General features: G+C 39.3%; 1 protein-coding gene across 1 annotated transcript; it reads left to right on the forward strand.

Annotated features, from left to right (window-relative positions):
* The first annotated feature begins 21,893 nt into the window (after positions 1-21,893).
* On the forward strand, positions 21,894-26,138 carry AVPR1A (arginine vasopressin receptor 1A). The gene is made up of 2 exons (XM_060164734.1): positions 21,894-23,197; positions 25,356-26,138. Exons 1-2 carry the CDS (start codon positions 22,213-22,215, stop codon positions 25,640-25,642), a joined length of 1,272 nt encoding a protein of 423 aa, XP_060020717.1. The 5' UTR covers positions 21,894-22,212; the 3' UTR covers positions 25,643-26,138.
* Positions 26,139-72,089: the final 45,951 nt, after the last annotated feature.

Here is a 72,089-nt window from a genome sequence, read left to right on the forward strand (position 1 = left end):
TTGAGAAGGATCAGTGTTAGCTCTTCTCTAAATGTTTGATAGAATTTGCCTGTGAAGCCATCTGGTCCTGGACTTTTGTTTGTTGGAAAATTTTTAATTACGGTTTCAATTTCATTACTTTTGATAGGTCTGTTTATATTTTCTAATTCTTCCTGGTTCAGTCTTGGAAAATTGTACCTTTCCAAGTATTTGTCCATTTTATTGGCATATAGTTGTTTGTAGTAGTCTCTTATAATCCTTTGTATTTCTGCAATGTCAGTTGTGATTTCTCCTTTTTCATTTCTAATTTTATTGATTTGCGTCTTCTCCCTTTTTTTTTTTTGATGGGTCTGGCTGATGGTTTATCAATTTTGTTTATCTTCTCAAAGAACCAGCTTTTAGTTTTATTAACCTTTGCTATTGTTTTCTTCACTTCTATTTCATTTATTTCTGCTCTGATCTTTATGATTTCTTTCCTTCTGCTGACTTTGTGGTTTCTTTGTTCTTCTTTCTCTAGTTGTTTTAAGTGTAGGGTTAGATTGTTTATTTGAGATTTTTCTTGTTCTTGAGGTGAGATTGTATTGCTATAAACTTCCCTCTTAGAACTGCTTTTGCTGCATATCACAGGTTTTGGATCATCGTGTTTTCACCGCCATTTGTTTCTATGTATTTTTTAATTTCTTCTTTGATTTCTTCAGTGATCTCTTCATTATTTAGTAGTGCACTGTTTAGCCTCTATGTATCTGTGGTATTTTTAGTTCTTTCCTGTAATTGATTTCCAATCTCATAGCATTGTGGTTAGAAAAGATGCTTGATACGATTTCAATTTTCTTAAATTTTCTGACGCTTGATTTGTGACCCAAGATGTTATCTATCCTGGAGAATGCTCCATGTGCACTTGAGAAGAAAGTGTATTCTGCCACTTTTGGGTGGAATGTTCTATAAATATCAATTAGATCTATCTGGTCTATTGTGTCATTTAAAGCTTGTGTTTCCTTATTTATTTTCTGTTTGGATGATCTGTCCATTGGTGTAAGTGGGGTGTTAAAGTCCCCTACTATCATTGTGTTACTGTCAATTTCTCATTTCATGGATATTAGCATTTGCCTTATGTATTGAGGTTTTTTAATACTGGATGCACAAACATTTATAATTGTTATATCTTCTTCTTGGATTGATCCTTTGATCATTATGGAGTGTCCCTCCTTACCTCTTGTAACAGTATTTACTTTAAAGTCTATTTTATCTGATATGAGTATTGCTACTCCAGCTTTCTTTTGATTTCCATTTGCATGCAATATCTTTTTCCATCCCTTCACTTTCAATCTGTTTGTGTCCCTAGGCGTGAAGTGGGTCTCTTGTAGACAGCTTATTTATTATGGGTTTTGTTTTTGTATCCATTCAGCAAGCCTGTGTTTTTTGGCTGGAGCATTTAATCCATTCACATTTAAGGTAATTATTGATATGTATTTTCCTATTACCATTTTCTTAATTGTTTTGAGTTCGTTTTTGTGGGTCTTTTTCTTCTCCTGTGTTTCCCACCTATAGAAGTTTCTTTAGCATTTGTTGTAAAGCTGGTTTTGTGGTGCTGAACTGTCTTACCTTTTGCTTGTCTGAAAAGCTTTTGAGTTCTCCATCGAATCTGAATGAGATCCTTGCTGCGTAGAGTAATCTTGGTTGTAGGTTTTTCTCTTTCATCACTTTAAGTGTATCCTGCCAGTCCCTTCTGGTGTCCAGAGTTTCTGCTGAAAAATCAGCTGATAACCTTATGGGGATTCCTTTGTACCTTATTTTTTGTTTTTCCCTTGCTGCTTTTAATATTTTATCTTTGAATTTAATTTTTGGTAGTTTGATTAATATGTGTCTTGGTGTGTTTTTCCTAGGGTTTATCCTGTATGGGACTCTCTGTGCTTCCTGGATTTGGGTGAATATTTCCTTTCCCATGTTAGGGAAGTTTTTGACTATAGCCTCTTCAAATATTTTCTCAGACCCTTTCTTTTTCTCTTCTTCTTCTGGGACCCCTATAATTTATTGGGGTGTTTACTGTTGCCCCAGAGGTCTCTGAGATTGTCTTCAATTCTTTTCACTCTTTTTTCTTTATTATCCTCCTTGGCAGTTATTTCTACCATTTTGTCTTCCAGCTCACTTACTTGTTCCTCTGTCTCAGTTATTCTGTTATTGATTCCTTCTAGTTTATTTTTCAATTAAATTATTGTGTTGTTCATCTCTGCTTGTTTGTTCTTTAGTTCTTCTAGATCTCTCTTAAACATTTCTTGTATTGTCTCAATCCATGCCTCCATTCTATTTCCGAGATTCTGGATCAGCATTACTATCATTACTCTGAATTCTTTTTCAGGTAGATTGCCTATTTCCTCTTCATTTATTTGGTCTTGTAGGTTTATACCTTGCTCCTTCATCTGTGACATAATTTTCTGCCATCTCTTTTTTTTTTTTTTTTTTAATGAGTGTGATTGTGTTCCTGTCTTACTGGTTGTTTGGTCTGAGGCTTCTAACACTGGAGTTTGTAGGCTATTGGGTAGAGCTGGGTCTTGGCACTGAGATGAGGAACTCCGTGAGACCCACTCCCTTGAATATTCCCTGGGGTCTGAGGTTCTCTGTTAGTCCAGTCGTTCAGACTCATAGCTCCCACTGCAGGAGCTTTGGCCCAACCCCAGTCTCATAAACCAAGATTTCGCAAGTCACGTGGGATGGTAAAAAAAAAAAAAGAGAGAACAATAACAAAGTTAAAAATAAAATTAGACCTGGAAACTAATGGATATGTTAGAAAGAATACAAAAATAAAAATATAAATGAATCAACATCCAGAAGGTACATCAGTACCACAATAGTAAAAAAGAGGAGGAGGAAAAAGAAAAAAAACGGGGGTGGGGAGGAAGGCCTTGGTTGTGGAGGGTGGGGCCTAAGCAAGTTTTAGCTGGTGGACAGGGCCAATGCTCAGGACCCACAGGGTTGGAAAAGGCCCTGGGGGCTGCGGGGGGTGGAGCTTAGGCTTAAGGAACAGAAGGGGCCCCGGTGTGCCCCCCACCCCTGGTCTCAGAAGGCAGGGGACCTCACCTGGAAGCCCAACAGTCTTCTTGCCCTCGAGTGGGTGGGGCAAACTCTCTCCTCTCCTCTCCTGCTCCTCTGGTCTGGGAGGGCCCCTCCCGCCTGCATCTCTCTATCTCCCCAGCCTCCCTCCTATACCCCCAAGACCAGTGCGGCTGGCGGGGAGCAGGGGGAGCCCTTGGAGGGCAGGGGAACCAGCCTGGGAGTTTAGCGGGCTCCCGGGGCCGAGTGGGCAGGGCAATTGCCCTCTGCTCCTCTCCTGCTCTTCCCGGAGAGCCCCTCCTGCCTTCTTCTCCTGATCTCCCCGGCCTCAGGGGCACCAATCCTGTCTGGCCTCCACTTCTCCTCCCCCTTCTGTCCCACTATGTCCTATTGGTTCACTTTGGGGTTCCTCCCGTTTCCTTGGGCATCAGAGTCTTCCACCAGCGCCGGGAGGTGCCCTAGTTGTGGCGAGAGGCTAACTCCGCCTCTTCCCACACCACCATCTTGACTCCACCTCTGAGATCTGTGTTTTAGAAAAGCCTCTTATTTTCCTTATTTGCATTTTCCCATCTTTTTCTTATTAAGTTAGTCAAAGTGTGTCTATTTTATTTCCCCTACAAGAGCTATTCTTTGGTTTAATTTATTATATCATTATTTTCTGTTTTCTCATTTACTGCTTCCATTTTTTATCATTAAATTCCTATTTCTACTCTCTTTACATTTATAGTTTTTTCTTATAGCTTCCAGTAGTCTTAATTCACTGATTTTTATTCTTCTTGTTTATTAAAATAAATATTTAATGCTATGACTTACCCTCTGAATATTCTTTAACTATATATATTTTATATGTATAATATATTGTTGCATATGAATATAACATGTATTATAGATAAAATACAATATATATGAAATATATATAGTATATATGAAATTTTAAAAATTTAATATGAATAACTAAGAAATATATATACAGAGCTAAAGAACTATTCAGAAGATAATATGTAGCATTCAATATTTATAGTAATATTTAATATTTATATTCACAAATGAATAGCTTAGAAATAAAAGTATATATTGTATAATAATAATATTTCCTAGGTATTCTGTAATTTGATTTGTATTTCCTTTGATCTAAGAGTTGATTCAAAAGGAGTTTTGTTTGTTTGTTTGTTTTGGTCCTGCCATGTGGCACACAGGATATCAGTTCCCCGACCGGGGATCGAACCCACACCCCCTATAGTGGAAGTACAGAGTCCTAACCACTGGACTGCCAGGGAAGTCCTGAGGAGTTTTTTATTTGATTGTTTAGCTTTATTTTGTTTAAATCCAACTGGTCAGGGTACTTGATGTTCTGCTTCTGTTATTAATTTCTAGATTAAATACATAATAATCAGATAATGTTGTATGTATTGTTTTAATTTTTATTAGATGAGTGTATGAAAAGAGTGTGTATTTTTTGTTTTGAAAATACAGGTTTGATATAAATAATTTAGATATAACTTATTAAACACATTACTTAGCTTTTAATATCCTTATTTAATTTTTATCGATTTAATCTGTTATGGCTAAGAGAATTTACTTAAATTCTCCTACTATCAATACTATTGTAGTTCTATTTATTTTTGTATCTCCTAAGTTCGCTTTATGAATTTTTCCTCCTTCCTGACTTTTGTTGGGTTGATAAAATTCACTACATTCCATCTGTCTTCAGCTAGTTTGGAGGCTATAGATTTCCTTTCCTTTTCATTGATTTCCTTAATTTTTTTTTTTTTTTTTTTTGTGGTATGCGGGGCTCTCACCATTGCGACCTCTCCTGTTGTGGAGCACAGGCTCCAGACGCACAGGCTCAGTGGCCATGGCTCACGGGCCCAGCCGCTCCACAGCATGTGGGATCTTCCCAGACCGGGGCATGAACCCATGTCCCCTGCATCGGCAGGCAGACTCTCAACCACTGCGCCACCAGGGAAGCCCCAGATGTCCTTAATTTTTAACAAGCATACTTATAACTGTGAAAGTTTCTAACAACACATTAATTTTCTATGCTGAGTAACAAATTACCACAAATGTAATGACAATGCAACATAGTAGCTCCCATTTCTGTAGGTCAGAAGTCTGGCATGACCCAACTGGGTTCTCTGTTTTGGGTCTCACAAGCCAATATCAAGATGTTGACCAGGCTGGGCTCTTGTTTGGTGGTCCTAGGAAAGAATCTGCTTCCAAGCTCATTCAAATTGTTGACCAATTTCAGCTCCTTGCAGTTGTGGAACTGAGGTCCCCATTTCCTTGCTGGCTGTCAGTGAGGGCTTCTCACAGCTCCAGGAAGTTGCCTCAATTCCTTTTCATATGGCCTCCTACTTCTTTAAACCAGCAACAACACACTGAATCCCACCTTGTGCTTCTACTCCCTCTGACTTTCACTTCTACTTGCCGACCAGAGAAAGCTCTCTGAATTTAAGGGCCCATGTGATTGGATCAGGCCCAACCTAGATAATCTCCCTATCTTAATTAAGGTCAACACTATGATAAACATAACACAATCACAGGAGTGATAACTCAGCATTTTCACAGCTTCCTGGAAATAAGGAGGGACATTTTGGGGGACCATTTCAGAAATTCTGCATATGGCAAACAACACCTAAATTTATTCCATATTTCTTTCCCCTGATAAACATGCTTACACCCCAGTGCATCAAACCCATTGAAGACCCTATCCCTTATATTTATTTTTCTTTTTAAAAAAAAAATATTTATTTATTTATTTACTTATTTACTTGGCTGCTCCAGATCTTACTTGTGGCACGCGGGATCGTTGTTGTGACACGTGGGATCTAGTTCCGTGACCAGGGATGGAAACCAGGCCCCTTGCATTGGAAGCGCGGAGTTTTAACCACTGGAACACCAGGGAAGTCCCTATTTTTGTTTTTCAAAATATTCTTTTACCTTTTTAATTAAACACATAAACATAAATCTGACATTGTTTTACAAACAATAGCTATTCAAATTATTTACTGACTTCTTTAATAAGTTTACTGTGTTCTCTTCTCGAGAGATTACTTCTCTTCCTGCTGAAATATATCCTGTAACAGTTTTCTGGGGAGGGACTGTGGGTAGAAACTCTCTAAAAGTTTATGTATCTGAGAATGTCTTTAATGTGCTCCTAAGATCATTGTTTAATGTCAGCTTCAGATTGACAAATATTTTCCCTCAGCATGTTGAAAGCATTACTTTGTTGTTTTCTCAATTTTCTGTCAGTCTGGTAAATGAGAGTTTTCATCTGTGTTATATTACCAACTTGGCTATCTTGTTAATCTGTATTTATGATAGCTCATTCCAATATATTCTTTTCCTATTAATAACAAGGAAAATAAATGAGCTACTAAATTTATTGTATCTGGGTCCTTTATAGGAGGATAATATATAGGATTCATTTCACCAGTTTGGCCCCAATTATGTTATTAGTTTTAAAACAGTAAGCAGGTTGAAGAAAAGCTCACTAACAGGCAGGACAATCTTCCTGCAGTCATTATTATTTCCAAAATTCATCATTTATTTACTGTTAGGAAAACAACAGAAAGCTTTTTTTTTTTTTTTTTTTTTTTTTTTTGCCAAACTGCTCAGAAACGCTAGAACATTTCATTGAAAATCAGAAACAACACCTTTAGGCAATATTCTTTTCATTCCATGTATATATTTTTTCTGTTTCCCAGGAGAAAGGTAGAGGAAACATTTGACAATATTCTCCTTAAGGGAGAAACTTGTTTTAATATTTATGTCTCATCAAATATTAATAATTTCTCACTTTAAAAAAGATAGAACATTAAAAGTAAAATAACTTGCTACGAAGAGTCGTCAGGAGAGATAAGAATTAATTTAATGCTGCCTTTCCATAGTACTCTGTTTTGACAAAACAACTTTCTGCATGGTTTTAATTGACATATACAGAGTCTTATTAGGAGGAGGCGGTGTGACTTGTAATTTCCTAAAGATAAAAAGTATGGTACGACAAAAATTCTAAGCACCAAAATACTTAATGGAATTATTTTAAATGGTATACCTTCCCAAGATTAGTTTCTTATGAGACATGAAGTTCTGAGTTTTAACACCATAACCAAAAGGCATCAGCTACCTACTTGCTTAAATAATACTATATTAGGACCTCAAAAAAAGGTGAGAATTTGGAAAAGCACGGAAATTATGATGGTGAAAATGGGTAGTAATTTTCAGAAACAAGGATGATGGTGAAAATGGGTAGTAATTTTCGGCATCAAGATGTATACGGAAATAATCAGTATTAAAGTAGAAAACCATTTGTCATAACATAATGGTAATTTCACATTTGAATGTACATTAAAAGAAAATGCTCTTCCAATGGAGGCACTGTGTTAAAAGCGTTTCAAGAAACTTCCTGGGACTTCCTTGGTGGTCCAGTGGTAAAGAATCTGCCTTGCAATGCAGGGAGACATGGGTTCGACCCCTGGTCAGGGAACTAAGATCCCATATGCCGTGGGGCAACTAAGCCCATGCGCCAGAACTACAGAGCCCATGCACCCTGGAGCCTGTGTGCCACAACTAGAGAAGAGAAAAACCTGCACACCACAACTAGAAAGAAGCCAGCGCACCACAACGGAAGATCCCAAGTGCCGCAACTAAGAACCGACGCAGCCAAAAAAAAAAAAAACTCCCATTTTAGAAAAGATTCCGCTAATAGTACCCAATATGCTTACTTCTAAATTCCCTTTGAAAATGCACATGGATTCACAAAAATGCAAAAAGCTATGACAATTCTGGAAATCAAGGGGAAGCGATCAAGCATTTGCAAGAATCTGGGAAAATTTTCCACACTAAGACACAGGAAGTTAATTTGAAAGAACAGTGTTGTGGTCACCTTGCCTAAAAACAAAACAGCACAACCCATTAGTAAATAAGCATAGAAAGGCTCAGCTGTGGCCCCTCTGTTAATTTCTAGCTCACTAGAAATTAATTAATTAATTAATTTCAGAGCTTTCACTCCATACAGAAAACATGTAAACACCACGTTATCATTTTCAGAGATGGTTAAGAATCCTGACCACCCATCAGTTCAGGGTATAATACCAGGTATGGTCCTAAAGTCAGCAAAACAGTAAAAAAAACTGGTACAGTCCAAATGACCCTTGAAAATTCTCCAAGTAAGGCTTCATGGAGATGAACATACTACCTCTCTATGAGTCAAACACAATCAGGGTCTTCTCTAGCATTAGAAGCCAGAAGACATGGCTGGCTTGTGCCTGAGAGTAACATTGTTTGAACAATCAATATTGTGGATCACACACAGCATTTTAAGAAGACACGTAATGGGAACTGAACCAAACAGAAAAGAATAGACTCCTTTTAGCCTCCTTTCGGGGCATATGCTTAATAGGTGGAATTCCAAGTAGAGTCCACTGCCACTACCTCCCCAGTCTCTTTCTTCCTCTCACTCTGTCTGGGACATATAGCTAAATTAACGTAAGCTGAGTGTGCAAGAGATATGATGACTCCACTGATTGTCCCTTCCTGAGTTATTAGTCCGGTTGCATTTTTGTGAATCCATGTGCGTTTTTAAAGGGAATTTAGAAGTAATTCAAACACTTCTTCCCAAAACCCTGTGGCCAGAGGTAAAGGGGTAAGACACATCTGGTGGCATGGCACTCTGGGATATGCAGCCTAATGTGATATATTTTAATGGTAACTAAAGCAGGATGAGTTCTGGTAGCAGTGGATATTGTGGGATATTTCAGTGTTTTTCAAAGTACAACCCACAGACCATCTATGTGCTTGTTATAAATAGATTTTTGTGCTTTACTCTAAATCCAGTGAACCTGGAGGGAGTGATTCAGTGATTCTCCAGAAGAACTCACAGAACTCACAAAAGCTCTTATACTCATGTTCATCATTTATTACAGCAAATGATACAGATTAAAATTAGCAAAGAAGAAAGGCACAGAGGGCTGAATTCAGGAGAGCACAAGTGTGAGATTCCAGTTGTCCTCGTCCAATGGAGACATACAGATAGCACTTAATTCTCCCAGTGACAACGTGTGACAACATGTTCAAAGTACTGCTAACTAGGGAGGCTCGCCTGAACCATAGTGTAGTAGAGTCAGGCACGTAGGCATGGAGTGCCCATGTGACGGACCTTAGTTTCTCAGTCTCTAGCACCTCCAGAGGTGAAACTGGTGGCCCTAGGCCACCACCATAAAGAACACTGTTAGCATAAACTATCTGATATGAGGGAGGGAAAGAGGGAGGAGGAAAAGGAAAAAGAGGGATAATTGTCCAAATAGACATCAAGGCTTGTTATGAAACTATAATAATAAGACAGTGTGGGTTTGGAATAGGAATAAATAACCTAGAAAATTTACATATACATGAAAATTTGATTTATGACAGAGTTTTGTCATTGCAGATCAACAGGGAAAGGAGAAGGTTTTTTTCCTATAAATCCTGCTGAATCAATTGGTCATCTATATGAACCAAACAATGACAATAGATCCCTATGTTCCACCATCAACAAGAATCATTTCCAAGTGGGTTAAATGTGTAGACAGAATTTAAAACCTTTTATAAGAAAAAAATTATTAAAATATCTATAAAGCCTTGATATTTGGAAGAATTTCTTAGGCAAGACATGAAAGACATTGCTTAGGCTAATCATAAAAGAAGAAACTAGTAAACTCAGGTACAGTAAAATTAATAACTGTTATTTATGAAAAGACAGCATCATACAAGAGAAAGACTAACCTCTAAGCAGACAAAAAGATACACTGTGGATTACTATCCAGATATATGAGGAACTTCTATAAATCAACAAGAGAAAAAGATAAAGAACTGGTAGAAAGAGCAATATATCCAAAAAAAAAACAAAGAAAGAAAAATAATGGCAAATAAATATATGAAAATATGTTCAACATTCTTATTAAACAATAATATGCAAATTAAGACCACTGAGATAATTCCATTTACTCTAGATTGATGAAAATTAAATCTGATAATAACATGTGTTGGCAAGAATATAAAATACTGGGAACTAAACTACTGCTAATGAAAGAACTACCACTTTGGATGACAATTTGGATATTCACATATGCCATGACCCAGCAATTCTGCTCATAGATCCCTCGAGATCTCTTGTACGTGTGTGCCAGGAGAAATAAACAAGAATGTTCATAGTAGCACTATTTATAAGAGCAAAAAACTTAATGCATTCCAAATGTTCATTGACAAGGAAATAAATTTTGGCATATTTATAGGATGAACAGTAAACTATAGTTAAAATGAAAGAATTGTAGCCTATGTAACAACATGGATGAATCTTAATATTTCTAACACGGGGTGGCAAAAAACACATTACATAGGATTATATATAATGTGATGTCATCACTATATAGCTAAAAAAATAAGCCTAACTAACCAATATATTGTTAGGGATCTCTTTCTCTCTCTCTCTCTCTCTCTCTCTCTCTCTCTCTCTCTCTCTCTCTCTCTCTCTATATATATATATATATATATATATGTATGTATATATATATACATATATATATACATATAACAACTGTAATACAACCATTCACTTTTACAAAATGAAAGAATATAAAAAAGTATAAATTATTATCTATGATAGGTGAGAAGGCAGGAGGGTGAGAGAAGGAAGGAACATACAGGTAAATGCAAAGTGTTGTTTTATTTCTTGAGTAAGGTGATAAGTTCATGTGTAATGGTTTTGTTTTTATGATTCGTAACTTCAGTTGCATGTATATTATCAAATATTCTATGATACAATACTTTATTTGCAACTGTAAAAAAAGGAGGCTCAGAAGAGAATTGGGGACAGGATATATAGATGGATTTTTTTTTTTTTTTTTTTTGCTATAAAGCGGAGCAGAAAAATGGAACAAAAACTGGGGTTTATGAGGTCAAGGGAAAGTTTTGTTTTAAGATGGGAGATATTACAGAATATTTATAAGTTGATGGGAATAAGCCAGTTCAGAGGGGAAAACTGATAGTTTCAGAAGCAAAACCCTTAAGTAGATTAGAAGGGAAGAGATCCAGTGAACTGGTGAGAAGACTGGGAAACTGACACTATAAAAGAAGTAGAGGCAGAAGACGTGGGTATGGTTGCAGGTAAATAGCTAGAGGGAGGGGTATTAAGTTCTCTTCTGATTTATGTCCATTTCTTATGTGAAATAAGAATGAAGATCATTAGATGAGAGTGAGGAAGTGTAGAGGGTGATGGGGAATTAAAATAAAAGGTGTGGAAGAGTTATCTTGCCAGTTATCTTGATCGGTCATTGTGCTTTTCTTGTAAATTCCAGCTGCTCTGCTACAGGAACAAAACTGCATTTAACAAAAAGGGGAATTTTTCCATAGGAAGTACAATTTTTTAAAAAAGAGCAGACAAGGAGAAACGTGAATTCAAAAGAATTAATTAAACAAATGGACTATGGAATGTAAAATAGGTAATGAGATAAGTGAGGACCTAGAGAATGATGATGGACATCAAAAGCTGGCAGGTTAATGGGTTGGAGGGTTCTGGAGGTACCTAAGACTTGTTTATTCAATAAATGATATTGGAATAACTAGCCATTGCAAGGGGGTAGTAGAATCCCTAATTCACCCCTCACACCAAAATAAGTTCTAAGTGACATGAAAACCTAAAATTTAACAATATACATCAATAAAAATGCATATATACATAACAGCTATAATTTCAACTTGAAAAAGACCTCTAAGCATGCTATTGAAGGAAATGTTTGATAAATATGACTAGAGGAAAATTTAAAACTTCTATATTGCAAAAATATGCAAATATTTGTATATAATTCTTACCAATCAATATCAAAAAAAGTATACCCAAATAGAAAATTAATCAAAAGATATATGTAAGCAATATATAAAAGAAGAAATACAAAAAGTTAGAAATATTTGAAAAGATATTCAACCCCACTAGAAAGCAAAGAAATAGAAATTAAATTTAAAAGCAAATTAAATAAGGTAAATGATAAACTGGGGAAAATATCATATATATATTAGAACGCTTCCAAATGAAAAGAAAACTAAGAATTCTACCAGAAATGTAGCAAAAATGTAACTAATTTGCAAAAGAATAAATATAATTAGATAAGATGTTTATGGAAAATATTTAACCTCATTATTTGTCAATCAATACACATTCAAACAATTATTCATTTATCAAATATGGAAAGACTTCTTTTTAATGAAGAGATTCCACGCCCATAAAGCTGTGGAAAATGGGCACTCTCATGCATTGCTGATTAATTATTATATGTTATATAATTAGGCTGATATATTGTGATTTGATAATAAGGTCAAATTTTTATATAACATTTGATCCAGTAATTCTACTTTCAGAACTTCAACCTTAGGAAATAAACATGGATGTGAGTAAAGAGGTATCTGTAATCAGCATTGTGTGTAAGAGGCAGGCAGGTGGGGTGGGGGCAGAGGTGAAGGGAGAATGTAAGAAATCCAGGAGGACTAATGATGAAAAATCTGAAAATGAAATTAAGAAAACACTCCCATTTACCATGGCAACAAAAAGAATAAAATATCTACCAATAAACCTACCTAAGGAGACAAAAGACCTGTATGCAGAAAATTATAAGACACTGATGAAAGAAATTTAACATGATACAAATAGATGGAGAGATATAGCATGTTCTTAGATTGGAAGAATCAACACTGTGAAAATGACTCTACTACCCAAAGCAATCTACAGATTCAATGCAATCCCTAGCAAACTACCACTGGCATTTTTCACAGAACTAGAACAAAAAATTTCACAATTTATATGGAAACACAAAAGACCCTGAATAGCCAAAGCAATCTTGAGAACAAAAAATGGAGCTGGAGGAATCAGGCTCCCTGACTTCAGACTATACTACAAAGCTACAGTAATCAAGATAGTATGGTACTGGCACAAAAACAGAAATATAGATCAATAGAACAGGATAGAAAGTGCAGAGATAAACCCATGCACATATGGTCACCTTATCTTTGATAAAGGAGGCAAGAATATACAGTGGAGAAAAGACAGCCTCTTCAGTAACTGGTGCTGGGAAAACTGGACAGTTACATGTAAAAGTATGAGATTAGAACACTCCCTAACACCATACACAAAAATAAACTCCAAATGGATTAAAGACCTAAATGTAAGGCCAGAAACTATCAAATTCTTAGAGGAAAACATAGGCAGAACACTCTATGACATAAATCACAGCAAGATCCTTTTTGACTCACCTCCTAGAGAAATGGAAATAAAAACAAAAATAAACAAATGGGACCTAATGAAACTTAGAAGCTTCTGCACAGCAAAGGAAACCATAAACAAGATCAAAAGACAACCCTCAGAATGGGAGAAAATATTCGCAAATGAAGCAACTGACAAAGGATTAATCTCCAAAATTTACAAGCAGCTCATGCAGCTCAATAACAAAAAAACAAACAACCCAATCCAAAAATGGGCAGAAGACCTAAATAGACATTTCTCCAAAGAAGATATACAGATTGCCAACAAACACATGAAAGAATGCTCAACATCATTAATCATTAGAGAAATGCAAATCAAAACTACAATGAGAGGGGCTTCCCTGGTGGCGCAGTGGTTGAGAGTCCGCCTGCCAATGCAGGGGACAGGGGTTCGTGCCCTGGTCTGGGAGGATCCTACATGCTGCGGAGCGGCTGGGCCCGTGGGCCATGGCCGCTGAGCCTGCACGTCCGGAGCCTGTGGTCCGCAACGGGAGAGGCCGCAACAATGAGAGGCCCGCATACCGAAAAAAAAAAAAAAAAACTACAATGAGATGTCATCTCACACCAGTCAGAATGGCCATCATCAAAAAATCTAGAAACAATAAATGCTGGAGAGGGTGTGGAGCAAAGGTTGCACTGTTGGTGGGAATGTAAATTGATACAGCCACTATGGAGAACAGTATGGAGGTTCCTTAAAAAACTACAAGTAGAACTACCACACAACCCAGCAATACCACTACTGGGCATATACTCTGAGCAAACCATAATTCAAAAAGAGTCATGTACCAATATGTTCATTGCAGCTCTATTTACAATAGCCAGGACATGGAAGCAACCTAAATGTCCATCAACAGATGAATGGATAAAGAAGATGTGGCACATACATACAATGGAATATTACTCACCCATAAAAAGAAACGAAATTGAGTTATTTGTAGTGAGGTGGATGGACCTAGAGTCTGTCATACAGAGTGAAGTAAGTCAGAAAGAGAAAAACAAATACCGTATGCTAACACATATATATGGAATCTAAGAAAAAAAAAAGGTCACGAAGAAACTAGGGGTAAGACGGGAATAAAGACACAGACCTACTAGAGAATGAACGTGAGGATATGGGGAGGGGGAAGGGTAAGCTGTGACAAAGTGAGAGAGAGGCATGGACATATATACACTACCAAACGTAAAACAGATAGCTAGTGGGAAGCAGGCGCATAGCACAGGGAGATCAGCTCGGTGGTTTGTGACCACCTAGAGGGGTGGGATAGGGAGTGTGGGAGGGAGGGAGACGCAAGAGGGAAGAGATATGGGAACATATGTGTATGTATAACTGATTCACTTTGTTATAAAGCAGAAACTATCACACCATTGTAAAGCAATTATACTCCAATAAAGATGATAAAAAAAAAAGACATCCAGGAGGCCAAAACTACCCTCCTCCTCAAAAAAAGAAAAACATATAAAATAAATAAGTTAGGTGTATCAATGGGATGGAAAAGTCTGAAACCATAAAACTGATGATATAGAAGAATATTCAGTGACATGGAGAAAAGTTTACAATATGTTGTGAATTTGAAAAATCAGATTATATTATATAATATGGTCTAATTTTAGTTTTATAAAAGATATACACACAGGAAAAGAACCGGAAAAGCATAAGCAAATGATAAGTGTGATTATCTATGGACGCTGGGAGTAGTATGAAACATTTAAAATTTTATTTACATTTTTCTGTTTTCACATTTTTATAAAATAATATTGTTCTAGGAAGAAAATACAGCTATTATCATTATAAATGAATGAATATAGCTTCTTTTTCTTCTTCCCCTTATTCATAACCACAGTAGAAGTAATATTAAAAGTGTGTTCCAGATTTTTTGTCTGCCCACGTCTTCTATGGCTGAGTACTCCAAGTTAATATTCCATTATGATAAAATAAATCCATACAGGATTTAGTTGTGTGACACCACTTTTTTTTTTTTTTTTGCGGTATGCAGGCCTCTCACTGTTGTGGCCTCTCCCTTTGAGGAGCACAGGCTCCGGACGCGCAGGCTCAGCGGCTATGGCTCACGGGCCCAGCCGCTCTGCAGCATGTGAGATCTTCTCGGACTGGGGCACGAACCCGTGTGCCCTGCATCGGCAGGCGGACTCTCAACCACTGCGCCACCAGGGAAGCCCTGACACAACTTTTTAAAATGCTGCATTGTTGTGATAGATCCTCATTGAAAGAATAGTTATATTCTTGAGAAGATGGACTGGCTTTTCAAACACAAGATAGGCAGAGATTCTGGAAAGTGTAAAAGTCTTCTCTCAAGATCAGTTACATAATAATTCTTCCTTTTTAATACTGTATTCCATGTAGGAATAAATAAAGAGCATCAGACATCCATTTGATTGCATGTACTCTGGAAATTGTAATGATGATGTCTTTATAGTTATTTCATTCTACTGACTTACCATGTACTCAGAAAACATTTTCAGATAAAAGTCTGTTTGGGAACACTGAGGCAAAGCCCCAACTATTTCAAACCTATTCTATTTTATATCCATATCTTAAATGTACTTGGAGAAGTTAAACCTTAGAGATTCTTACATATACATAGAGGTTGTAGTCCAAATGGATTAAACCATTTCTCAGGCAACAGGTCTGCTTTATCCAGGGATAAATTAGGTGTAAATATGTAATTATCACCATGAAAATCCTAATGAAAATAAAATGCACCTTATTTCATATTAATCACAGTCCTCCCTGGTAATAGCAAAAAAGAGATTTTCAGAAACTTTCAAGCATCTGGCAAGTATATGTGAGGTGGCAGACAGAAGAGGTAAGAGGAGTGGATGTAGAAATGGAATGTATTTCTTCAAAACTAACCCCTTGTCAAACCTCAAAAAAGAAGAAAAGGAGAAGCAAAAAGAATTTTTGTCTATTTTAAAAAGATAGTATTCACAGTAGACCAACAAAATAATGATAGTATCACAATTCCTGATGTCAGCACCCTTCAAACAACACAAACCTTTTCTCTTGTGAAAAAGGAATTAATGAATACACAGAGGTGGATTCAATGATGCCGACTCACTAAAAGAATGTGTCTTGATGATTATCAAATTCTAAGCATAATATTGAAGTTGCTGAACTATGAAAATGCAGAGAATCCAAATACATACTAATTCATCAGGAGCAAAATTTGTAAACTCAACATTTTAAATGTGCTTATATTTTTTAAAGTTTTAAATTAAATCAACCATATAATTTTTTTAAATTATTTATTTATTTATATTTTTGGCTGTGTTGGGTCTCCGTTTCTGTGCCAGGGCTTTCTCCAGTTGCGGCAAGTGGGAGCCACTCATCGCTGTGCACGGGCCTCTCACCGTCGCGGCCTCTCCCGCCGCGGAGCACAGGCTCCAGACACACAGGCTCAGCAGTCGTGGCTCACGGGCCCAGTCGCTCCGCGGCACGTGGGATCCCCCCAGACCAGGGCTCAAACCCGTGTCCCCCGCATTGGCAGGCAGACCCCCAACCACTGCGCCACCAGGGAAGCCCCAACCATATAATTTTTAATGCAAACAATTTTCTGAACATATGATATCAATAGTAAATTTAGAAATCTTCCTTTGGAGTGGCTTTTCTACTAATGCTGTATTGACTGACTTAGAATTTTTCAAATTCAAAACAAGTGATGAGATTTTAATTTTTCATCAACAAATATTAGGATATTTGAGATTTTGTTGAGCATGGGAGCCTCTCTTTAATGCCATAGCTCTGTTTTCTAACAGGCAAGCCCATTTTATCACATAAGAAAATAAAGCTTTTTAAATAGGAGCAAATTCTGTCCTCATTTTTCATTTGACCCCAATAGAGTAAACAGTATTATAATGAAGACATGATGTTTTTCCATGTTTGACATGCAGCATTTTTTAGAATCCAGTGTGTGTGTGTGTGTGTGTGTGTGTGTGTGTGTGTTAAAGACAATCATTCACTGGGTAATTTTAAAATCAAATATACACTTACCTGTCCAGGATTCATAAGGCAGAAAGGTGACTAGAATCATTGAAGACCCTCTAGATATGAAAGCTAACTCTCTGTTTTCATGGAGATACTAGAGAGATTTAGGTGCTTAAGGATGGCTCCTCAAGAACTCATCCCTAATTTATCCAGTCATCAAACACTTTCTGAAATGTATGTTCCTTCAGCACTCAAAAAACAGTTTCTATTACAATGTTTGTTAATTCTTTCTGCAAATATGTGTTAAATGCTTGTGATGTATATGGGCAGCATTAGGGCACAGAGGTTAGAACACAGGCCTGGACATCAGACGGACTGATGTGGGATTCAGCCCAGCCACTTGGAGTCTTGTGACTTTGGTTAAGTTGCTTAACCTCCCTAACCTTTGTTTTATTCACCTGTAAAGTGGGATAATAGTAAGTATATTCCTATACACAGTTTATTTTAAATACTACTTGAAAGAGTAAATAAAATAATAAATTTAAAGCTCTTACTCACAAATTAAGAGCTTATTCAGCATTGGTAAATATTAATATTATCTATTATTATTTATTCTACTACTACTACTATCCTGTACTTAGTTTACTAACGAGAAAAGCAAAGATATAGAATAACCAGAGCAGATCCTACCTGATCTCTTAGTCTTAAAGGAGAACATATCATACACAGATGAAATGTTAAGTAACCACCCAAGTACCCCATATGAGACTGTAAGATGCAGGAACATGAGGCTCACAGGTGGCAGTACAGTGTGATGGTTATGATTGTAAATTCTGCCAGAATCAGTTCCTTCTGTTCAAATCCTTATTCTAATACTGACCAACTGTGTCACCCAAGCCTAGTTATTTAACCTCTCTGTGCCTCTGTTTCCTCAAATGTAAAGTGAAATAATAAGAGTACATCCCTTAGATGGTCATTGGGAGGATTAAATGAAGTAAAGCGCTTGTGAGAGTGCCTGGCCCAAAGTGTTTACTAAATGTTAGTGACCATTACACACTTCTTGGTATCCAGCTCAAGACCTAGCAGAGTGATGTGCAACAAATATTTGTTGATTTGCTAGAAGTAATGGTATGAATACCAGACTACAGCCCTGTGACTAGAGTGTCATTAATTTGTAATTGAAGGGGAAAGAGTCATTGTGGGCTATGGAAGTAAAATGAATGCTCCTACAGACACCCAATTTCTTCCTTTTCTCACTAAGACAAGAAGTAAACTGAAAGTTTAAGGAAAGGAAGAAGAACATATTGATTGCAGCTATAAGGCAGTACATAAGGTAATGTGATAAACTAAATGTAATCCATTGACATTGGGCATCTCTGCCCCTGGACTTTCTGATTTGACTAAATCTGGTGGTAGTACCCCAGAGTTCTGGAACTCCAAGTACACTTACTCAGTGTTCTTCAAACTGTATCCATTGTCCTGTGACATGTTCATCACTCTTCCACGGGGAAAGTAAAAGGATGGGTGTTTTCCATGGTCAAATAGCTTTGGGAAACACCGATAAACACAGTTAAGTAGGTTTCTCAGAGGTTTTTTATGTATGAATCTCTAGGAGAGAATAAGATGCAAATACAGCACCTCCCCCAATGTATTCAACTGTGGAACTCTTTTCTCATAGAAAACCTATCACCATTTTCTATTGCACAGAAGGGAGGTGGGGAAATGCTGCTTCAATTGGAAGGAAAAATCTTATCAGCAAAATAACAAGTAATATGGAAGAAATTTAGGGGAAAAAGGGAGAATTAATGTTTTGAATACCCATGAAATGCCAGAAACTTAAATGACAACTTAAATAATCCTTGCAGTCACTGCATTATGTTTTATCACCAAGATTTTACAGATGAAGAATTTGAAGCTGAAAGATTAAAATAAAGTCACACAGCTATTGTAGTAAGGGAAAGGGGTGCCTGTTTTCATTAACTGAAATACTTCTTAAATATATGGAATTGCAAACTGGAAGAAGGAAGAATGACAGAGAAAGGTAACTCCAGGACAAGTATGCACAACTCCCATTTTTTTCTTTTCATCATTTCACCCCCAAAATATGTTAACTGAAATCCACTGAGAATAAGATGGGGAAAGTAGTAAGTCTTAATACAAGAAGTACAGAGCAAATACAAATAGCTCTAAGACAAAGCACAAGATACCACAGAAAATACTATGTTCTTTTCACATTTTAGGACCACAATTCCTTTACCTTCCACTGAGTAATTTTCATAGCAGATACATGAATAGTGAGTCAGTATTTCAGTGGTCCTGGTTTCCTTTGAATAGAGAACGAGTAAAACCAAGACAAACACATTTTTAAAACTCCGTAGTTTAAAAGAGGGACCGGGTTGTGGAATCTGCCTTGAACATTTTTTCATATATATATATATATATATATATATATATATATATATATATATATATACACACACACACACACACACACACACACACACATATATGTATCATATATATGTGTGTATATATATAATACACACAGGTAATTAGCACTACTGTTCACTGAAGAAGAATATCTTCCAACTGTGCCCACCAATGTAACCTAACAAGTTATTTTTATAACTTGGATATAGTTTTATTATTGGATCAGAGGGCCTGACACAGATGAATGATTTTCTGAGAGGCTACCACACCATCCATCTGGAATAAGAACACGCAAAGGAACTTTGGTAACCCTGTACTGTAGATTCCTTCCCTTCAGGAAACCTCAAAGCTCAAAGGTGTAGGACCAAGGGCAATAAAATTGCCAGGTTCTGGCCAATGGACCACTTTTGCAATACTCTGGGACACTAGGGTCAGACATTATTTTTCATATGCAACACTAATAATGTAATTTGTGACTCAAAAGAAGGTCACCTCTCCGAGTCAGTGACTATTACCTAATTGCTTGAAGGATTTTTCCAGACAGGTGGTCTGGAAATATTTTACTTACTGACGTCTCTGAACTTTTCAAGTCTTTTGCCTCCAAGATATCTTGGAGAAAGTGAGACAACGCCACACACCTTGTAGTTTTGAGAGCATTTCCCCAAATAGAACATTGTCTTACTTGATCCTCAAAGTAACCTCAAAAGTAGGTAAGACGGGTACTTTCATTCCCATTTTAAAGACGTATAAACCGAGGCTTATGCAGTCACAATGAAGGACTCCCAGGGTCGAGTCCAGCACTCTTAGTGTGACAGCCTTGGGACTCAGCGTGCATGAACTGGGAAGCAAAGTGGAATTATCACTGAGAACTGCATCTCAGAAAATCTTTTGGTTTCTTTGCCTACATCTCATAGATATTCTTCTCAATCAAATTATACCATGGCCACAATATACAAATGTTCTGACCAAAATGTCATGTTCGTGTATCTACAGAGTAGATAACCTTATAAAGTGTTTACTTTTTCCTTTTTTCTTCTTTTGTGAAATAGCCTGAAAACAGCTCCCCCTTGCCGTCCTTCCAAGCGTATCTTCACCAAAGTTTAAAGGCAGAGCTAAGGGAGAGGGTTAGTAATCCTGCCCGTCTCATGCCCTGCAGCTGGGCTCCAGCTGCCCAGAGTAACTAATTAATAGGTAGGTGGTCTTTTCTCTCTTTGCTTCAGAGAGTCTCTTTTCTGCCTGGAGGTTGCCTCTTTCTCATCCACCAGCACAAGGAGCCTGGCGGCTTTTCGCTCCGGTGTCCTGGACAGCGCTGCCTGGGCTGCCGCTCTCCAGCAGCGGCTCTTCGTCCACCCGAGGAGATGTCCCCAGGATTCAGTAGTAACCAGACGAAGTCCCCATGGACTACTGTGGCCCAAATCCCGCCCATCCCAGCTGTGGGAATCAGGCTTTTCCCGGAGAAAACCCCGGGAATCAAGTTTAGAGAAAACTCCTTAAGTCCCACCCACCCCCCAACACGCTCCCAGCCCCGGGGGAAGCTGGAAAACCAGGAGACATTCCTTTTCCCCCCGCTGTAGATAAGTGCACTGTACAGGCAGCCGCCGGGACTGCGAGCGCGTCCTTCCGGTCCGCGAACGCGGGCAGAGTAACAGCAGGCATCAAAGTTACCGGGAAGAGAGCGTCCTTTAAGTCACCCAGTTGTTACCCTACAGAGGAGGGCGGAGAGGAGCGGGGTTGGTGTGAGACGAAATTCCCGTAGCCACGTTGCCCTGAGAATAAAATTAGACTGGCTTCCCCGGGATGGGCGGACCCGCTGCGGAGGGAGACACCCAAGCTGAAGCAGGTGGGCACACGCGCCAAGTTCAGCATCAAGAGCGCCCACGCGGGCGGTGGACTCGGGATTTCTGGGTATCATGTTGACAGCGTCTGTTGAAGTCAAATGCGGGGGTTAAGGTGACCCTTGAGGGAGGCTAGAGGAAATGATGGTAAACCCTGAAAAGGCATGACATGTCCAGATCTCCAAGGTTTTTTTAGAAGAGAAGAGAGGGAAAGCGCCACGGTCAACCCCCTATTACGCCAAGTAATCCGCGAGTTCCCAGCCCCACCCCTGCAGCAGCGATGCAAAGAGGACAAATCACCGACGTAGGGAGGGGGAAAAAAGAAAACCCCCAGGGAAGAGGGAAGGGAGGCAGCGAGTGTAGGCACCGAGCAGTCTCCAACCACTGAGGCGAGAGGGAACGCGATCTGGGGAAACAAACTCCGCATCAATAATTTGAGTTTGGAGCCCAGTGCTTTCAGAGATTCGGAGCGCACCTCCCCAGCTTCGCCCGAGTTGAGACAGGGCAGCGCAGGCAAAGGGGCGGGCAATTCGACCGAGAGCGGCCGAACTGGCTGGTGGCACACGCTGCGCCGGGAGACACCCGCAAGAGAGCGAGCAGAGCCCGGCTCGCGGTGAGCGCTACAAGGAGGGAGCGCACCGCGCGAGCAGGCGGGAAGGGAGCGGGCCTCCGCCGAGGCCGAGGAGGCGCTGCATGGACAGCATGAGCTTCTCCGGGAGCCCCGGCGCGGGGCCCGCAGGGAACTCCAGCCCATGGTGGCCTCTGGACGCCAGCGGTGCCAACACCAGCTGGGAAGCGGAGGCGCTCGGGAAAGATGACAGCCCGCTGGCGGACGAGCGCAACGAGGAGCTGGCCAAGCTGGAGGTCGCCGTGCTGGCCGTGATTTTCGTGGTGGCCGTGCTGGGTAACAGCAGTGTGCTGCTGGCGCTGCACCGCACGCCTCGCAAGATGTCCCGCATGCACCTCTTTATCCGCCACCTCAGCCTGGCCGACCTGGCCGTCGCTCTCTTCCAGGTGCTGCCTCAGCTGTGCTGGGACATCACCTACCGTTTCCGCGGACCCGACGGGCTCTGCCGCGTGGTGAAGCACCTGCAGGTGTTCGCCATGTTCGCATCGGCTTACATGCTGGTGGTCATGACCGCCGACCGCTACATCGCAGTGTGCCATCCGCTGAAGACGCTGCAGCAGCCGGCGCGCCGCTCGCGCCTCATGATCGCTGCCGCCTGGGTGCTGAGCTTCGTGCTGAGCACTCCACAGTACTTCGTCTTCTCCGTGGTCGAAGTGAGCAACGTCACCAAGGCCTACGACTGCTGGGCCAATTTCATCCAGCCCTGGGGTCTCCCCGCCTACGTGACCTGGATGACCGGCAGCATCTTCGTGGCGCCCGTGGTCAGCCTGGGCACCTGCTACGGCTTCATCTGCTACCACATCTGGCGCAACGTCCGCGGAAAGACTGCGGTGCGCCAGGGCAAGGGCGCCCGCGCGGAGGGCGCAGGTGGCGCCTTCCACCAGGAGCTCCTGCTCGCGCCGTGTGTCAGCAGCGTGAAGACAATTTCCCGCGCCAAGATCCGCACGGTGAAGATGACCTTCGTGATCGTGACGGCTTACATCGTTTGCTGGGCGCCCTTCTTCATCATCCAGATGTGGTCTGTCTGGGATAAGAATTTCCCCTGGGTCGGTAGGTGTCGCGGGACGATGGAGTAAGGTGCACAGATGGGGTCTGTGTGCTTGGGGGGGTGGGGGGAGAGAGTTTCTTTTCATAATATCCTCTAGGGCAATAGTTTTTAAACTTCGTGCATGAGAATCACATCTTGAGCGGAACTGTTAAAAGCCAAAGTCGTGGGGTCCCCACCCCAGACGTTTTGATTCAGTAGATCTGGAATGGGGCCCCGGAATCTGCATTTGTAACGAGCTCCTAAAACCACAAATCCAGAAAACTGTGCCCTAGAGTCAGCCGCGCAATTACAGAACAGAATAATGACTTCTTGCCAAAGCACTAACCGCTGTGTTAAAACCCTGCTTTGAAGTCTGTTGGATTCAGAGCAATATGTATACTGTCACAACTGCTTTTTGCTAGTTTGTGAAAAGTATCACAATGTAAAATTTTTGTAGAAATGCCCCAAAGTAAGGGTAAAACGGACATATTTTTAATTTGAAAATAGTTTAAATGTGTTGAAGAGAGATTCTTAAGTCAATCATTTTAATTTGGCATTTAGCTAGTGTTCCATTTCTTATCATAATGTTTTGATTTTTTCCTACAATTACTTTAACACTTTTTTCTCCCCAGTGTTTCAAAGCAGGATTATTAATAAACTCTAAATTTGTTAGACTGATTCATTAGTCCTTCAGCACTAACTTGACCACACAGCTGTACATCTCTCCACACAACTCTTGTAGTTTTCTGAGAATGTCCTCCGCACCTACTAGCTCGTTTGATTTTAATTCCTTCACAAACTAGGAAAACCAGCTTCACGAGAACTTACCCCCAAAAGCATTATTTAATATTGTATCTTGAAAAAAAATTTCCTTTGATAAGGAAAACAAAAATTTTTTTTCACATCAAATATATTACAGAAATGTTGCTGACAACAACTGTAATTGGGAAACAGGTATCTGGGAAGAAGTGTCTCCTTTTGTTATTTGTGATATACTTTGAAAGTTGTATGTACAAATTAAACACTTGAGAGTGAATTTAATTCAGACAAATAAAAGTCATGGCTATAATAGCACTGATGATGAAAAATACAACATAAATGCTATATTTCCTGTCTTGTTTGGTCTTGGCAGCCTCTTAAGTATTAATCAAATAAAAAATTCAGCCTATTTGTTGCTCTATCAGGATTCAGACACAATTACTAAAAAATTCTTCACTTGTGCACAGGTATGTCGATGATTTCCATTCTTTCTGAATACAGTCTTAGTCCTGGATCCTGATCGCCTTTAAGAGTAGCATCTTAGCACAAAGTTTGATTAACTAACCTGTAATTTATTCTGGCGCAACAAGAGTGAGAAGGCCCAAGTTCATAATTAATAAGGGAAAATCAGTGCTTGCCTATTATTCTTACCTTTAGAAAAGGTATATTCTCAGTGCAATAGTTCTATGGTGAAAGGTGATATTTATGTAGTTTACCAGTGCAAATACACAAAAAATAGTTCAAAGGACTGTTGGAATTTCTTAATTTATCTGTTCTTCATAATATAATTTAATTGTTCAAGCCACAATCAAAGATGGTTTTCTTTTAAAATCAGATGACGCTTCTAATTAACCAAAGAAAACAACTAAATATTGCATCTTTCAGGGACCTATTTCAACTACCCCCTTCGGTATAGATTTCTTATTACAAGAATATGTTTAATAGTAAAAAATTTAAAACAACTAAACATGGTCCATAATGTCATACTTTTGCCTGAGTTATCAGGATGGATATAATTTGGTATATGTGGCTATAGCCTCTACAAATTTCACTGAAATGGAAGCCGTTCTCTAAGTGCTGTGTTCATTAGCACACGCTAGTGCTAACATAAAGGATTCAAAACTTTATTAAGTTATTTAATATTCTTAACCTCTTGGAAGTCCCACTCATTCTACTTAAATATTTTAATAGTGGTTTAAAATCCCTGAATTAATTTCAAGGCATCTTGCCTACGAAAATATTTTACAACCAAGCAATTTCCATTCACCAACCATTTCCCTGACTGATAAACAAAATACTTTATTTTCTATATTGATCCATAACATTTTCCAGCTTTCATGAACCAACAGAAAAATGAGTTTATCCAGTGCTGTCACTTGCATTTGACTAGTTAAATGCTCTCCCCTTATGTTTTCCATACAGAGTCGGAAAACCCGGCCACCACCATCACTGCATTACTGGCTTCCTTGAATAGTTGCTGCAATCCCTGGATATACATGTTTTTTAGTGGCCATCTCCTGCAAGACTGTATTCAAAGCTTCCCATGCTGCCAAAACATGAAACAAATATTCAACAAAGAAGATTCTGACAGTATGAGCCGAAAACAGACTTCCTTCACTAACAACCGAAGCCCCACAAATAGGACCGGCGTGTGGAAGGACTCAGCTAAATCCTCCAAGTCCATCCAATTCATTCCTGTTTCATCCTGAGCATGCAGCCTGACTCCTGTAACGGACTTTTCAGCCCACTGACTGAATCCAGCTAGAAATTATTAGAACAAATATAAGATAAATCAATCTGTTGAGTACAAGACTGTGTTTCTAGTTGCATTTTCACATTGCTACAAGCAAAAGCTATGAATTGTTTTATACGGAATGTTAATAAAAACATGCCACACTAAAATCTGCAGACCTAACCCAGAAATAACAGAAGTCATATTTCTGAAGGAAAAAGCATAACCACCTGGCTTTATATTTTGCTGTGGGTTTCTTTTCTTTTTATTTCTGACATAACTAAGGTTTGGTTGGTTTAGAAGTCGTGTAATGTAAGGACATTATTTCTGAACAAAGTAAGCTCATCATCAGCCTTAGGGTTTGAAAGGAATTAGAAGAGACGTCAGAGAAATTATGTTTCCGTCCAGTAAAATTAATTTATGTATCAGAAAATGCAGTCTCAAACCGCGGCCTGGAGTGGGATGGTGCCTTGAAGAGGCATGAGAGCTTGAGGGATATTGAGTAGGGGGTGCCTGTTGCAGAGTGGAAAGAGGAAAGTTCTGTTAGAAGCTATAAATCACCTCCATTTCCAAACAGTAACTTTAAAACTGGCAGTTCCCTCCTTTGGTTCCTCATGTTTCATTGGTTGTCAAAAGCATGATTACCAAGATGCTGAAGGTTAGAGAAAATGTTGTCAACTGGCCGATAATATCTTTTTCTTCCCACTGCAAAGCTGCTTTAAGGTCAGATTTGTATGAAAAATATGCAATTTTATTAGAAGAGTAGAAAGTAGACTGCCTAAGGTATTATGTAGGCTTTCTCTAGAAAATTGTAAACATGTTTTGACCAGTGTTATAAGGTATCCTGTGCTATAGTGGATATTAACACCATCATTACTTCATGTCTGAGGAAGCCAGATTCATAGATATGAGTCTCCTAAAGAATGACTCAGGATACTGAATGTTCCCTCATGTTTAATTAAAAATAACTTGGTCCTTCCTTCTGATCACCCACCCGTCGAACAGTCTCACAGTGGAGGAGAAGCAGGGCTGGGCAGGAAGAGGGCGGGGAAATAGAAAGAAAACTGCTCTGCATCTAGTCTGGCTTCCTTCATTATTAAGTGCATGACTTTAGGGAAATGGCTTAAAAAGACACAAAGCCTCCATTTCCTAGGCTGTACAATGGCGTTGATAACACTTACCTCACAGGGTCGTTGTAAGGACGAAATGAAATCAAGTGTGTGAAAAGATCTTCCTAAACTGTCAAGTGCTGTACAAGTGTTAGCTCTTGCTTTTATTACAGTCTTTTGCTGAGGCGGCGGGGGGTGGGGTGGGGGGTGGGGGGGGAGTCTTCAAAACTTCACAGCTTTTTCCTGTTTGCTTTTCATTAACCAGAATGTGTTGGTTGCATGTCTGGCATACAAAATCCTAAAATTTAAATATAGCTCTGCTGATTAATCGGAAAGCATGGCCAACGGCCACTGTTAAGTCTAACTGCTGCCTAACCAAAGCTTTCCTATTTAAAGAGAGAATTTGCTTTCCTTTGACTGCAGGTAAATTGAAGCCAGCCAAGAGCATCAACTTCTTTCATTTCTAAACAGAGGTAAATTACGACACTACTGGCTGTTGTTACTGCATTTTTCATTAATGGAACTCAGTGGGGTTTTTTGAGCTATTCTGTCTGGCTCCTTTTCCTTCTTAGAGACCTTGCAATGATTTGAGGATACATCATAAATACTTTGCATCCCTTAGAGGAAGTAATAGCTATTTTAATAGCATTATTGTTTTTTTTTAAACTTTGTCGATAAGAAACTGAGCACTGAATGGCACTACGAAAACCTGGAACCATCAACCTCACTCCTCTTCATTCTCTTGCCTTTCCAAATTCTCAGGCCTTTTTCTCCCTGGATTTATAGGCCTAAAAAAAAAAAAGTTTCCAAATGTTTTATAGAGATTACGCCCTTAGGTTTTAGAATTCTGCTTTTTTTTTTAAATAACAAATATGTCTCTTAAAGGGCATTGTCCAATATGAGCCATCAATTAAATTCATCAATTCTTCATTATTTGAGTCATAGCAGCACCTCAGTATCCCTGCCCTCTGTAATGTTGTCAGCCCTTTTGACAGCTTGACTTTGACAACTCAAAGCTAAAGCCTTTTGGGTTGGAACAAATAAGAGCCCGCTTTTTTCTAAATGCAATTCCAAAATAATAACCTCATAGTTCTTGTATAGATTGTTTCAAAATATTGACGTGTACCTCCAAGTAAAAAAAATCAGTTTGAATCTTATTTACAGGAACATCTCTCAAATAAGGTGCAAATTAACCTACCCAGCCATGTTTTCTCCTTTTAAATGCATCAGGACATGAGATAGCAGAAAAGGGGCTGGGGAGACACCAGAAGATCTGGGTGCTAGTTCTGCACTAGGCAAGTACGTGGTCTTATTCTTTGCGGTTTAGGCTGAGAAGCTTAACTTACCTAGCTGCTAAACTTTCCTAATGTTATACACCCAGGAATGGCATTTAGATCTCCCAGAACAATATTCCAAATTGGAAGAGTCCTGACCGTCTATTTCAGAAGAAAGGAAATTGTAGGTGGTAAGGAAGAAGAGTATACTGGGAAGGGAAGATTTCCCTTTCTTGACCAAAGAGAAGACCTGAGATATCTTAAATGAAGGTTTGCAGTCAAGGATAAATGTGTTTCATCACCTTATTTTATTTGCCAGTTACCTGTGGGAAGATCCTGCAAGTATACAATATTAATGTATCTATGTGGGTATGGGAAATGCAATTGATAACCCACCAGTAAGGAGAAACTGGTGATATTTCTATTGGACATTTGATAAACATTAATTGATGATGAAAAAACCATTTTTAAGTACATATTAAGTGCTTAATGGGTTAATTTTTGGACATGTATTTTTAAAGTGTAAAAATAACTATGAAGGAAATTAGTGAAATTCTTTGGTTAATTAAATATTTGTCCTACACACAGAACTTCCACCATCAGCAATGAAGTCTCATGCCATGATTGAGGGAAGGGTTTTTGTTTTTTTTCTTAAGAGAGGGAGGTATTTTTTTATTTTTATTTTACGTTAGTTTTTTGGCCACAAGCATGGCATGAAGGATCTTAATTCCCCCACCAGGGATGGAACCTGTGCTCCCTGCAGTGGAAGCGCAGTGTTCTAACCAATGGGCCACCAGGGAAATCCTGGGTGTGGTTTTTAAAGAGAAAAAAAATCAAGTAATCTTAATAACATGCAGTACCCTTCCAAACTTATTATAGTTCCTAGAAAGGACAACTACTGATGATTAAGAAACACAACTTTCATTGTTATTCACAAGTAAAGTAATCCAATTAGGTTAAATTTTTATGTTTTTCAGACTCTAAAACCTATATTTTTGTAACATAATTGGACACTCAGAGCTTTAAATTATAGCTTCAGAGTTTGACCCTACCATAATTAGAAGCCATCTAGAGAGAAATTAAGCCTCATCCTCAACCGCAAATATCGGAGATTTGGTTCCTTTAAACCCATGTAAACTGGGCCCTTACGGATTTTCATACTGGAGGCAACTTCTTTACTTAGACTAAGCTCAGGGCAGGGCCACCTGGGATGCTAGTCCTGGAGGTGTAGAAGCAGCCACTGTATCCCTGTCCTTTCCCTCCCTGTGGTCTTTTTAGTGCCACTCAGTGTCATTGGCAACACTTGACATCATGAGTAGCACATGGAGAATAAATATTAGAGAATGTTTCTTAATTAAAATTTGACCTCTGCCAATTTGAGCAAAAATTTAAGAACTATTCACAGGAAGAGTTATTTCCTTTAAGGCCCCAAGAGAGCCTTAAATGGGTTGAATCACATAAATTCCAGTGCACACACAGGCATTTTAAGAATATTGTTCTAACTCAGTTTTTAGGTACATTAAATTATGATGAATGAAAATGTACATGTGACCTATAGTATGTCAGCATCAAAACTATATATTTTAGGTGAAAATTAAATGCCATTTTTAAATTATAGATATATATCGCATCTTTTTACATTAATTTATATGTTAAATAAAAACAAAGTGTTATAGAGTGAATTAAATATTTTTGTGTTCCAGGGTCAAATTAGCAAATTCAGAAAGGGAAATCTGAGAATAAGTCTGATAGTAATATCAGAATAATTAACAATTAGCATTAATATAAAATAATTAGCATCTCCACACTTGAAAGTAGTTGTCTTTATATCACAGGATTTCTGACTTAACGTATTCTATGATGCTTTAGCTCATTATTATAGCAAATTTATTAAGAATTGATATTGTACACCATTGTAAAGCAATTATACTCCAATAAAGATTAAAAAAAAAAGAATTGATGTTGTATATTTAGTATTCCATTTTTGGAACTGCTTTTTCAAATGTTCTGTATCTCCTAGCTTATTATGCTGTACAGAAGAATTTCAGTGTGTTTTCTTGGGACAATTGTATGGTTATGGTTTTGATGAATATTGAAATGTTTTGTGATTGTATCTAATATTTGGTCCTTTACAGAAAAAAATAGCTTGTGGGATTATATTGAAATAACTTGTGGATTTATTACTCCGTTTTATTATGTATTCACTTGATTCTATAAATAAAAATAAATACCAAATTTGACAAATGGATAAAGAAGATGTGGTGTATCTATACAATGGAATATTATTCAGTCATAAAAAGAATGAAGTTCTGACATTTGCAGCAACATGAATAGACCTAGAGAGTATTATGCTTAGTGAAATAAGTCAGAGAAAGACAAATACCGTATGATAGCACTTATTTGCGGCATCTAAGAAATAATGCAAATGAACGTATATAGCAAAGCAGAAACAGACTCACAGATATCGAAAACAAACTTGAGGTTACCAAAGGGGAGAGAGAAGCGGGGAGGGAAAAATTAGGGGTAGAGGATTAACAGGTACAAACTACTATGTATAAAATACATAAGCAACGCAGATATATTGTAGAGCACAGGGAATTATAGCCATTATCTTGTAATAACTCTTAATAGAGTATAATCTTTAAAAATACTGAATCATTGTGCTGTACACCTGGAACTAATAAAATATTATAAATCAACTATAGTTCAATTGTAAAAATGTCTGATCAAAAAAAGGAAAAAAAATCAAATTTGTCTGAAATAATTCTCTTACAATCTCGTTTAATAAAAAAATATATTTCAAGTTAATTATGCTGATTTTGAAAAAAACATAGACCTGCCCTACAGCTGGTAACCATTGATAGGTTCATATTTGAGCACAAATGTGTTCATGTTTATACTCTTCGACTATAGTGAGAACAGGTGAAACTCTGTAACTGCCTTTTCAATAAATTATAGTCACAAAAGCAAATTAATTTTGTTATATATTAAGAAAACCAAAATTATTGGGTTAGCTGAGGTCTTGTGTGTCATCCTCTAAAAACGTCATCTGTTTACTTGTTTCTAGAACTTGGTGAGACTGACTTCTGGGCCCATTTAATAGTCTTGCAAATCATAATTCTTTACCCTGTGGGCTAATAAATTCAGATCATATTAACTTTCAACTTACGTTGTAACATTATTTTTCTTTTACAAGTTAAACCCTAACAGCATAAACTAAAAGGCTTATTTTGAGTTTGGCTTAAATTCTAGAAGCAGTAAATGCCCAGAATGGAAGAAAGGGAATTTGAAGCCTCTATTTTAAAACACTGTTATTTTAAAGCTCACTGTTATTTTAAAACACTTATAAACGTTTTAGAATAAACAGGATTCTACCAAAGCATATTTTCGCAAGGTCCTACGAATCAGGTAGAACTGAAATAATACTTTCATTGTATACGAGACGAGACTCATAAAGAAATGCGCTAGTGTAAAATTCATTCATTCACTCATTCTCTACATGTATCCCTTCTGAATCTCTAGAGTTAAATGTTTCTTCCCTTCTGCTTTCCAAACGCCCTCTAAATACCTTCACTATGACACACAGCAAAATGATTTGCAATGTTGGTTTATTGGCCTATCTTCTCCATGACAATCACATCGTGTTTATCTTTTAAGTAAAAGGTATGTCTTCTTCACCTTTGCATCTTCATATAGTAGATGCTGTCTATAGTAACTGCAGGACTAATATACTTAATATAGATATTCTAAATATAAAATATATATATGGTAATCATATGTTACACATGTTAGACATTGTGAGTGTTTAACAAAAGTGAGAAGCTTTAATTATCAATATAAGAGCACTGTACGGTAAAAAAAAAAAAAAAGGACTGTACCAGGGAATCAAAAACCCCAAGTTTTTCCACCATCAATAGCTGAATATCTTGGGAAAATCACTTTAATAAATCTGGAGAGCCTAACTAATATCATCTTGATTGAGAAAAATGAACTTATAGATTCAAACTCAATCTTATTAGAAAGGCTTTGTCACCACCATAGTAGTGGACACTCGTCCCTAGGCACAACCCAGTGGAATTCAGCAGAACTTAAGTAAAGTGTACGTTTATCCCCCTCCCCAAATCCCAGCTTCCATGGTTCACCAAGTCATCCACGTTTTGACCACAACCACTCTCATTAACTTGTCTTTCATAAGTATCTACTGCCTAGATGGATGCCTTAAACCTTGAGCTTTCTGTGCTCTCTCTCTCCTTTAATATCCAAATAAAATAGGTTTAGCCTCATCTCATGCATTGTGCGAAGTCTGTGCCTTTCTGTAGATCGAAGAGGAATCCTGAGTATTATGAACTCCTTCTTTTGAACTCTCAATCCACAGCTCATTAGTTTACTTCTCATGAGTATTTTTTTCTTCACTCATTCGCCCTGACACCTTCCAACAACTCTCTGAGCACTTGGCTGCCCTGTGTGATGGGGTTCCCCTAAAGGATGGAGTATCACGTAGAGGTTTAGATTATGCCTCAGATGAGACAGTGATTCATGGTAAGTGTTTTAAAGGTCCATGGCCATTCCTTCTCAGGTGGATTAGTTGCTAATCATTCTTGACGTTAGGACCTTGCTGGCTGCCATCTTGCTCAAGTTTCTTCTCTCTACCAAGACCCCGAATCCTTGTTTTTACAAATGCCAGTAATTAATCTTTCTTCCACTTCATTTTGTAGAATTATTTAGCTTTTATTTGCCTAAAGCCCTCTCACTTAGACTCTGTCTTTCAAAACAGTGCATTGTCTGTAAGGTGTTTCCTCAAGCAAAAGAACCATTTTCATCCCCAAAGGAATACTGTCTTTTTCAAAGATCAAAGAGTTCAAACTGCATTGAGCTTTTAAAGTAACCTCTTTGCGAAATGCAAATAAAAACTACAATGAGGTATCACCTCACACTGTCAGAATGCCCATCATCAAAAAATCTACAAACAATAAATGCTGGAGTGGGGTGGAGAAAAGGGAACCCTCCTGCACTGTTGGTTGGAATGTAAATTGGTACAACCATTATGGAGAACAGTATGGAGGTTCCTTAAGACACTGAATGTAGAACTACCATATGATCCAACAATCCCACTTCTGGGCATATATCTGGAGAAAACCATAATTCCAAAAGATACATGCACCCCAGTGTTCATTGCAGCACTATATTTACAATAGCCAAGACATGGAAGCAACCTAAATGTCCATCAACAGAGGAATGGATAAAGAAGATGGGGGACATATACACAATAGAATATTACTCAGACATAAAAAAGAATGAAATAATGTCATTTGCAGCAACATGGATGGACCTAGAGATTGTCATACTGAGTAAGTCAGACAAAGGCAGATACCATATGATATCGCTTATATGTAGAATCTAAAAAAATGGTACAAATGAACTTATTTACAAAGCAGACATAGAGTCACAGATGTAGAAAACAAACCTATGGTTACCTGGGGAGAAAGGAGGGAGGGATAAATTTGGAGATTGGGATTGACATGTACACACTACTATATATAAAACAGATAACTAATAAGGACCTACTGTATAGCACAGGGAACTCTACTCGATACACTGTAATGACCTATATGGGAAAATAATCTAAAAAAGAGTGGATATATGTACATGTATAACTGATTCACTTTGCTATACACCGGAAACTAACACAACATTGTAAATCAACTATACTCCAATAAAATTTATTAAAAATAAAATAATATAATCTCTTTTTCTTCATTTCTTTTATGCTAGTCATGAAACATATGTATGGTGCCTAAATAATTCAGATTTTGCCTTTTTTTATGCATTTTGTGTAACTTTCGCACAATTGATATTACTTCATGTTGGAGTCCTCTCTGTTCTCGCAGGTGCACAGTTATAAGATCATCTCAAAATACTCTTAACAGATATTCATCTCATAATACTCTTGGAGGCCAGCTAGAGATGGCTGGTTTTCTATTCCTTCTTGATTACTGTATATATTCTTTTTTGTTCATGTGCAAATTATGTAACATTCCTTTCCATAGCAGTCAAACATAAGCAAATGCACAGGCTAATGTGAGATATAACTATAGATACAGATATATAATAGACGTTATTTTTTCAGAGCAGTTTTAGGTACACTGCAAAATTGAGTAGAAGGTACAGAAATTTCCCATATACCCCCTACCCCTACACACGCACAGCCTCTCCCATTAACAACATCAGCCACACGAGTGGTACATTGGCTACAATCAATGAACTTAAACTGACACATCATCATCACCCAGAATCCACAGTTTACATTAGGGCTGTACATTCCATGGCTTTGGACAAATGTATAATGACATGTATCCACCATTATGGTATCATAAAGAGTATTTTCCTCTGTGCTCCACTATTTATCCCCCCGACCCATGTCTCCCCCACTTCCAGAAACCACTGATATTTTTACTTTGTCTGTATACAGAGTTTTGTGTGTTATATGTTTATAGCCATTGTATCCTTAATGCCCTGGCCCAGATCTTTGCTCCAGCTTACCTAATTATTACCTCATCATATAAAATAGATTCATATAAAATAGATTCAGCAACAACTCTGATATTTTAATACAAATGGAAACATAAGCAGAAAAAAAAAAATCCTGCCTCAATTACTCTTTCATCTGGCCCCAGCCATCTGTCAAAACCTCTGCTAGAGGCATTTACACGCTTCTCCTCTTTCTCTTTCTCCCTCCTCCTCCTACCAACTCTAAAGCATTCTCCATTTCCCAGCCTCTATTTTCCAGCTATGGCTCAACTTTTAAGCAAGAGCACCAAAATGTTCAAAGGAACAGGGCTCTTCCACAATCTGAATGTGAGTGATGTGTCATGTTCCTCAGATCCTGAGTCTGTCAGTGAGAAATCCAGGACCAAGAACACGCAAACGTGCTTACTGTTGAGGAGCTCTTGAAAGCAAAAGAACGGTCTATGAACAGTGAGAGCCTTTAGAAAACCCAAAGAATCTGAAGATTGGAGATAACAAAGATCTCGGATAAGATTCTTATCTAACTGCAATTTTTTCAAAAAAAATCCGACACACAAAATATGAACATTTTGGAGGTATTTCAACTGATAATTATCCTTCAATTGCTTCATTTTGTAGAAACACCACTTACTACTGCATCCAAATAACCTACCAAACCTCTGACACACAATAGTGCAGAAAAATGGTTAAGCTGCTTGGGATGAAAACAATGACAAAGATAGAAGAGGAAAGTCAGCCATTTGGAAGTTTTTGTAAATGTGCATAAATGTCTTTTTCCCCCATTTCTATTTTAAGTTACAGTGTATCTTGAGAAGAATTCTGAAGGAACTTCAATAAGATGATTAAAGTCTAGATAACTATAAAAATCAGCCTCCAGGTATTTCTTTAATGGCTTACTTACCTAAGCAAAACTGTAATTTCCTTTAGCAAATATATAAACTATTCAATAAAGGAATGGAAATTTACTCTTTACTATATATAAATATTTAATATATAGTCAATGGGTGATTACATACATGGTGTGGGAATGAATGTTGTGTTTTGTTTTTTGTTTTTTTTTTTGCGGTACGCGGGCCTCTCACTGTTGTGGCCTCTCCCATTGCGGAGCACAGGCTCCGGACGCGCAGGCTCAGCGGCCATGGCTCACGGGCCCAGCCGCTCCGCGGCATGTGGGATCTTCCCGGACCGGGGCACGAACCCGTGTCCCCTGCATCAGCAGGTGGACTCTCAACCACCGCGCCACCAGGGAAGCCCGGAATGAATGTTTTGAGTAGGTGAATAAGATATTTTTTGGTGTCCAACATGAGCTAAGTATATGACGGTTCACTTGTTTCAAAACCATTCACTGCTTTTCCTGTTTGCGTTATGGGATTATGAGTCTGTGAATTTCAAGGCCTGCGCTGACATTCCAGGAGATATAAAAAGTTTAAGATCTTTGGAAAATAAAATGCTAAAATCATTTATATCTTCATTGGGATGAGGAGCTACAAAAATGAGCCTTTATCATTTCAAATCTTTTGATTCATGAATTTCTCTGTAGAAATTAGAAGTGTGACCAGCTTAACAGTTCTATTGGTAAATGAGAGATGAAGGGAGACCTATCATTAGGTTTTATGAATTTTAATATTCTTTCTGAATATTTTAGTCTTAATTAGGTGTTATTTTTCTCTCTTGTTCAGAAGAGATGGATATGTCAGAAAATATATCTCTGAACATTTTAGGAAGAGGAGAGAAAAGTTCTCATCAGCTACACTTCTTTAACTTTGCAAAGGATCACTACTTCTAGCCATCTTGCATATATATGCCTTTGCCTTTGCCTGTCCATCTTTGGGTTGAGTGTGGGGCAGAGTGCTGGAGCTAAAAATAAATCTCTACACTAGATTATGTCATTTCTTAATCTGAAAATTCCTTCTCCTTCCCAGTAACTGGCACTAGACATTGATGGTCCATTTAGCCCTGTAATGCATTCCTCTCTTGCACTCACCAGCTTCTGTGACCCAGCCAGGCTCCAGCCCACGTGCAGCTAGAGATCAGCTCCTTCCAGCTTGGCTTTTTAATCCTTGCTTATACAACTCCCATCAGCCCATCTGTTTCCACGTCTTCATTCCTCAAACCAGTGATTCTTCAACTTTGATGTGCAAATAACCTGGGGATCTTACTCAAATGCAGATTCTGACTCAGTGGATTCTGATTCACTAGGATGAATTATAAGATAATGGCTTTCCAACAGCCTCCCCAGTGATGGCATGGCTGCTGCTCTGTGCACCACACTTTATGTAGCAAGGCCTTAGAGGGTCTCGAGGCTCTTTTCGATGTGAAGATGTAAAGTACTGCTTAACCATTTTCAAAGTTTTATCCCAGATTGGCTCCATATCTGGAATATATAGCCTCTGAAATGTCAAAGTAAAAGCAAATTGTCCAGTCTGGTCACTTTCTGGCAAGTGATCTCTGAGGTTCCTTATTCTGCTTCTCTCACCAGAGTGTTATCCTCAGGATTTCCATTTGTAGTTACCAGATTCCAGACCAGGAATGTTGAAGAAGAGAGAATGGATCTGGGAACTCAAAGGCTAAAGTAAAAGTAACTTTAGAAAATGAGTCTATGTTTCTGACAAAAAAAGTGGGGGTGGGGAGGGGAACCCTGCCCTCCAGTATAGAAGATTTTCCCTACCTAACTACCCTATGATCACAATCTATCTCATAAAGACCAATCCTCTATACCCCTTGTTTCTAAAAGAGACAACTGAGTATCTCTCCTATAATAAGTCTTTCCCCACAGGCAAGATGATTAAGCTGTACTCCCATAGCAACTGGACATAGTCAGCTCATAGTAGCATCATTAATCTATTGAAAATATTCTGTCTGATAAATGCACATCTTTATCTTTACTACGCTTACCTCCATACTTTTAAATACTATGCATATTCTGTAATTCACGTATTTATTTAAGTTAGTTATTGACTTCCTGTTATAATATGAGAGATTCAGCACACTTCCCTTCACCTTTCCTCTCCCACCTTCACAATACAGCTCTACTGCCAATATTTTAGTTAATTTAATAATCAGTGTTACATCATTATGATGTAGAAAACAAGACTACAAGCTCAGAAGTTAAAAAGAAGATGGTGATTATTTATAAAAAACTCCACTGGGGAAGAAAGAAGGAGCATGCTCATGAGACAGCGTCTGGACAACCACATTCCTGGACTCCGTAACACTTATAAATTATAGCCTTGCTTTCTTACATGAGGACAACTTAAGACCCTAAGACACCCTCCAAGCATTGCCTTGTAGTCAGAGTGTTCGAGAACCCTCAAATTATTCAGGTAGGAAAAAAGAGACCTTGTAGTCCTCAAGCTGGACCCTGTACAATAAATAATGAGCTTCAAGAAGACTTATAAGAGGTACTGAAAGCATATATTTGAATGAGGTCACAGCATCTGTCCAGTAAAACATTTATGCGGGAAGTCACGGTGCCCATCCAGGGAAGTAAAACATTAAGGATCTCTTTGATAATGGAACTGTGAAGTGTTTTTCTCTAATTATTGACATCTAGTACTCATTCTTTAACAAGATTCTTTATGAAATAGAATCTAGCCCTAGAGAAAATTTAAAATAGCTACTATTTATTGTCATTTTCTAAATCTGATAGGCACTGTCCTAAGCATTACCCTTATAGTTTCACCCTTCATACTTAGGAAAATCTTATTATTGAAGTTAGGAAACGGACATTCAGAGCACTTGCCAAAGACCATAGCGAAACCAAATTCAGAGCAAGAATTTAAAACCAGGCCCATGTGAATGTTGTTTGCTCTTCCCAGTGAGGCTGTGCTGCTTCAGAGGAATGGGCAGTTTGCTGTTGCTGCCCCTACTTCCCTATTCCGTGTCATTTCCCTCACTTCTACCAAAATGTGTTCAAATGAACACACAACAGTCATAACTCAACATGTCTCACCTCTCTAATGAAGGATTAACAGGTTAACTTTTTCATCATGAATGAAAAGGATGGCTTTCCCCCCATTTAAATATATCTAAGGCCTTAGGGGACTAGATAAACTTTTATTTTTGTGAGCATTTCTGAAATCATTCCATCTATATAACAATCTAATCCTTGCAAAGAGTTAAATCTCTAAATAGAAATTAGACTCTACTGAGTCAGTTCCCCTATTCTCAGAAGCTCTGTGTAAACTTGCTAGCACAGGGCTGGCAGCCAGGAAACACACGGTATGTATTAGTTTTCATGCCTTTTCAGATCCTTATATTGTTAACTGTCAATGTATTACAGATTGTCCTCATGTAATGACAGTGTTCATTCATTTAACACTTATTGAGTACCTACTAGATGCTGGAGAGTTTTCTAGGCACTAGGGATATATTGGTGAACAAGACAGACAATAAGCAAACAAAAGAAGTGTCAAATGAAAATAAGTGCTATGAAGAAAGATGATACAGAGAATGGATAGCGTCTAGCGTAGAGAAGAAGGACCATTTTATGTGGCATGATGGGAAAAGCTCTTGGATAAGATGTTATTTTTAAGTAGAGACCTGAAGACAGTGAGGGAGCCTTGTGGACATCTAAGGGATGAATGTTGTAGGGAGATAAAGCAACAAGTGCAAAGGCATTGACACAGGAGAATAATGGTCAGCGAGGTGCAGGAGGCTGGAGTGGATGAGAGAGGTAGAGAGTAGTATGTGATAATGTCATACATCGGGGTGTGGTGTGGAAGCGGGGGCCTGGTGGACGTTAGGGGCCTTGGGGTTTTCAGTTTAACATGAAAGGTCAATGGAGGATTTGATGCAGAGGAACAACAAATCTAAGTTGTATTTTACAGGATGGTTCTGGCAGCTGTGTTGGGAATAGACCACATAGAAACAAGGACCGCAGCGGGGAGAGCAGTAAGGGAGCTTCTGCGAAAGAGCTGAACGACAGGTGCTGATGGCTCAGGCTGGAACGGTGGCGGAGGGGGTTGTGTGAAGCCATAGGATACTAGGTAAATTTTGAGTGTAAAATTGATCGGTTTACTAACGGACTGGATGAAGATTTCAGAGAAAGAAAGGAGTCATGAGTGATCCAGCGTTTTGACCTGAGCAAAGTAAAGGACAATGCTTTGCTTTACTCTAATGGAGAAAACGAGGGATGAGCAGGTCTGGAGATATTAAAATTGAGATACTTATTAGACATGAGAAGGTTAACACTTGAGACTGCATGCCAGTCTGCCTCTCAACAAGGACTATATAGAATCAACACATATCATACAAAATGTAATATTAGAGACATTCTGGTTAACCCCAGACATAAGAATATCAGATAGACAGCTGGATACATGAATATGGTCAGGGCTGGAGGCAAAAATTGGGGAGTCATTAGTACACAGATGGCATTTAAGTCTGGGGATTGGAGGAGACCCTCTAGGGAATGAGAGTATCTAGGAAAAAGAGAATATTTGTGAAACCAGAGACTGATACATTCTAGTTGTCATGCCTTCCTGGGGCCCCATGCCACACACACCCAATCATATCTGTGTTGACTAGGCAGAAGCCAGTATAAGGCAGAAATTGACCACGGGAGCAACCTTAAACTTAACAATTCCTTTTAAAAAATAAAGAGCAGTACTGTTTTTAAACGAATTGTAAAAAGGTAGTGGCGTCAGCTTAGGCAGCAGGGCTTTATAGCAGCTGGAACTACTAAAAAGCCACACTTCATTTCCAGCAGCCTAAAACTACAGAAATACAAATGGTATAAATGTACACAGACTCCAAGTAATAAATAATATTCTTTGGAAAATGTTAGAATAGAAAATATTGAGCTAATTTCATATACTCCAGCATGAAAACAGAGAGCGGCAAAAAAGAAAACACAAGTACTACACTTCAACAGTAGAATGTTTTTAAACTAGCACACTGCTCGTGTTCTGAATTATTAGTGCATTTTGAATGTGTCTAAAAGCCACTGATAACATAAAGTACACTGCTTTATTGATGGAATCAGCGCTTAATATAGTATCAAAATTCTTGTAAATGCTTATAAAATATTTATTTAATCCTCAAAAATATTTATTTAATCCTCATGAAAACTGTATGAGGTAGAAACTATTATTGCCCCTGTCTCAGAGATGAGCACAGTGCGGCACAGAGAGGAGAAGAAACTTGCCTAAGTTTACACCTCTAGGAAGACCCAGCCAGGATGTGAACCCAGCAATGAGGCTGCAGAGACTCCACTTGTGGCAGTATGCCATTCTGCCTCTCAACAAAGACTATCAATTTTATACTAAACATTGCCATTAGAGGGAATCTGATTATCATCAGGACCAGTAAGAATTTCTATTATTACCATTGCTATTTACTGTTATTCTAAAAGTTTTCAAAAAGCAATAAAACATGAACTAGAAATAAAATACAGAGGATATGGAATTATCATAATTTGCCCATGATGTGATTATGTAACATAAAAACCCAAAATAATCCATTGCAAAGCTATTAAAATTAGTAAGACTACTAGACAAAAACAAAGAGCATTTGTTTTCACCACCAGTGATTAGAAAGACAACAGACTGAAAAAAAAAAATCCTTTCACGATATTAACTATCTGGAAATAAACAATACAAAATGTTGGAATCTATATAAATAAAATTATGAAGTTTTAAATGAGATATATAAAATAAGGCTGAACTAAATGGACAGAATATGTTTTTGAATAGGAAGACAACATAAGATGGCAACTTTTCTTAATGTATAATTTGAACACAGTTTCGACAACAAAAAATCACTGATAATATTTTTGAGCCTTACCAGGTGTTCGAGCGTAGATCTGAGGACACCAAAATGTTGACAGTGGTTATACCTAGGGAAGGGAGGAAGTGGAAAAGTGAGGGCAGGGAAGAACACGGAATTTCAGCCTTTCCTATTTATATTTCAATAATGTTTCCATTTTTGTATGACATTATACTTTAAGAATTACCAAAGATTTTTTAAAAATAAGTTTACCTATGTAAAGAGATTTTGGCAAGAATAGATAAGATCTTTAAAGGGGAGGAGTGCCAGCTCTCCCATATACTGACACGTATTTCAAGGTCACTGGCACAGATGTAAACAGAAAAACTGATGAAACAGAACAGACTGTCCATAAATAGATTCTATTTCAGATTTCATACGAGTTTTATATGATAATGTAGTTCTGACAAATCAATAAAGAAGACAGCCATTATTCTAATAAATGGTGCTGATACAATTGTTTAGTAATTCAGAACAAAAAAAAATCAATGTAGTTTCTCATTTCATTCCATTCTCCCATATTAAGTCTGGAAAGACTGAAGACTTAAATAGTGGAAGATATCAAATTTGAGCCCTTACCAAAATTCTGGAGTGAGGAGAATCTTTTCAGTATAAAATTATAATGGGAAAACCCACAAAATAAAAAGATGAATGGATTCGACCTCAAGTAGCTTTAATATTTCTCTTAGCACCCTTTAAAAAATAGTAGAAGTAGGGCTTCCCTGGTGGCGCAGTGGTTGAGAGTCCGCCTGCCGGTGCAGGGGACACGGGTTCGTGCCCTGGTCCGGGAGGATCCCACATGCCGCGGAGCGGCTGGGCCCGTGAGCCATGGCCGCTGAGCCTGCGCATCCGGAGCCTGTGCTCCGCAATGGGAGAGGCCACAACAGTGAGAGGCCCGCGTACCACAAAAAAAAAAAAAAATAGTAGAAGTAAGGCATATTTAAATATATTTAAACATATTTAAATACATTATGATCTCTAATTAAATTTCATGCCTGGAATTTTCCTATATACCCCTGAAATATACTATCTCAGAAGACAGAGGTAAGACCAAAGATTATTTGCAAGAAACACAAAGGCAACATCATATATATGTCCCACTGATCTGCTCAGAACAAACATAAGGCCAAAAAATATGCAGATCTACAGACATTTAAAATGTTCCATCAGGCATTGTTTAAGTTACAATGGAGATGAAAAAGAATAGATAGTCCAGGTAAAGGTAAAAACACCTTTCCATGCTAGATCTTTAGTCAGCCAGTACATCTGACAAGATTCTGTTGACCCTTGGACATGATTGGAAAGACAATACTTTCTTTCCTATGACTTCATCTGGACATGTGGTTCAAAGGTACAGATCATGTGGGTATCTGGAGAAATGGCTACTTTTCAAACACAGAAGAGAAATTTTACTTTTAGGCAGTGTCTTAGTCTGTTCGGCCTGCTGTAACGAACTACCATAAACTGAGTGGCTTATAAACAACAGAAATTTCTTTCTCATAATTCTGGATCAAGGGACCTGCAGATTCACTGTTTGGGTGTCTAGTGAGAGCCTGCTTCCTGGTTCATAGACTGCTGTCTTCTTGCTGTAACCTCACATGGTGGAAGGGGCAAGGGATTTCTCTGGGGTCTCTTCCATAAATTTATTTATTCTTTATTTATTTATTGTGGGCTGAGGTGGGTCTTTGTTGCTGCACGTGGGCTTTCTCTAGTTCAGCAAGTGGGGCCTACTCTTTGTTGCAGCGCGTGGGCTTCTCACTGCGGTGGCTTCTCTTCTTGCGGAGCTCAGGCTCTAGGCATGCAGGCTTCAGCAGTTGTGACTCATGGCTCTAGAGCGCAGGCTCAGTAGTTGTGGCACACGGGCTTAGTTGCTCCGCGGCATGTGGGATCTTCCTGGACCAGGGCTCGAACCCATGTCCCCTGCATTGACAAGCGGATTCTTAACTACTGCGCCACCAAGGAAGTCCCTCTGGGGTCTCTTTTAAAAGAACATTAATCTCATTCATGAGGGCCCCATTCTCACGACCTGATCACCTCCTAAAGGTCCCACCTCCAAATACCATCATACTGGGGATTAGGTCTCAACATATGAATTCTGGGGGGACACAAACATTCAGTTTATGGCAGGCAGTCTATAAAAGTCTATTTTATGTGAACTCTTCTCCAAATTTTAAGTTATAAGACAAACATATTCTGTAAAATCATATCTAAAATTATACTTATCTTCTATATATTTATCTGTTGCCATCCTCTCAAATTTGATGGGCTATGAAGCTGAACTATAATACGAATGACAGCTTTTCATTAAAAGGTATTTCAAGTCTATCCATAGAATTAAAGGCACATGAGTCAGACCTCATCTAAAACTAGACCTAATTTACTTGATTAAAAACAGTTGTACTGGCAAAAGAATCTATCTTTCCACTTGTTTTCAACATGACTGCACACTGAGAAAATATTTTTTTATGATTTTAGCATTTTCTAAATCAGGTCCATATGAAGGCAATGTATAAAATAAAAATTCAAAAGCAGTAGAAAATTTTAAATTTTAGAGTATTGAATATAAAATTGCAGATATTTTTATACAATGCTTAAAATCGGATTTTCCTTTGAACAACAGGGGTTTTTTCCTCCTAAAAATTCGTATCTAAAAACAATTTTGTAGAGCTCATTTGACATTCGGTAACTTCCCACCCCCAAAGAAATGCTAAGGGACCCCTGAACCTCAGCTACCAGATATAACTCCTTGACTCTTGACCAGTCCCATTCCAGACCAAGCACAAATTGGACTTATCCCCACTGACCTTGTGATTTGGGTTATACCCCAACAGGAGTCGGATGCCCTCCATCTAGGCTACTTCTCCTAGCCTCGTGTCTGTACCTAGCTTAACCCGATGTTGAATTTTTATAATGTTGTTTTGAGAGTTTTTTATTCACAAGTCTGCTTCACCATTAGACCAGTGGTTCCACTGTGTGCCCATTTAAACCACCTGGGGAACTTAGAAAACATAAAATACCCCACCCTAAACCAGAATCACGCCAGAAACTCAGAAGAGAAGCCTGGGTGTTGGTCTTTCAAAAAATACTTCCCAGATAATTCAAATACACAATCAGGGCTTAAAAACAACTGGACCAGGCTACGAGATTCTCAGAACTGGAGCTCTTAGAGTCCCTATTTATTAAGCACTGCCAGCTCCCTAGGGTGGGGGCTGACATACATGATCTTATTTATTCCATGTAACTAAACCCACTGAATAAGTATAAATACTTCCATTTTGCAAATACTGAAAGTGAAACTCAGGTAGACTAAGCAATTTTTTCTAGGTTATACATATTTTACGTTTGGGAGCCAGGATATTATCTCAGTGCCTGGAACACAGTAGACACTGAATAAATATTTGTTGATTGAATGAATGTGAGTATATGAATGACTTTGAGTCCCATGCCTCGTACACTACAGCATACTGCCTCTCTGGTCTTCACATTCTCGGAGCACTCAATCTTTGTAAAGCCTAAATCAGATTCTAAATAATGACTGACAAATAAATGAATGCGTCAGCCAGTAGACTGATTAATGGACCAATCGATAATAGATGATCAGATGAACGTGTGATACTTTCCCCTACTCCCACCTGCAATTTCAGAGACAGCAGAGTGGACTATTTTCCTTCATGCATAATACTCTGACTGGGAGGTAATCCTAATGGTATTTTGGCACTTACTCTGATATCTTACAGTTCTGAATTGCCAGAATGTTAAAATTAGAAACGTGATTTCCTCCCTGCCGTCTGCTTTCATTTTTCTATGGCTCCACGAAACCCCAGGTGGCTCTCTCTCCAGGTAGATTTCACCAGCACTTCCCAACACTGCTCCTGCTGCCATCTCCTTTATTGCTTGCCTGCTTCTAACTGGATCAATCAGAAGCTAACTATTTCCACATATTACAGTGGTTATTTATGGAGAAAGTTACCTGGTAGTACCCAGACTGCTGACTTAGGACCTAGGCTCCAAAGATCAGGTTTATTTCTCTTGAGTGTATACCTATGAGTGGGATTTTTAGGTTATAGGGTAGATGTATATTTAGCTTTACTAGATACAACTATACAGTTAAAGTGGTTGTACCAATTTATGCTCTCAACAGAAAAAAATATGAGAATTTCTTTTTCTCCATATCCTCTCCAACACTTGGTATTATTAATTTCAATCTCCCCCTCCCCCTTCTTTCTTTCTTTCTCTCTCTCTTTCTCTCCTTCGTTAACTGAATTGAAGAAGCTTTATTAATATGATCTGGATTGGACTCTGCTTCTGGCCACCATCCTCCTACCTGACCTGCTGTATCTCAGCCCTGAGAGCCCACTTCTGTATTCTATACTCTACTCTGTGACGCTGGGGCTGGGGCCTGCAATCTAAATTTTCCAGACTCCTTTGCCAACTTGCTGTCTGTTAGATTCTCTAATAGGAGGCACTAGGAGACTGGAAATTGGGAGCAACTATAGGTGTCTCTTCAGCTATGGAGGACAGCCTCACCTCCAGAACCCAGATGCTTTCAGCACTGCCCAGCACATCACACCCCCATTGGCGGTCTAAGTGACCAAGCACAGAGTGCCCCCATAGAGATCTAAACTACTAGTTTTGACACACTCCCCCCACCTGAGGTACTAGCACCAGCCATGCCTTCCACCTCCTTTTATAGAGGTCCCAGCACTTGCTGTAAGGCAACTCTCTTAAAGATCTGAGCACCTGCTTTGTGTAAGCACTTCCTCCAAGCTCCTAAATTCTGTAACACCTCCTCTCCTTTTATCTTCCTACAGCTCTAGGTGGGATAGATGATCCCTGAAGTTTCTAATATCTGGGTTATTCTCTTAGCCTCCCCTTTTTGCTTTTTCATCCTTCCAACTTGTGTGTAACAAATTTCCTATACTAAATCTCCTCCCTTTGAAAGATCTAGTGTTGTTCAGTTTTCTTGAAACAGTCATGTGGTCTTATACAAGTCACCTACCTCATATACAAGGTCTCTTCTAGCTTTTTATCTCTCTCCCTTGGCCAATCTTACAATTGCTATTATCACAACAGTCCCTAGATTGGGACCTCCTTAAAGAGGCCCTGCGTGGCCTCTGCCAGGGATGAAAGCCTATATAGAGGAGTCATGTTTGAGAAGAATTTCTCTTAGAAGGATTTCACTGAATGCCTTCAAGACAAAGCAAAGGAGAAAGAGGAAAAGAGAGGGGGAGAGAGAGAGAGTGGAAAATTTCAATAGTGCAGGCAATTCTTCCCACCATTCCACTCCATGAGCTAAGTCTACATTGATTATGAGACGGAAGATGTCGATCCACCTTTCTCTGCATTCCCATGAGCTTCTCATAACATGACTGTATCACCCTGCTGAATACAAGCCTCGCGCTTAGAGACGTATACACATATTTCATACAACATGACCCCTGAAGGAGAGCAATGCTTCATCTTGTACTCAACTAAAGAGAACTTAACCTGATCCACCCTGGCTTAGTTAATGCCCAATCCTAATCCTTTCAAACGGACTGCTGAGGGTGGTGTTACCTATACTACATTTTTGTCCTATGTTCTGACTTTAGAACATAAGCTGCCAGTAAAACGTAGCTTCTCTGTATGGGTCAGTGGGAAGTTTAAGTTCCGTCCAACTAAATGACGTATGTAGGATCTAATTAAGCACCTCCCTGAAGTTTCCAAATCAACAGAATAGCTGAAATTTCTCAGACAGGAGATTCTATCATCTCTTTGTCCTACACATTAGCCTAGAATATGGTCCAACAGTTGCCTGAACCAAGAGCACAAGGTCTTCTACTATGTTCTCTTTTAGCCTTCGTTTTTGGAGCCAGGGGGAGACTTCTCGCTTATGGGCTCTGGTTGCCTAGAATGATCAGGGTCCCGAAGTTGACGTCTATTGTTGATCTGCCTGTTGTTCCCTGGATACCCTGGACCACTCTCAGTCATATCTGCATAACCTAAGTTTTAAGATGAAGAAAACTGTGGGGATTGCCCGGTGCATAGGACCACGGCAATAAGAACAGATAAGGAGAACTGCTAAGTGGAGGTCTCTGAGCAACATGAGGACATTAGTATTAGGCACAAATTATGGAGACAAAGCAGGAGGTAGAACAGAGGATGCTGTGATGGGAAGGGAGGGGCTAAGTCACATCACTTGAGATCTATGTAAAGTATATGTAAATCAGTGTTTTTCCATGGCATTCAAAGCCTTCAATTCAGTGAACCATAATTAATATAAATGAATAACACATAGGCTGTGGCCTTAAAAATAGTATAATACATGGACATAAAAAATCAGGCATTTTCAGATCCATGTAATATGGTAAATTATAAGAGAGATGAGTATAGAGGAAATCTAGGAAGCACAGAGAGTGGGCATGAAATCAATCATGTGGCAAATAATTTTCTAGACCAACTATTTTTTTTTTAACATCTTTATTGGAGTATAATTGCTTTACAATGGTATGTTATCTTCAGCTTCACAACAAAATGAATCAGTTATATACATACATATATTCCCATATCTCTTCCCGCTTGCGTCTCCCTCCCTCCCACCCTCCCTATCCCACCCCTCCAGGCGGTCACAAAGCACCGAGCTGATCTCCCTGTGCTATGCGGCTGCTTCCCACTAGCTATTTACCTTACGTTTGGTAGTGTATATATGTCCATGCCTCTTTATCGCTTTGTCACCGTTTACCCTTCCCCCTCCCCATAACCTCAAGTCCATTCTCTAGTAAGTCTGTGTCTTTATTCCTGTTTCACCCCTAGGTTTTTCATGACATTTTTTTTTTAAATTCCATATATATGTGTTAGCATACGGTATTTGTCTCTCTCTTTCTGACTTACTTCACTCTGTATGACAGACTCTAGGTCTATCCACCTCATTACAAATAGCTCAATTTCGTCTCTTTTTATGGCTGAGTAATATTCCATTGTATATATGTGCCACATCTTCTTTATCCATTCATCCGATGATGGACACTTAGGTTGTTTCCATCTCTGGGCTATTGTAAATAGAGCTGCAATGAACATTTTGGTACATGACTCTTTTTGAATTATGGTTTTCTCAGGGTATATGCCCAGTAGTGGGATTGCTGGGTCATATGGTAGTTCTATTTGTAGCTTTTTAAGAAACCTCCATACTGTTCTCCACAGTGGCTGTATCAATTTACATTCCCACCAACAGTGTAAGAGGGTTCCCTTTTCTCCACACCCTCTCCAGCATTTATTGTTTCTAGATTTTTTGATGATGGCCATTCTGACTGGTGTGAGATGATATCTCATTGTAGTTTTGATTTGCATTTCTCTCATGATTAGTGATGTTCAGCATTCTTTCATGTGTTTGTTGGCACTCTGTATATCTTCTTTGGAGAAATGTCTATTTAGGTCTTCTGCCCATTTTTGGATTGGGTTGTTTGTTTTTTTGTTATTAAGCTGCATGAGCTGCTTATAAATTTTGGAGATCAATCCTTTGTCAGTTGCTTCATTTGCAAATATTTTCTCCCATTCTGAGGGTTGTCTTTTGGTCTTCTTTATGGTTTCCTTTGCTGCGCAAAAGCTTTTCAGTTTCATTAGGTCCCATTTGTTTACTCTTGTTTTTATTTCCATTTCTCTAGGAGGTGGGTCAAAAAGGACCTTGCTGCGATTTATGTCATAGAGTGTTCTGCCTATGTTTTCCTCTAAGAGTTTGATAGTTTCTGGCCTTACATTTAGGTCTTTAATCCATTTTGAGCTTATTTTTGTGTATGGTGTTAGGGAGTGATCTAATTTCATACCTTTACATGTAGCTGTCCAGTTTTCCCAGCACCACTTATTGAATAGGCTGTCCTTTCTCCACTGTACATTTCTGCCTCCTTTGTCAAAGATAAGGTGACCATATGTACGTGGGTTTATCTCTGGGCTTTCTATCCTGTTCCATTGATCTATCTTTCTGTTTTTGTGCCAGTACCATACCGTCTTGATAACTGTAGCTTTGTAGTATAGTCTGAAGTCTGGGAGCCTGATTCCTCCAGTTCCTTCTTTCGTTCTCAAAATTGCTTTGGCTATTCGGGGTCTTTTGTGTTTCCATACAAATTGCAAAATTTTTTGTTCTACTTCTGTGAAAAATGCCAGTGGTAGTTTGATAGGGATTGCATTGAATCTATAGATTGCTTTGGGTAGTAGAGTCATTTTCACAATGTTGATTCTTCCAATCCAAGAACATGGTATATCTCTCCATCTATTTGTATCGTCTTTAATTTCTTTCATCAGTGTCTTATAATTTTCTGCATACAGATCTTTTGTCTCCTTAGGTAGGTTTATTCCTAGATATTTTATTCTTTTTGTTGCAATGGTAAATGGGAGTGTTTTCTTGATTTCACTTTCAGATTTTTCATCATTAGTATATAGGAATGCCAGAGATTTCTGTGCATTAATTTTGTATCCTGCCACTTTACCAAATTCATTGAATAGCTCTAGTAGTTTTCTGGTAGCATCTTTAGGGTTCTCTATGTATAGGATCATGTCATCTGCAAACACTGACAGCTTTACTTCTTCTTTTCCGATTTGGATTCCTTTTATTTCCTTTTCTTCTCTGATTGCTGTGGCTAAAACTTCCAAAACTATGTTGAATAAGAGTGGTGAGAGTGGGCAACCTTGTCTTGTTCCTGATCTTAGTGGAAATGCTTTCAGTTTTTCACCATTGAGGATGATGTTGGCTGTGGGCTTGTCATATATGGCCTTTATTATGTTGAGGAAAGTTCCCTCTATGCCTACTTTCTGCAGGGTTTTTATCATAAATGGGTGTTGAATTTTGTCAAAAGCTTTCTCTGCATCTATTGAGATGATCATATGGTTTTTCTCCTTCAGTTTGTTAATATGGTTTATCACATTGATAGATTTGCGTATATTGAAGAATCCTTGCATTCCTGGAATAAACCCCACTTGGTCATGGTGTATGATCCTTTTAATGTGCTGTTGGATTCTGTTTGCTAGTATTTTGTTGAGGATTTTTGCATCTATGTTCATCAGTGATATTGGCCTGTAGTTTTCTTTCTTTGTGACATCCTTGTCTGGTTTTGGTATCAAGGTGATGGTGGCCTTGTAGAAGGAGTTGGGGAGTGTTCCTCCCTCTGCTATATTTTGGAAGAGTTTGAGAAGGATAGGTGTTAGCTCTTCTCTAAATGTTTGATAGAATTCGCCTGTGAAGCCATCTGGTCCTGGGCTTTTCTTTGTTGGAAGATTTTTAATCACAGTTTCAATTTCAGTGCTTGTGATTGGTCTGTTCATATTTTCTATTTCTTCCTGATTCAGTCTTGGCAGGTTGTGCATTTCCAAGAATTTGTCCATTTCTTCCAGATTGTCCATTTTATTGGCATAGAGTTGCTTGTAGTAATCTCTCATGATCTCTTTTATTTCTGCAGTGTCAGTTGTTACCTCTCCTTTTTCATTTCTAATTCTATTGATTTGAGTCTTCTCCCTTTTTTTCTTGATGAGTCTGGCTAGTGGTTTATCTATTTTGTTTATCTTCTCAAAGAACCAGCTTTTAGTTTTATTGATCTTTGCTATTGTTTCCTTCATTTCTTTTTCATTTATTTCTGATCTGATTTTTATGATTTCTTTCCTTCTGCTAGCTTTGGGGTTTTTTGTTCTTCTTTCTCTAATTGCTTGAGGTGCAAGGTTAGGTTGTTTATTCGAGATGTTTCCTGCTTCTTAAGGTGGGCTTGTATTGCTATAAACTTCCCCCTTAGAACTGCTTTTGCTGCATCCCACAGGTTTTGGGTCGTTGTGTCTCCATTGTCGTTTGTTTCTAGGTATTTTTTGATTTCCTCTTTGATTTCTTCAGTGGTCACTTCATTATTAAGTAGTGTATTGTTTAGCCTCCATGTGTTTGTATTTTTTTACAGATCTTTTCCTGTAATTGATATCTAGTCTCACGGCGTTGTGGTCAGAAAAGATACTTGATACAATTTCAATTTTCTTAAATTTACCAAGGCTTGATTTGTGACCCAAGATATGATCTATCCTGGAGAATGTTCCATGAGCACTTGAGAAAAATGTGTATTCTGTTGTTTTTGGATGGAATGTCCTATAAATATCAATTAACTCCATCTCGTTTAATGTATCATTTAAAGCTTGTGTTTCCTTATTTATTTTCATTTTGGATGATCTGTCCATTGGTGAAAGTGGGGTGTTAAAGTCCCCTACTATGAATGTGTTACTGTCGATTTCCCCTTTTATGGTTGTCAGTATTTGCCTTATGTATTGAGGTGCACCTAAGTTGGGTGCATAAATATTTACAATTGTTATATCTTCCTCTTGGATCGATCCCTTGATCATTATGTAGTGTCCTTCTTTGTCTCTTCTAATAGTCTTTGTTTTAAAGTCTATTTTGTCTGATATGAGAATTGCTACTCCAGCTTTCTTTTGGTTTCCATTTGCATGAAATACCTTTTTCCATCCCCTTACTTTCAGTCTGTATGTGTCTCTAGGTCTGAAGTGGGTCTCTTGTAGACAGCAAATATATGGGTCTTGTTTTTGTATCCATTCAGCCAATCTGTGTCTTTTGGTGGGAGCATTTAGTCCATTTACATTTAAGGTAATTATCGATATGTGTGCTCCCATTCCCATTTTCTTAATTGTTTTGGGTTCATTATTGTAGGTCCTTTTCTTCTTTTGTGTTTCTTGCCTAGAGAAGTTCCTTTAGCAGTTGTTGTAGAGCTGGCTTGGTGGTGCTGAACTCTCTCAGCTTTTGCTTGTCTGTAAAGGTTTTAATTTCTCCATCAAATCTGAATGAGATCCTTGCTGGGTAAAGTAATCTTGGTTGCAGGTTTTTCTCCTTCAACACTTTCAATATGTCCTGCCACTCCCTTCTGGCTTGCAGAGTTTCTGCTGAAAGATCAGCTGTTAACCTTATGGGGATTCCCTTGTGTGTTATTTGTTGTTTTTCCCTTGCTGCTTTTAATATGTTTTCTTTGTATTTAATTTTTGACAGTTTGATTAATATGTGTCTTGGCGTATTTCTCCTTGGATTTATCCTGTATGGGACTCTCTGTGCTTCCTGGACTTGATTAACTATTTCTTTTCCCATATTAGGGAAGTTTTCAACTATAATCTCTTCAAATATTTTCTCAGTCCCTTTCTTTTTCTCTTCTTCTTCTGGAACCCCTATAATTCGAATGTTGGTGCGTTTAATGTTGTCCCAGAGGTCTCTGAGACTGTCCTCAGTTCTTTTCATTCTTTTTTCTTTTTTCTGCTCTGCAGTAGTTATTTCCACTATTTTATCTTCCAGGTCACTTATCCGTTCTTCTGCCTCAGTTATTCTGCTATTGATCCCATCTAGAGTATTTTTAATTTCATTTATTGTGTTGTTCATCGTTGCTTGTTTCATCTTTAGTTCTTCTAGGTCCTTGTTAACTGATTCTTGCAATTTGTCCATTCTATTGTCCATTCTATCTCCAAGATTTCGGATCAACCTTACTATCATTATTCTGAATTCTTTTTCAGGTAGACTGCCTATTTCCTCTTCATTTGTTAGGTCTGGTGGGTTTTTATCTTGCTCCTTCATCTGCTGTGTGTTTTTCTGTCTTTTCATTTTGCTTATCTTACTGTGTTTGGGGTCTCCTGTTTTGCAGGCTGAAGGTCGTAGTTCCTGTTGTTTTTTGTGTCTGTCCCCAGTGGCTAAGGTTGGTTCAGTGGGTTGTGTAGGCTTCCTGGTGGAGGGTACTAGTGCCTGTGTTCTGGTGGATGAGGCTGGATCTTGTCTTTCTGGTGGGCAGGTCCACGTCTGGTGGTGTGTTTTGGGGTGTCTGTAGACTTACTATGATTTTGGGCAGCCTCTCTGCTAATGGGTGGGGTTGTGTTCCTGTCTTGCTAGTTGTTTGGCATAGGATGTCTAGCACTGTAGCTTGCTGGTCGTTGAGTGAAGCTGGGTGCTGGCGTTGAGATGGAGATCTCTCGGAGATTTTTGCTGTTTGATATTATGTGCAGCTGGGAGGCCTCTTGTGGACCAGTGTCCTGAAGTTGGCTCTCCCACCTCAGAGGCACAGCACTGACTCCTGGCTGCAGCACCAAGAGCCTTTCATCCACAGGGCTCCTTAATTTGGGATGATTGGTTGTCTATTCAGGTATTCCACAGATGCAGGGTATATCAAGTTGATTGTGGAGCTTTAATCCGCTGCTTCTGAGGCTGCTGGGAGAGATTTCCCTTTCTCTTCTTTGTTCTCACAGTTCCCAGGGGCTCAGCTTTGGATTTGGCCCCGCCTGTGCGTGTAGGTCGCCGGAGGGCGTCTGTTCTTTGCTCAGACAGGACGGGGTTAAAGGAGCCGCTGATTCAGAGGCTCTGGCTCACCCAGGCCGGGGGGTAGGGAGGGTCACGGAGTGCGGGGCGGGCCTGCAGCGGCAGAGGCCGGCGTGACGCTGCAGCCTGAGGGCGCCGTGCGCTCTCCCGGGGGAGCCGTCCCTGGATCCCGGGACCCTGGCAGTGGCGGGCTGCACAGGCTCCCCGGAAGGGCGTGTGGCTAGTGACCTGTGCTCGCACACAGGCCTCCTGACGGCGGCAGCAGCGGCCTCAGCGTCCCATGTCCGTCTCTGGGCTCCGCAATCCTAGCCGCGGCTCGCGCCCGTCCCTGGAGCCCTCTCAAGCAGCGCTCTTAATCCCCTCTCCTCGTGCACCAGGAAACAAAGAGGGACGTAAAAGTCTCTTGCCTCTTCGGCAGGTCCAGACCCCTCCCCGGACTCTCTCCCGGCCAGCCGCGGCGCACCAACGCCCTGCAGGCTGTGTTCACGCCGCCAACCTCAGTCCTCTCCCGGCGCTCCGACAAAAGCCGGAGCCTCAGCTCCCAGTCCCGCCCGCCCCGGCGGGCGAGCAGACAAGCCTCTCGGCTGGTGAGTGCCGGTCGGCCCGATCCTCTGCGCTGGAATCTGTCCGCTTTGCCCTCCGCACCCCTGTTGCTGTGTTCTCCTCCGCGGCTCCCAAGCTCCCCCACTCCGCCTCCCGAAGTCTCCACCCGCGAAGGGGCTTCCTAGTGTGTGGACACTTTTCCTCCTTCACAGCTCTCTCCCGCTGGTGCAGGACCCGTCCCTATCCTTTTGTCTCTGTTTAGTTTTTTCTTTTGCCCTAACCAGGTACGTGGGGGGTTCCTTGCCTTTTGGGAGGTCTGAGGTCTTCTGCCAGCATTCAGTAGGTGCTCCGTAGGAGTTGTTCCACGCGTAGATGTACTTCTGGTGTATCTGTGGAGAGGAAGGTGATCGCGTCTTACTCTTCCGCCATCTTGAAGCAGTCTCCTAGACCAACTATTTGATTTGTGTTAGGCATATAATCTTTCCATCTAGCCCAGAATGAAGACAAAGACTTCAGTGAGACAATTACAAATTGACAAGAGAAAAACATCTAGTCGAACATTCCATTCTCTCTACTCAACCCTGATCCAACATGTCTACTGAAGATGATTTCTCGTGTTTAGAGGCGTTTTGTGGAAACTATCACCAGCTGTTACAGCAGGTCCTGGAGCTGCAGATAAACTGGTGATTGGCAAAGAAGAGAAGAGGCTGTACCAGAGAAAACCCAAGGGAAGAAATATATAGTTAATTCAATTTCCCAGGCTGACTGTATTTGACTTGTTCTGTTTCACCACACACCCTCCCCCCAAAAAAATGTGTTCCAGATGACAGCCTTTTAAAGAGAGTATGAAAATGAGCCCGGCTCTCCCAAGCCATCCATATTTTATCATGCCTAGGATTACACAAGGTCACTGCAGAGGAAATAGCTCTTTCCTAGGTTGGATCTAAGCACTCAGACTTTGCATTTCTGTTGCCCTAGCCGAAGAGATCTCAAAATTCTCCTTTGTTCTCTTCCCTGACATCAGATATTGAGCTCTTCAATTTACATAAGGTCTATTCTCTTCCTACTTTTTTACCATCTTCCCTCCCTAATCCAGACTGTCCATTGCTCAAAAACTTATCTGCAAAAGTACACTCTGGGTCACATATTTACAAGTTCCTTTGGGCTCCTGAATTAAGCTGAAACTATCTCCTTGGCATTCAGTGCCCCTGGATTCAAGGAAATGAAATTAACATAGAAGAATTAGACACTGACTATGACCTTAAAGATAGTCCAGTGAAATCTTAGAAGAAAAGTTTTTCATCTCACCTCTTTTAGGAAAGAATATAGGTAGCACTGTTCTGGACACAAAAGGTAGGATCCAAAACAGTTGCCTGGGCAACTTAAAAAGTCTACTATACATGAGAAAACTACTCAAAAAATAGTTTGTTTGGGCTTCCCTGGTGGCGCAGTGGTTAAGAATCTGCCTGCCAATTCAGGGAACAGGGGCTCGAGCCCTGGTCCGGGAAGATCCCACATGCCATGGAGCAACTAAGCCCGGGCGCCACAACTACTGAACCTGCGCTCTAGAGCCCGTGAGCCACAACTGCTGAAGCCCGTATGCTTGGAGCCCGTGCTCTACAATAAGAGAAGCCACCGCAATGAGAAGCCCGCGCACCTCAACGAAGAGTAGCCCCCACTCGCCGCAACTAGAGAAAGCCCACGCACAGCAATGAAGACCAAACACAGCCAAAAATAAATTAATTAAATAAAAAAATAGTTTGTTTGAAATGCACTATGAGTATCATTATGCTTAACTCTGCCCCTGTAGATTCCTGGTAAATGATAAAAACAAATGTTCAGTATTTTTCTCACAAACTACTATCCAAACCTAGAAAAGCTTTGCCTGCACACCGTCCCACAAGCTCATGTTATCTTCTATGTAAAGAGTTTAACCAGTGATGCTCCTGCTTCCCCAGGTTTGCTAAGGGGAACATCACTCTCTAGGATCCCCAGGGTCGCATGCTGGGCTGTATCTTTAACTTCACCCCTTTCTTTACATTCTAGTGCAACCAGTCATCTAGTTCTGAAGGTTTATCAGTCTCATGGTTTGCAGGAGTTCTCCTTTCTCTCTACATCACTGCCAACACCTAGACAAAGACTCCTTGTAAGAGTACCTTCTTGTAAGAGTAATCCTGAACTCTGATTGAAGTGGCTTTGATTTGTGTCTCTTTCCTCTACATGATAATGGCCAAGTCCCTATCCTCTCCAAGTTTCCTTATCCTTAAAATGAGACTAATAATACCTGCTCACAGGATTAATATACTTAGAATTAAAGGCTTAAATTTCCAAGAAATTGCACACAAAGCATCTTTCACAAAATAATGTTATGCACATATAAAGCATTGTTATTCATGTGTTATTGTTGTTGTGTCACTTTCCTCTTTTGTCTTCCTGTTTCTACTGTCTTCCCTTCCTCATACAGGTGGCCCACTGCTAAAACCTATTATTCCAAAAATACTCATGTAATCATACTGCTTTTCAGCTCAAGAATTTAAAATGACTGCCTTTGACCCCTTATTTAAGCCCGAATTATCTCCATGGCATTGAAAGTGTTTCAATTCAGTGATCTGGAATTAGTGTAGATGAATGAAACATTGACCGAGGCTTTAAAAATAGTGGAATGCATGGACATGCAAGCAGGCACTGTGATATTCATGCAATATAGTAAATTATAAGAGAGAAGACCATATGGAGTCTATTTTTGTGTGTGGTGTGAGGGAGTGTTCTAACTTCATTGATTTACATGTGGCTGTCCAGCTTTACCAACACCATTTGCTGAAGAGACTGTCTTTGCTCCACTGTATATTCTTGCCTCCTTTGTTGAAGATTAACTGACAAACTCAAAATGGCTTAAAGTCTTAAATATAAGACATGGCACCATGAAACTCCTAGAAGAGAACATAGGCAAAACATTCTCTGACATAAATCGTAGCAATTTCTTCTTAAGTCAGTCTCCCAAGGCAATAGAAAATTAAAGCAAAATTAAATGGGACCTTATCAAACTTATAAGCCTTTGCACAGCAAGGGAAACCATCAACAAAATGAAAAGACAACCTATGCAATGGGAAAAATATTTGCAAATGATGCAACTGACAAGGGCTTAATTTCCAAAATATACAAACAGCTAATACAATGACAACGAAAATAACAAACAATCCAATCAAAAAATGGACAGAAGGGCTTCCCTGGTGGCGCAGTGGTTGAGAGTCCACCTGCTGATGCAGGGGACATGGGTTCGTGCCCCGGTCTGGAAAGATCCCACATGCCGCGGAGCGGCTGGGCCCGTGAGCCATGGCCGCTGAGCCTGCGCATCCGGAGCCTGTGCTCCGCAACGGGAGAGGCCCCAACAGTGAGAGGCCCGCGTACCGAAAAAAAAAAAAAAGATGCACAGCTATAGATGGTTGACAATGTAGGTTTTAACCTTTACAAAAAGTAGCATCAAGTTCTTTAGCATTTAACTACATATTCATCAACAAGGTGTGGTTGGCAAGAATCTTTGTGAAAGTCTTCACAAATGAAAGAATGCTGTTAGAAGTTTCATTAAATTGAGAGTAATCCCTTGAATAATAGATGATTTTATAAACTGATCATTGGCAACAAAGAAGAGTTTTAATATTATCCTACACATGGAAGTAATTTAATGTAATTAAATTTAATAATTTAATTTAGTAATTTAATTAATTAAATAATTTAGTAATTTAATAGGAAATTGTTTAATGAAATTTTATTCAGTACTAGATACACTGTAGAATTTTTAGTTCAAAGGATTAACATTAAATTTTAAATACTACTAAATTATAGAGTATATTTGAAATCGTAAATGGGGTACTTAAACTGCAAGAAAACTAGGGAAATTATAGTAAAAAAAATTATCATGAGATCGATTAACAAATTTATTTAAAAAGAATCTTGATCACTGATTATTTTCAATTCTTGCTTTGGAAGAGTTGGGAAAAAAACAGGCTTAAAGATACCAATTTGAAAATATTACTCTTATTTGTACACTATTTTTAAAGAATAATGATTAGATTTAAAGATCTCTGTGAAATTCACAACCTCCTATTGAATCATTAATTCCTTTGAAAAAGACTTGGGACACCTTAGCCATCTTTTATGTACAACTTTTCGGGGGGGGGTATAAAGGCTGAAATACAGTTGTCCCACAGCATCTGCAAGGAACTGGTATACTGAAATCCACAGATGTGGAGCCCACGGATATAGAGCCCACAGATACGGAGGGCTGTACTTATTTTAGCATTTCATACTTTATAGTTAATGTAGCTACTTCAAAGACAATGCAATCAGTTACAAATATGTAACTTGACATATATTGATGAAAACATTTAAAATGCAAAGATCTCCTATAACGTTGTTAATAAAAATTGTTTTTAAAATATTTCATTTTGCTGTAATATCATATATTTTGAAATTTTATAGAGCCATAAGAATATTATATTGTAAAAATTCTATATTGAAATTATTTATTAAATTTGGGGGCTGGCCACTGTTTTTTGATCTTACTCTATATAGGACTATTGCATAAATTTTCTATAGTCTCTTTTATTACTATATTTTTTTCCAAGCCAACCTCTATGCACCATCACCTTTTGAAGAATTTGGTACCTGAGATATTTTTTAAAGACTAGAGACTGGCTGACTAAAAATCTGGACACTGCCTTTGATTTCAGGTCCCGACCCCTTCTAAACCAGGCCTGGTAATTTTTGTTCATTCTCCACACCCCAACCCACCACATAAACACTCCTCAGTGCCTTTCTGGGTATAAGAAAATAGTCTGAAAGAGGAGAATGGTGAAGAGAGAGAGAGAAGTGCAGGAGAGTCCTCCGAAGTATTAAGGACCAACTAGAGGTCGGCACAATGAAATGAACTTGACACCAGTTCTTATGATTATTTCCCCGCCCACCCACCCCCACCCCCCACCCACCGTTAGCTGCCTGCGTCCAGGCAGAGTTAAAGGGGAGTCAAATTTAACCAGGGTTTGGATTTTGCCAAAGTTTCTAACCTTGCAATAGTGGGTCAAGGGAAGGCTGTGTACAACCAATTAGAGTGAGTGTAATAACTGTGATCACTGTTTACAAGTTATGGCATCACTGTCCTTGTATTTGTCCATGTCCCAGAAGCAACATCAGTTTCAGAGAATTTGTATCTATGCCTCCAAAACAGCAGTCATCCTGCCTCTTCCAAAATTAAATATCTCTTTTTGTAGGAAGTGAGGATAAGAGTGGTGTTTGTGTTAGCAGTGAGCACTGAATTTGTTTGTATCTTTATGTATGTGATCTACACGAACTTTCACCAATAAAATCTCGTATTTTCACATAAAAAGTAGAAATTTTACTGTGAAGGACTTTTAGATAAGGGTTGGGCCCTTCAGTCAAGGTGACATGACTATTCTCTAGCAAGCTTCTTGGCAGACGGTCAGCTCTTGAAGTCAATGGAAATCTCAATCTCATCCTTTATTTCACAAAACAGAGATCTGTTTTGATTTCAAAGCAAGGAAGTTAAATAAACAGGCCAAGACAATGCCACCTTTTATGTTTGAGGACAATGCTGCTCTAAATGATTTCGTTTAAGGTCACCCCAATGGTTAGATCATCCCCAAGTTTCTCTTCAGAGCTCTGATTGCACCTCATTGGGAGCTTCCAGCAATAAGCTCTCTTAGCCAGACACCTAATGGCTTTAGCTCCTCAAAAGTGGCACTAGTCGATCCACTGGCAAAATGAGCACAAAACGAAAAACACTTTTAATCTATGAAATGGGAGGGGGTTCAGTTTTATTACCCAAAAGTAATTTCAGTTTTCAGAGTTAAATCCACTAATACATGAAGGAGCAGAAAAAAGATTTAAAAAACTGAAGAGACCTACAATCTGACTTTTATCAACTGAAAGAGAGATAGCTTGAGGGAAGGAGGCCAGTAAGGATAGGATAAAGGGATTCCACATAAGAAACTTTTGACATAGAGGTGGCCTATCTGCCAAAAACAAAAATTTATCCTAGAACAAAAAATGAAATTATTTCAGAATGAATTATTCAGGGGGTACTTAAAAGTGGTTATTAGGGGCTTCCCTGGTGGCGCAGTGGTTGAGAGTCCGCCTGCCGATGCAGGGGACACGGGTTCGTGCCCCGGTCCGGGAAGATCCCACATGCCGCGGAGCGGCTGGGCCCGTGAGCCATGGCCGCTGAGCCTGCGCATCCGGAGCCTGTGCTCGGCAACGGGAGAGGCCACAACAGTGAGAGGCCCGCGTACCGCAAAAAAAAAAAAAAGCGGTTATTAGATCAGCCATTTAAAACTGAACTTACTAGTCATGTCAAACACATAGTCAAATACTTTTACTTTTTTTCCATTTGACCATGAGTAGTTTATTTTGATATGTAACATGAAAACAAAACAGCTATTTTTTATAGTCAGCTTCTAAACACCGTCTCCCAGACGAATGGCTCTTTTGTTTGGGAGATTCATAGACCTTTTTAATTATGCAAAGAATGCCCAAAAACCTATATAGGGAGCAGTGAGGCAAAAAAAAGAGATAAATGTCTCTGCATATTCAAGTGCTATGACATCTGTAATTTACTTTAAAATACTTCAGCATAAATACAGTGACATTATGTATTAGTAAGGCTAAAATACAACTCGGGCACATTCAGATGTTCTAATAAGGATTTCGCACTGACGTGATGGAAGGGAGCAGGGGAGACAGCTAGATTTTATCAAAAAGGCCCTACACTCCAGACAGAGCTACTATAAGCACTTTGGTGACCTTCTTCTCTGATCAGACATTTTGTTAATGAGCATAATGGTGAAATTTGTAATTATCAGCATAAATGAAGTTAGAAATAGACTCTCACCAGTGAAAATAGTACTATTCAAGATATGTAAATTGGCTAAACTACTTTAGCACAGGGATTGGCAGACTAGGACCCACAGGCCAAATTTGGGCCCCCTTAGTTTTAGACCCCTTAGTTTTAGACCTGTGAGCTAAGAGTAGTTTTTACAATTTTTAATGATTGGGAAAAAATTTTAAAGACGATTTCATGACATGTGCAAATTATATAAAATTAGCTTTTGGCATCCATAAAAAAAGTCTTATTAGAACACAGCCACAATCATTTGTTTATGTATTTCTAGGGCAGGGATCAGCAAATGTTTTCTGTAGAGGGTAAGAAAGTAAACAGTTCAGGCTTCACGGGGCAAACCGTCTCTATCACAACACTCAATTCTGCTATTGTAGAATAATGGCAGATATAGATAATACAAAAATGAATTGGTGCGTCCCAACATAACTTTATTCTGTAAAGATGGGCAGGATTTCCCCTGTGGGCCATAGTTGGCCAACTCAAGGTCTATGGCTGCTTTTGCAATACAATGACACAGTTCAGTAGTTGCAACAAAGACCAAATGGCCTAAGAAGCCTAAAACATTTTCTATTTGGCCCTTTACGGAAAAAGTTTGTCAACTCCGAACTCTAGAATATAAGCTCCATGAGATCAGGAACCTTGGCCTTCCTGTCTATAACTATATTTCCAGAATTTATTAATAGAACAGTGCCAGGCACTTGGTAGGCACTTGAAATTATTTGTTAAATGAATGAACACATATAAACATAATCTTGCTGTGCCTGAAAACTCAGTCCCACCATGCAGCTTATTCCATTTTGGAACAGGCTAGTGTTTTGCCTTATAGTGAAGTTGAAATCTGTCTCCCTATAACTTCTACCCAAGATCCCAATTATGTACTCCTCTGCCACTCATAAAATCCTAATCTGGGAGGGTGATCTATCAAGATGGCGACCTAGATTGTTCCTGACTTTACTCCCCCCGACGAGAAGAACGACTGATAACTATTCAAGAATAAGACAGCACGGAGAGAATCCTAGGACACAGGGGTGAGGCTGAAGCACCCCGTGTACCACAGAGACCAATACAGACTGCATCAGAAGGTAAGAGAGGTGGCTACACGTTGACTGAATTGCCCTTTCCCAAGGCCAGGACAGCACCGTGCAGACAGCTCTCCCCTGAACCTCTGGTTCCTCCAGTGGGAAAGGAGAACCTAGCAGGGACAACCAGTTCTCCCCAGAATTGTGGATCACTTTGAGGGAGCCCCTACTCTGATCTTGCATCACGGGGACGGCAGGGGAGTCTGTGGAGCTAAACCACTGGTAATTTGACCGTGATGGAGAAGTGGGGAGGGGCTCGCAATAACCAGCACACGGATCTTGGCAGACCGAGCTTACACCTGCGGTGCCCAACCAGTGATCCCAGCCAGCGGCTTTGCTTACCTGCAGAACCAAGTCAGGGGCACGTTCTGACCAGGGAACCCTGTGGGGTGTAGATCTGCCTGATTCAGATCCTCAAAGGAGGAGTTTTGTCGGCCCCCGAGCTCAGTTTCTCCTGCCCAGGCAAGGAGCTGAATCACAGCCCCACTCACTATGGAGAATGTCTTCTGGTCCCCTCTGCCCAGAAGAGCTGGAGACAACTCCTGGAAGCTATGGGAAGATATGGGCAGGCAGAGCTGATAGTTTGCGGAACAAAGCTGGCAACCCTAGTTGGTCAGGAAGCTTGGGGTGTGGGTTGGCTTGAGTTAAGACAACAAGCAAAGAACCTCACCAGTTTTAGAGCTGCTTCTCCCACTGTACCCGGGCAGGGAATCTAACTTGCAGCCCTGCTCACTGAATACAACCTACAGCCTGTCCAACCAGGAGACCTAACCAGAGCACGCAGGAAGCTGCAGAGCCAATCCAACGGCCCCATGTACAGTGGTGCTTGAACAGAGAGCACAGTCCATGGCTTCCCCTGTCGGTGGAACACCACCAGTGGTCTCACCTGACCAGGGGATTCAGTGCACACTCTGGCCTCATCAGGTCCCCAAACAACGAGCTGTACAGGCCCTGGGTCCCATCCTGCTGCCCTGCCAGGTCAGGGAAGTTAATTCACAGCCTCATTTACTACTGAACACAGTACTCAGCCCTGACCATCTAGTAAGCCTAACCAGAGAATCCAGGCAACCACAGAACCCATCCTCCAGCCTCATTTGGGCAGGAAACCAAGCTAGCAGTCCTATTCAAGTGTTCTTAGCCAGTGGCACACTCCATGCCCGTCCTCAGAGCTCAAACAGTTGCCTTGTCCAAAAATAGACCATAAGAGACTTCCCTGGTGGTCCAGCAGTTAAGACTCCACGCTCCCGACGTAGGGGGCCCGGGTTCAATCCCTGGTCGGGGAACTAGATCCCGCGTGCCGCAACTAAGAGCCTGCATGCTGCAACAAAGATCCTATATGCTGCAACTAAGACCCAGTGCAGCCAAATAAATAATTAATTAATTAATTAATTAAAAAAATAAAAATAGACCATAAAAGCAGGCCTCCTGCCCCGGGACATTACCAGCAGGCACACTCAGAAACCCAAACTGTGCTGACTGTGAAGAACCATCTCTGCCAAAGCAAGCCTACAAAGTCTGGAAGAGGAGCCTGATTACTCAAACGCACAGATACCAACATAAGGAATCAAGAATCACAAAAAATCAGGTAAACGAGACACCACTAAAGGCAACTAAAAAAGCTCCAGTAACTGACCCTAAAGAAATGGAGATCTGTGAACTGTCAGATGAAGAATTCAGAATAATCCTCTTAAAGAAGTTTAGTAAACTACAAGAAAACATAGGCAGGCAGCTAAAAGAAACTGGGAAAATGACACATGAACAAAACAAGAAGTTCGACAAGGAAATAGCAATAATAAAAAAAAAAAACCCAAAACGTAAACAGAAGTCCTGGAGCTGAAAAATAAAATACAGTAACTGAACTAAAGAATTCAATAAAGAGTTTCAAAAGCAGATTCAACGATGCAGTAGAACCAGCAACCTAGAGAATAGAACGTTAGAAGTTACCTTATCAGAGGAGCAAAAGGAAAAAGTAATGAAAAAGAATGAAGATGAAGTAAGTCAGAGAAGGACAAATATCATATGATATTGCTCATATGTGGAATCTAGAAAAATGGTACAAATGAACTTATTTACAAAACAGAAAGAGAATCACAGATGTAGAAAAGAAACTTATGGTTACCAAGGGGGAGAGGGGGTGGAGGGATAAATTGGGAGATTGGGATTGACACATACACACTATCATATATAAAATAGATAACTAATAAGAACCTACTGTATAGAACAGGGAACTCTACTCAATACTCTGTAATGACCTACATGGGAAGAGAATCTTAAAAAAGACTGGATATACATATACGTATAACTGATTCACTTTGCTGTACACCTGAAACTAACAGAACACTGTAAATCAACTATACTCCAATAAATATTAATTTAAAAAAATGAAGAAAGCCTCTGGAATTATGGGACATAAGGAAAAGAAATAATATTCACATTATGGGAGTGCCAGAAGGCGAAGAGGAACAGGGAACGGAAAGTATATTTAAAGCAACAATAGCTGAAAACGTCCCAAACCTAGGGAGAGAAATAGACATGAAGGTCCATGAGGCCCAAAGGACCTCAAATGGTTTGAACCCATATAGGACTACAGTGAGACACATTATAGTTAAATTGTCAAAAATCAAAGACAAAGAAAGAATTTTAAAGGTAGAAAGAGAAAAAAAAGAAGACATATACAAGAGAACTCCATAACTCTATTGGTGGATTTCTCGACAGAAAATTTTCAGACCAGGAGAGAATGGGATGACATATTCTAAATGTTGAAAGACAATAAATATCAACCAAGAATTCTATACCCAGGGCTTCCCTGGTGGTGCAGTGGTTGAGAGTCTGCCTGCCGATGCAGGGGACACCGGTTCGTGCCCCGGTCCGGGAAGATCCCACATGCCGTGGAGCGGCTGGGCCCGTGAGCCATGGCCGCTAAGCCTGCGCGTCTGGAGCCTGTGCTCTGCAACGGGAGAGGCCACAACAGTGAGAGGCCCGCATACTGCCAAAAAAAAAGAATTCTATACCCAGCAAAGCTGTCCTTCAGAGACAAAGGAGAAGAAAGGAAATACTAAAGATTAGAGCAGAAATAAATGAAATGGAGAACAGAAAAACAACAGAAAAGATTAACCAAACTAAAAGTTGGTCCTTTGAAAAGATTAAAAAAACTGACAAATTGCTAGCTAGACTAACCAAGGAAAAAAGAGAAAGGACCCAAATCAACAAAATTATAAATGAAAAATGAGACATTATAACTGATACTGCAGAAACTCAAAGGATCATAAGAGTCTACTATGAACAACTATACACCAACAAACTGGACACCCTAAAAGCAATGGAAAAATTCTTAGAAGCATGCAACTTACCAAGACTGAATCAGGAAGAAATAGAAAATGTGAATAGACCAATTGCTGGTAAGGGGATTAAATCAGTAATCAAAAATCTTCCAACAAAGAAAAGCCCAGGACCAAATGGCGTCACTGGTGAATTTTACCAAAAATTTAAAGAATTAACAATATCCTTCTCAAACTCTTCCAAAAAATCAAAGAGGACTGCACACTCACAAACTCATTTTACAATGGCACTACCTGATACCAAAACCAGAAAAGAACACTGATAGAAAACTGCATGCCAATATCCCTGATAAATATAGATGCAAAGATTCTCAATAAAATACTAGCAAACCAAATTCAGCAGCACATTAGAAGGATCATACACCATGAGCAAGTGCGATTTATCCCTAAGATGCAAGGATGGTTCAACATACACAAATCAATCAGTGTGATATGTCACATTAATAGATTGAAAGAAAAGGATCATATGATCATCTCAGTAGACACAGAAAAGGCAGCTCACACAATTCAACATCCATTAATGATAAAAACTCTTAATGAATCAGGCATAGAAGTAACATATCTCAACATAATAAAGGCCATATATGAAAAGCCCACACCTAACATCATACTTAATAGTGAAGGGTTGAAAGCTTTTCCTCTAAGATCAAGAACAAGGCAAGGGTGATCACTCTCACCACTTCTATTCAAACACAGTACTAGAAGTTCTAGCTAGAGCAATCAGGCAAGTAAAAGAAATAAAAGGTATCAGAATTGAAAATGAAGAAGTAAAATTGTCTCATTTGCAGATGACATAATTTTATATATAGAAAATCCTAAAGACTCAACCAAAAAACTGTTAGACCTAATAAATTAACTGAGTAAAGTCGTAGGCTACAAATTGACATACAAAAATCAGTAGTGTTTCTATACACTAACAACAAATTTTCTGAAAAATAAAAGAAATTAATCTCATTTAAAATAGCATCAAAAACAATAAAATACTTAGGAATAAATTTAACTAAAGAAGTGAAAGTTCTCTGAAAATTACAAGACATTGGTGAAAGAAACTGAAGGAGGCACAAATAAATGGAAAGGTATCCCTTGTTCATGGATTGATACTGTCAAAATGTCAATACTACCAAAGTCATTTATAGATTCAGTGCAATCCCTATCAAGTTTCCAATGACATTTTTTACAGGAGTAGAAAAAACACTCCTAAAATTCATATGAAACCACAAATGACCCTGAATAGCCAAAGAAATCCTGAGAAAGAAGAACAATGCAGGAGGCATCGCACTTCCTGATTTCAAGCTATCCTATAAAACTGTAGTCATCAAAACGAGATGGTTCTGGCATAAACACACATACACCAATGGAACAGAATCGAGAGCCCAGAAATAAACCCAAGCACATACAGTCAGCTAATATTTGACAAGGAGCCAAGAATACTCAGTGGGGAAATGAGAGTCTTCAATAACAGCTGCCGGGATAATTGGATATTCACATGTAAAAGAATGAAACTGGACCCATATCTTACACCACTCATAAAAATTAACTCAAAATGGATTGAAGACTTAAATGTAAGACCTGAAACCATGAAACTCATAGTAGAAAACATAGGAATAAAGCTCCTTGACATGGGTCTTAGTAATAATTTTCTGGATATGAGAGCTAAAGCTGAAGCAGCAAAATAAAAAATAAACAAGTGGGACTAAATCGAACTAAGAAGCTTCTACACAGTAAAAGAAGCTACCAACATAGTGAAAAGGCAATTTACGCAATAGGAAAAAATATATGCAAACCATATATCTGATAAGGGGTTGATATTCAAAATATATAAAGAACTCATACACTTAAAAAATTTTTATATATATATATATTTTTTAATTTTTTGGCTGCATCAGGTCTTTGTTGCTGTGCACAGGCTTTCTCCAGTTGCAACGAGCAGGGGCTTCTCTTTGTTGAGGTGCGCAGACTTCTCGTTGTGGTGGCTTCCCTTGTTGCAGACCACGGGTTCTAGAGTGCACAGGCTTCAGTAGTTGTGGCATGTGAGCTCAGAAGTTGTGGCACACAGAATCAATAGTTGTGGCTCATGGGCTCTAGAGCGCAGGCTCAGTAGTTGTGGTGCACAGGATTAGTTGCTCCGTGGCATGTGGGATCTTCCCAGACCAGGGATCGAACCAGTGTCCCCTGCACTGGCAGACAGATTCTTAACCACTGTGCCACCAGGGAAGTCCCCAAGAACTCATATAATTCAACAGCAAAAATAAATAAATAACCCAATTAAAAAATGGGCAAAAGACCTGAACAGATATTTCTTCAAAGAAACATACATGAAAAGGCAACAGGTACATGAAAAGATATTCCATATCACTAGTCATTAGGGAAATGCAAATTAAAACCACAAGATATCACCTCATATCTGTTAGCCATCATCAAAAAGACAAGAGATAACAAATGCTTTGTGGATGCAGAGAAAAGAGAAATTCTTATGCCCTGTTGGTGGGATTGTAAATTAGTGAAGCCACTATGGAAAATAGTAATAGAGGACCCTCAAAAATTAAAAATACAACTATCATATGATTCAGCAACTCCACTTCTGGGAATATCTCCAAAGGAAACGAAAACACTAACTTGAAAAGATATCTGTACCCCCATGTTTATAGCAACATTATTTACAATAGCCAAGACATGGAAACAACTTAAGTGTCCACTGATGGATGAATAGATAAAGACGCTGTGGTATATACAATACAATGGAATATTATTTAGCCATTAAAAAAAACCAAGGAAATCCTACCTTTGTGACAACATGAATGGACCTTGAAGGCATTATGCTAAGTTTAAAAAGTCAGAGAAAGATAAATACTGTATGATCTCACTTATATTTGGAATAATAATTTTTAAAAACCCCACAGACCCATAAAAAAAAGAGATCAGAGTTATGGTTACCAGAGGCAGAGGGTGGGTGGAGGAGAAATGGAGGAAGGTGGTCAAAAGGCACAAACTCCCAGTTCTAAGATAAATAAGTACTAGGGATGTAACGTACAACATGATGACTAGGACCAACACTGTTGTATGATATATAGGAATACTGTTAAGAGTAAATTCTATGAGTTCTCATCACAAGGAGAAATTTTGTCTGTTTTTCTTTTTTCATTCTTTTTCTTCTTTCTAAATGAGAAGATGGATGTTAGCTGAACCTACTGTGGTAATCATTTTGCAATATATGTAAATCAAACCATAATGCTGTAGGCCTTATACAGTGATATAGGTCAATTATTTTTCAACAAAGCTGGAGGAAAAAAACCCTAATCTGTCTTCTACCTGCAACTTCTTCAAATATTTCAAGATGATTATGTTCCCTGAATTGTCTCTTTAGACTGAACCATCTTTGGTGCTCCATCCCACGGGTGATTTTTGAGTTCCTTAAAAGACTAGGGGCCCTCAATGAAGATTAATAATCCACAAATCCCTGTTTATTTTCAAAAACTAACCACAGAATTAGAAACAAAAGGTCAGTACAGCCAAAATCTGCTAATGTTCTACTTTGTCATTGGAAAATGTGGCAATACAGAATGTTATTCTCCTTTAAATGTCCAGTAAATGAAAATGATTTGCCAAATGCTGGGAAGTATTCTTATTACATGAAGAGTTGACAACAGATACAGCAGAATTCTACTCATCTTAGTTTTCTGCTTTTTATCCTGTCTAAAAAAGTTGTCTATAGATCTCTCTAAAGTTTGGAGAGATATAAAGTTATTCTTAAATAACTGATTAAGCAAATTTGTTTCTTTAGCAAGTCATGCTCACTTAGTAAGTGACAACTAGCAATCTTTGGTTACCTTTAACTTTCTCATTGGCATTTGTAAGAATGCCACTTCCAGAAAAGCTTTATACAACCAATAATTTGATTTCAGTTCCAGTCTTTAGAAACACTCAGCCTGTCTTTTGCTACATCCCAGACCCTATAGCTACATTCAGTGATTTACTTCCCCATTTATGTCATTCTCCTAACCTCCTTTCCCTTGAGGTTGTCCCGCGACTGAAGGACAATTTTAAGCTACTCTGCTCTGTCCTATTACAGTGAACTGAGACAGTTAATAGTATTTCAAACATAATAAGACAACTCTAATACAATTTTGCTGCTAACCAATGTACCTTTTACAGCAGATGGGCCACTGTAAAATATAATTAACTAAGACATACCGACGAGAAACACAAATATTACTTTTTCACCTGGAGAGCTAGATGGAAGTGCGGAAGATTGATGAAATCTAATGAAATTTAATGAACTCCAGCTGTAGTGTCTGGGCCCCTAGTGAACATGGATTCTCATAGCAGCTTTGCGTTTGGTTCTACTTACAGGAAAGGATGTTCCAGTGTTTCGTAGGTGCTCTTCTTGGACCAGAAACAAAGAGTTAGAGGGAGTTTTCTCCAAATGATTCTACCTTGGAAACTCACTAAGCAGAGGTCAACTATAACAGACTGTTGAGCTAGAAATTATGCGTCCACTTCCTTTATTAAGAAACACTTTTCAAAGACCCTAGAAAATCAAATTGCCACTTAGGGGGTTCCGAAATAATCAAGACCACTAGTGACAGCGGTGCGTGAAGTGATGTGAAAAGAATGCAGACATTAGATCAAGAAACATCTGGAGCTGAACCCTCCCTCTGCCACTTGCTAGCTCTGCCGTACTGGGGAAGTTTCTGCATTACTCTGGGTTTCAGCTTCTTCATCTGTGATAGGGGACCACCTGCCTTTGCCTTGTGAAGACGAAGCCATATAGACGTATAAGACATCTAATTAATATAAAATAGGCACCCAACAAATGTCAGTTCCCTTTTGTGCCAACAAGTGTGGAATGACCCCCCCCTCTTGGTTCTACAGAAAACAAAATAAATTGTAGGAAGGGGTTTCCCAGGAGTTAGGACTTTCAGTGCTAACACCCTGGGGCACATTGTTCCAAGGGCTGCATTTGATAAACTATCCCAAGTTGTAAGTATATGGCTATTAGTTCCTTCTTGATGTTGAATAGTGTTTTTTTAAAAAAAATATATTATATTTATTTATTCATTTGTGGCTGCGTTGGGTCTTCATTGCTGCACACGGGCTTTCTCTCGTAGCGAGCGGGGGCTACTCTTTGTTGCAGCACGCAGGCTTATTGCGGTGGCTTCTCTTGTTGCGGAGCACGGACTCTAGGCACGTGGGCTTCAGTAGTTGCAGCGCATGGGCTCAGTAGTTGTGGCTCCCAGGCTCTAGAGTGCAGGCTCAGTAGTTGTGGTGCACGGGCTTAGTTGCTCCACGGCATGTGGGATCTTCCCAGACCAGGGCTCGAACCTGTGTCCCCTGCACTGGCAGGCGGATTCTTAACCACTGCGCCACCAGGGAAGTCCCTGAATAGTGTTTTTTATTGTTTTGTGAAATAGAACTGAAAAACAGGTACTCATTATGTTGATAATCTGTTTTTATTAACTTAATTGAAGATTGTAAGTACTTTTACAGTAGTGATTCTTAATGAGACATTTGGTAATTCTGGAAACATTTTTAGTTATCACAACCTGGAGCTGTGGGAGGGTGCTACTGGCATCTAGTGGGTAGAGCAAGGGATGCTACTAAAGATCTTCCATATGCAGGAGAGCATCCCCTCTTTTCTGCTCTTCCCTCTCCTCCCCTTCCCCCAGAACAAAGAATTATCCAGCCCAAAATGTCAATAGTGCTGAGGTTGAGAAACCCTGTTTACAGGCTAAATAATCCCTATTCTCTTTACATGTAAAGATAGTTCATAAAAAAAACTAATGGCATATCTGCCATCTCTCCACCATCTCTCCCACTTTTATATAACCCAATGATGATGATAGTGTAGATTTGTGCAGCGTTTTAGAATTTACAAGGTGCTTTTATGTGATACCTCACTTAACTCAGACAACATTGTGAGGAATCCATTTTTAATAATTCTCATTTTACACATTTTACCTAAGACCGTACTTAAGGGCAGAGCTAAGACTCAAACCCAAGACTTCTGGCCCTAAATCTTTCCACTGCCTCCTGCTCCACTCCTCATTCTGAATGATGCTATTCTCAAAAGAGCCCACTAAGGCAATGGATCTCAACTGAGGATGCACATGAGAATAACCCCGGGAGATGTTTTGTTTTTTTTTTTTTTTGCGGTACGCGGGCCTCTCACTGTTGGGGCCTCTCCCGTTGCGGAGCACAGGCTCCGGACGCGCAGGCTCAGTGGCCATGGCTCACGGGCCCAGCCACTCCGTGGCATGTGGGATCTGCCCGGACTGGGGCACGAACCCGTGTCCCCTGCATCGGCAGGCGGACTCTCAACCACTGCGCCACGAGGGAAGCCCCAACCCAGGGAGATTTTTTAAATAGAGATTTATGGCCTATCAAATCTACTATACCTGAATCTCTGAGAATAGGGTCAGACGTGTGTTTTCTAAGAGCACCCCTACATATGCCCACTTCTGGTGCGTCTCATCTGGTTCAGAACACAAATCAAGTGATAATAATAATCTTTCTGGGAGCATTTACATGTTAAAATTCCTTAATCCAAAGAAATAAATCTCTGATGGTATTTCAG

The sequence above is a fragment of the Lagenorhynchus albirostris genome, chromosome 11 (assembly GCF_949774975.1).
Source record: "Lagenorhynchus albirostris chromosome 11, mLagAlb1.1, whole genome shotgun sequence".
In the NCBI taxonomy this organism is placed as follows: domain Eukaryota; kingdom Metazoa; phylum Chordata; class Mammalia; order Artiodactyla; family Delphinidae; genus Lagenorhynchus; species Lagenorhynchus albirostris.

What these genes read in the sequence shown, in the direction of transcription:
- AVPR1A (XM_060164734.1), top strand. Translation starts at nt 22,213, where the DNA reads ATGGACAGCATGAGCTTCTCCGGGAGCCCCGGCGCGGGGCCCGCAGGG. An exon ending in TAAGAATTTCCCCTGGGTCG is followed by an intron (nt 23,198 to 25,355) that starts GTAGGTGTCGCG and finishes TTTTCCATACAG; the next exon opens with AGTCGGAAAACCCGGCCACC.